General features: G+C 37.8%; 1 protein-coding gene across 3 annotated transcripts; it reads right to left on the bottom strand.

Annotated features, from left to right (window-relative positions):
- Positions 1-24,938: 24,938 nt before the first annotated feature.
- LOC129903236 (cycloartenol Synthase-like) lies at positions 24,939-70,672 on the bottom strand. 3 transcript variants are annotated; one of them, XM_055978743.1, is made up of 19 exons: positions 70,098-70,672; positions 69,463-69,648; positions 69,227-69,316; positions 68,917-69,111; positions 68,725-68,809; positions 68,208-68,374; positions 67,939-68,127; positions 48,942-49,055; positions 48,611-48,733; positions 48,382-48,504; positions 48,205-48,303; positions 47,380-47,436; positions 46,074-46,120; positions 45,832-45,975; positions 45,554-45,731; positions 45,371-45,451; positions 44,809-44,892; positions 42,616-42,711; positions 24,939-24,983 (listed from the first exon to the last, which is right to left on the bottom strand). In XM_055978743.1, exons 2-19 carry the CDS (start codon positions 69,481-69,483, stop codon positions 24,954-24,956), a joined length of 1,923 nt encoding a protein of 640 aa, XP_055834718.1. In that variant the 5' UTR covers positions 69,484-69,648; positions 70,098-70,672; the 3' UTR covers positions 24,939-24,953. The 3 variants fall into 3 exon arrangements, with proteins under 3 accessions (XP_055834718.1, XP_055834733.1, XP_055834725.1); XM_055978758.1 differs by lacking the exon at positions 24,939-24,983 and adding an exon at positions 31,048-31,313; XM_055978750.1 differs by lacking the exon at positions 24,939-24,983 and having other exon boundaries at positions 42,103-42,711.
- Positions 70,673-72,089: the final 1,417 nt, after the last annotated feature.

Below are 72,089 nucleotides of genomic sequence, written 5' to 3'. Positions count from 1 at the left end.
AATCAATCCTGTCACAAATAAATTTATATAAAGTCACATAGCAAGTAAGCAAGGAAATATTTACAAAGAACATAACACAAGTATAATGCGTACTAATATATAGGTGACCTTTTTATGCCAGAGGTAGGCTTAATGCGTATTTGAAAAATAAATGTGACATAATATGTCATTCCATTGCTCTTTAATTAATTAAACAAATCTATCCCTCAAAATTAAATACAAAAAATAGGCTTAAGCTTTATTACATGACAAGAAAATAAAAAATTAAAAATAAATTTTTCATTGCATCTAAGCATCTTCACTCCATTACATGCTCATGGTTCAATCTCCATAGGCCAAAGCTTGGGATCTTCATAGCTATCTGCATCACAAAAGGATTAGCAATACCCTTCCTGCTAAAGTTTAATTAATTTAGAACGAACGGTTCATATTTTGGCACAATAAATTTTTCAAATAATGCACACATAAATGATAAGAGTCACTCGGCGTCGTGAACCCACTTGGACATTTGGGTAAAGTTTACTAATGGCCTTAATATACCAAGGATATAAAGGCTCCTAAGTTTGCGTGATGCATGTCCCTAAAATGGTTGGTTTGCTCTATTCTAGTTGAATTAAGAGTGGGTTTACTAGACACAAGGTTCCCTGTTAGACAACTCAAGTGAAAAGGATATGTGGCCACAGGTAAAAAGATCCAGACAGCACGTGCATACGCCAACTCTTCTAAATTTTGGGAGTTTGAAAAAATGTTTGCGAGTGCGCAAAACACAACTCACGTGTATGTGTGATCGTGTCAATTTTCTAGAATTGAAGGAAGTATGAATAGAATGACAAGTTATATAAAGCAATAACAAGTAAATTATTTATATAAAGCAATAACAAATAAACAAATTATATTGAATAAAAAGGATGAAATAAAATTTAAAAATATAAAAAAAAATCAAGCAACTCGAATAAAATAAGCAAATATAAAAATAAATAAATTATTAACCTAAGTTTGTTATGATTTAGAACCTAAAGTCCCTAGCAGAGTCGCCAAGCTATTGTATCCCATTTTAACTCGAATCAAATAGTGTACAACATAGTAGTGATTCCTAAATTATTTAACTTTAGGAGTCGTCACCTAATTATTTTTTAAGGTAAATTTGAATACTTAAATCATTAACTAAACCAAAGCTAAATTAACTCCAAATAAAGGTCTATTATTATATCTGATTCTAGGTAAGGGTTCTAGTTATCCTAAAGGGAAGGGATTAAGCACCATTTAAGATTCATTAAAAATAATTATCGATCAAACTTAGGTTAATTAAAGGATTAAATAAATGAGTTACCAAGTTGAAAAACATTTTAACCTTGAAAAAACTCTGTTGCACATTTGTAGTAGATTGACGAAGATTTTAAAATGATCATTTTATATCTTAGGGAGCTAAAAAACTCAAAAAGTTGAACAAAATTACTTGCACAGGTGCAAGCTTTGAAAACAAAAAGGCAAAGAAAGAGCCCATTTTGGGGATGAAGAAACATATTTGAAAAAATAAAAACAACTCTTGTTAAGAAGCATTTACAGAACTTTACTTGGCAAGCTTCTTACCATTTTAAAATCAAAAACATTTTCAGTGAAAAAGTTAGCCATTGTAAACAAAAAGATCTTAATAGGCCTAGATGGATCCTTTTGGTACGGCTAAATAAGACTAAGATAATTACTCCATTGTTGACTAAAGTATTAACCCCGAAATATAGAAATCAAAGAGCAAAAAGGTATTACACAAAATAGATAAATAAACATCACTTAAAGAGAAACATAATAACGACTAAAATATAGAGTAATTTTCTAGATTTGGTGGTTGGTTTGCCATTTCAGTTCAGATGGGTTTCGAGGAAGAGAGAGGCACAAAGTGAAAGATAGGATGCGCCTTTCAATGTCTAGCAGCGGCAATGGTGTTACACCCCGTACTTGGTTACCTTCGAACGCTTCTTAAGCTTCTTAAGTTTCTGGGGAGGCTCTTAAGTTTCGTAGAAATCGTCATGTGAGTCGGATAATCTATAACACTATCAAACAACTCTAAAGAGGGGAGAATGAGATACCCCAATAATAGGGAAGATTGAAAATAGGGTTATAAGAATCCAAAAGGAGTTGGAGGCCAAGTAATGGGTCGTAGGACTCGACTTACTCACGTACGCCACCGACTTGAATGTCTTACATAATTAAGCTACTTGAGTACATGTCGAGCTTAAGTAGCAAGGAATATATAGGCTCTTAAAGTAAGACGAGATTACGAACCCACGAAAATGAAGCAAGAAGGTAACAAGTAGGTGATAAGTAGGTAACGCACCTACTTGGACTAAGTAGGTGACTCACCTGCTTGGGGTGGCCCCCACCTGCCACGTGGTGGCTTGGGATTGGTTGCATGAGATGACGTGGCTGCCTAAGGGCTTGACACATGTCACCCTTAGAGGCTGCAACGTGTCACCCTCTAAGGAAGTTTATATATTAGTCATCTTATGACTAAGGGTCTTATTTTCAGCATCTTTACACTTAAAAAAATTGGAGGAAAACATAGAGAACATGGAGAGAGAGCTACGGATTTGGTCAAGCAAGGTAAGCCCTATGATTTCGTTCTGTGAACTAATTATTCAAGGTATCCCATGGCTACCTGACAGTGTTTAATAGCATAAAATCTCATTTTGGGGCAGCAAGGAAGAGATACAAACAGTCCGTTAATTTTCAGCGTGTTAAGAGAACTTCCGAGATGAATTTTGGCAAGCTTTGGCCAATTTCGGGTAAGGTAAGGGTTTTCCTTTCAATTTAGAGTTTATGGTGTGGTTATGGAGTGTATTACACATCTTATACGTGGCTGTAAATATAAAAATTGCACAAGGATGCTTGACGTTGAAAATAAACTAAACTAAGGCCGTCATAGTAAAATCGAATGTCGAGTAAGGTGTTGTGGCTGTTGTGCTGGGCTTGCAGGTGCTTTTATTGTATGTTGCAGGGCTGTAACACGTTTTAAAATGTGTTTGGTAGCTTCTGGTTGCATCCACATGACCCTTTGTTTCGTACGGTTAAAGATTTTACGAAATAGCAACTAAAAACCCTATTTTGGTCTCGTAATTTTAAGCGAGTTGTTGGAAGCTTGTATTGGATAATGATGCCATATTTTAATTGCATATGATCTACTGATTGTTTTTGTTGGTTGGCTGATAAGTTTGGGGGATTAAATTGAAAGTTCGGATAGGGGAAGTTATAGAGGAGATGTTGCCTGATTTCCACCAACTCCTTAACTAACTAAAAGACTAGTCAAGACCAGTCGAGCAAGGCGGATAAGGAATTGATTCCTGTGGATGCTTGGTTGTGGATTTAGAAGCTGGAAAGTTAAAGGTTATTAATATTAGTGTTACCTTCTTGTTAAATAGGTTCAGAAGACGACGCGACAAGCCGGATTAAAAGCAATCGATAAGAGGTATGTGAAGCTACCTTCTTTCTCTTGGCATGTTTTTGGCATAAGTATGTAAAGCTTATCACTTTCTTTATTTTGGCATGTCTTAGCTATAAGTGGAATGTAATATGTGCTCTGAGGATAATTCCATTCATAGAGCTTCGAGAATGATTCATGCCTCTGACCTATTTCTTGATGTTAGAACTCCTACAATAAGTGAGATATTGCCTCTCAAGTCTTCTGTATGAAGGGAAGTAGTAAGTATGTAAGTCCTATCTCTCCCTTGGTTTGGCATGTTTCAAATGTATGTATAGCCCATCCCTTTTCTTTTTGGCATGTCCTAGATATAGGTTATGAACGATGTGTATATGAAGCTTGGGGTAACTCTATTTATATGCTTCGAGCGCGACTCGTGACTCTTATCCATGTCTGAATGCTAAAACTCTAAAGGCGGTCGAGCCACTACTCTTGAGTTTTTTATGTGTTGAATAGTAAGTGGAGATATAAGCTCTTATTCCTAAGGACACTACAATAACAAATGTCCTCGGTTCCTTAAGTTGTTGGGCACTTCCTTGATGCTTGTTTCTGGTTCACTTATAGCTGTTAAGACTCTTAAAGGAGTTAAGCTCCTATTCCTCAATTCTTCTATACGATTGAATAGTAATTGGTATGAAAAAGCTCCTCTGTTTAAAAGGCTCTGAGATAGCCAATACTCAAACTTCTATAAGATGGTTCATACTATAGTAATGTATGACTATGAAGTTAAGGCTCCAATTGACATAGTCCCTAATGGAATCTAGAGGGTACTAGAGATGATTCCTACCCTAGTTTCCAAGTGACGGTTCATTTGACTGTTTCGTTGAGCCTTAAATGATGAATTCAGTTGCATATGGTTATTCACTACTCCGTTCTTGCATGTTGCTAATACATTATTCACCGCATCCCATGAAGGGCCGGGCATGATAAATGATGAAATGCTTATTCACCGCGTCCCATGAAGGGTCGGGCATGATAAATGATGAAATGCTTATTCACCGCATCCCATGAAGGGCCGGGCATGATAAATAATGAAATGCTTATTCACTATGTCCCATGTAGGGCCGGGCATGATAAATGATAAAATGCTTATTCACCGCGTCCCATGAAAGGCCGGGCATGATAAATGATGAAATGCTTATTCATCGCATCCCATGAAGGGTCGGGCATGATAAATGATGAAATGCTTATTTATCGCATCCCATGAAGGGGCGGGCATGATATATGATGAAATGATTATTCACCCGTCCCATGAAGGGCTGGGCATGATACACGATGAAATGACAATTTCACCGAGTCCCTCGCTGAAGGGACAGATACAGTATCTAGGCATGCATATGAAAACATAGTGATACATTTGTAACCCTAAGTCCCACAGCGGGCCGGATACGGTATGTGAGGAAGATATACACGCCCTTATTTCACACAGTGCATATATAGTGATTCATTAACTGTTACATTTATTGCCTGCATCCCTATTTCAGTTGAAAGCTCGTTTATGCTATGTTATGCTTTAGATACTCAGTACATGTATCGTATTGACCCCCCTTTCTTTGGGGGACTGTGTTTTATGCCCACAGGTACAGACGCATGTTTTGGGGATTTGCCAGCTTAGGGTTCCACTCAGAAAGTTTGGGAGAAGCTCCATCGAATCAGAGCCAAGCTTTTGGGTACTAGACCTTCTATGTATATATTTATATATTCAGAGGTACGACGGGGACCCTGTCCCACCATATGTTGTTATTAATACTCTTAGAGTTCTGTAGACATGTATATGTGGGTTGATTGTATCTTTGTTTTAGTTGTGCTTATACGGAATACTACAAATATTTTTGTGTTATGGCAGTCTTGTCGGCTGCGTGCCCTTTCATGTTATAATACAGGTGAAAGAGGCTACAGGTAGATGAAAAAAGTTTTTGACCCATTGGGATTTTTGTGTATAGTATCACATCGCACACGGTTCAACTTAAGTATAGCTGATAGATACGCATAATGGAGTCCAGGTGAAACCCCAATCGCGGCCTACAGGGTTGGGTCGTGACAAATGGATCTCAAAATGAGACTCTTACAGTAGCGAGTCTTATAGCCAAACTCCTTCTTTTGCTCCAAAGTTCATGCAAATAAAGAGAGGGTAAAGAGATAAGCAAGACGAATCGACTTTAAATATTAGTGAAAAAAAATAAAGATAGCCAAGTAAGTCACACCACAAAATATGCAAAAATCGGACAAGAGACATTGAAGACTTATGAACCAAATTAGAAGCAGCCAAGTATGAATCCACCATACATGCCTTTTAGGCACAAAATTAATCTCCAACTTTAATAGATTTAAACTATAAAGAAATTTAGTTTTCCCACCACTATCCTTTAACATTGATTTTTACATAGTCAATACTAAATATTTATGAAAAGGAATAAACTCATACACACATCTCTACTAATAAAGAATAAAATAGAAGATGCTAACAAAGAAACAAAAGAGACTTAAACTCAAGTTTAAATGTATTAGATTTATAAAGAGAGATAAAGCGTGATAATGACAAAGCACATAATTTGTACCATATTCTTTAACTAAGCAAGACAATAAAGATCTCCATTAAAACATATTCCTACTTTAAGTAGTATACATGAGCTGCAAAAATATTTAATATACAAGGTCGCTGAATAATTCATCAACTGAGAATAAAAAAAATAGCAACCAAAGGAATATATTTTATTCATAAACTCAAAATCACTTGAATCTTACTTCAAGTTCTCTCTGTTTCTGTATTTTTCTGTAGATTAAAAATAACCTAGCAACATCCTTAGTTGTAATAGTAAGAAACTAAATTAAACTAGTACTAGAAAACATATTCCTATATAAACTAGAATAAATAATTTCTTACTATACATCAATTAAATAAATATCAATAAGAACAAATTCTAAACAACTTGGGATTCCTACTACAACTTTCAATTATTATTCCAACATTCTCCCACAATTCAAAGTTGTAGCCTTTTTCTTCTTGTCATTGTTTTTTTATTGGAAATCACTTTTCTTCAATCTTCAGTTTCATTCTTGTCGTTGTTGTTGTATTGGAGAACTTCTTTTCAATCTTCAATTTTTTTGATTGTATTGGAGTACTTTCTATCCAACTTCCAAGTGATGCAATAGATATATGTTGCACCGTAGGTACAGTCTGTCCGTTCCATAGGTACGTCTACCTAGACCGTAGGCTCGGTCTACTTATCTCCAACTCTCGAGATTCTCTTCCCATCAACTACTTTTTTTTAACTTTCTCCAACTTTTAATTAGAGAAAAACTTCTTCGTCTTGTGACATGTTTGCTTGCACTTCTTTAACACTTGAATGTTTTAGTAAGTCCTTCCTCCTAGCATGTTATTTTCATCCACATATAATTCATCCAGATCTTGTCATTATGATCATTGACCAGGCGGATATGGGTCATAGCCGCCCGCCGTCAGCAAAAACTCTTTGATTCTCTACCGAAATTGTAGAAGCTCTGATACCAATTTGAAAGAAAATATTTTATTCATAAACTCAAAATTACTTGAATCTTACTTCAATTTCTCCCTGTTTCTGTCTGTATATTTATGTATACTGAAAATAACCTAGAAACATTTTTATTTATAATAGTAAGAAACTAAATTAAACTAGTACTAGAAAACCTATTCCTATATGAACTAGAACAAATGAATCCTGACTAGACATTAACTAAATAAATACCAATAATAACAAATCCTAAACAACTTAGGATTTTTACTCCAACTTTGAATTATTTTTCCAATAGCAGCAGTAGATTTCATATAAATCTAAATCTAAAACTAAGTCATTTCTTAAATTCGTGAAAAAAATGTCATTTCGTACTCCTACAAACCTTGAGCTAAGCAGAAATATATCACTTCACGACAGCTAAACTAAACAAAATTATTCTCGACTAATAAATATCTTATAGCACGCATAACATCTTTATCACAATAATGAAATAGAGGAAAAGGGAGATTATCACCTGTTGTTGGGCAGTGAATGGGGGGTATTTCGATTGAAGGTTTATGTTCAAACAATGATGAACTCAAGCAAGCTTGAAAATAGAGTTTTAGACGAGATCCTAAGAGAATTCAAAGACGATATTTTGAGCAAAATAGTAGTTAAAGGTGTTGTGGAGGCAGAAAAGATTCTTCCAAAATTGAGTGCAAGGGCTGATATTTATAGTGACAAACTAAAGCTTTTCTCCTTGAAATTTTGAGCGGGATTTTGGGACATTTAAATAAAAATGGCCGCTGAATTTTGAATCAAACCTCTGCCCTTAGCAAACCAAAAATCAAAAATCTTTTGTCACTTTCTTGACTGAATATGTCGCATAGAGAGAAAAAAGAGAAGAGCTAATAGAGTATTTGAGATTTGCATGAGAATGGAGAGGAGCATCTATCAATAGAGAGAGAGATAAAGCTTTAGCCAAAAATGGAGGATATAAATCAATCAAGAGAAAAGATGACCTAATTTGATTTTGGGTCTTTCCATGATGGTTGAGACATGGGTTTAGCCTGATTTAAAAAGAATGGCTGCCCATTAGGACCAATTTGAGCTTGGTTTAGCTAATGATTTTTCCTTCTTTAAATTAATTCTTTTGAGCTATTAATTTAATATCTAGTACAATATATATAAAAATAAAATACTACTATTAGAACTTTTCATTAATGATCTATATTAATTTAATAAGTGCAAAATTTGAAATAAAGTGACGACAATCAATTAATTTGAAAAAAAATAAAGCACAAAGTGATAGTTGTAACTTTTTAATAAAAGTATATTTTTACTAGTAATTCTATAATTGTGTCAAAGATGGTCTAATAATAATGATATTTATAATGATGAGAAAGAATGGTAAAATCAATGTAATATTTTATTAATAATTTAGAAGTTCAAACAAAATGTAATTTGAAAAATGAGGGTCAAAATTGGGTGTCAACAGGTACCAAATACCACTTTTGAATAACGTAAACCCTCAAAACTCAAAAACTTTAATATTTCTCAAATATTTAAAGAACTACCAAAACCAACTCCAAATATTAATCAAAAATGACTCGGGGCAACTATCGAAAGGGGTAAAAAGGTTATTTTATAAAAGAATTATGACCTTTAGGGTCATTACATCACCCACCACTAAAACGCATGTTCTTCCTCAAACATAAAGTAAAAAAAAGTACATGAAGTATCAAAAAGATGGGGATATCGGGCACACATGTCGGACTCTGCCTCCCAAGTAGCCTTTCCAACTGAACAGTGCCTCCATGGAACCTTTACTGAAGATATCTCCTTGGTCCTAAGCTTACAGACATGTCTATCTAAAATAACTATAAGATCCTCCTCAAGTGTCAAACTTGGACCCAACACTATGAAATCAAGGGAAATCACATCGGACTCATCCAGAATATACTTTCAGAGTGTGGAAACATGGAATACAGGATGTACAACTGATAAGCTAGGTGGCAAGGTCTATCTATAGGCCACCTCTCCGACTCATCCCAAAATCTCAAATAGGCTAATGAATCGAGGGCTGAGCTTGCCCTTTTTTCCGAACCGCATCACACCCTTCATGGGTGACACTTGGAGCCAAACATGATCGCCCTACATACACTCCAAGGGTCAAACTCTCAGATCTGCATAACTCTTCTGTCTACTCTGGGTTGTCAAAAGTCTACCCTGAATCATACGAACCTACTCAACGGCATCTCTAAGCAAGTTCATGTCTAAGGACTCCATCTCAACTGAATCAAACCACCCGATAAGAGATCAACACTTCCTACAATACAACACCTCAAATGGGGACATCTTAATATTGGAGTGATAACTGTTGTTGTAGGAAAACTGCACTAAGGGAAAATTTTGATCCCACCTTGCACCAAAATCAATAATACAGGCTCGAGGCATGTCCTCCAATACCTGAATCATCCACTCGGAATGGCCATCAGTCTGTGGGTGTAAAGTTGTACTCATATCCAATCTAGTACCCAAGCCATATTGTAATGCCCTCCAAAAGCCTAATCAGAGATGATGTATATAGGAACCACATGAAGCTAAATGATCTGACTGATGTATAACTGAGTTAACTTCTCTATCGTATACTTCACTAGAACTGGAATGCAATGGGCAGACTTGGTCAGTCTGTTAAAACTACCCAAATGGAATCATAACCACCCACGGTGGTAGTAAATCCACAATATAGTCCATGGTGATCCATTCCAATTTCAATGTCGGTATGGGCATCCTCTGAGTCACACATCTGAGAAGCTGGTGCTCACACATGACCGTTGACAGGTCCAACACTTGGACAGAAACTATGCGATGTCCCTCTTCATCCCACACCACCAGTAATATTGGCTCAAATCATGGTACATCTTTGCCGCTCTCGGGTAAATGGAATATCGATAATAATGGGTCTCCTCTAGAATCAATCTGATCAATTCACCTACCTTGGTCACACAAATCCTACCCTCGATCCTCAAAACACCATCCAAATCAAGTATAGCCCCTTTGGCTTCACCTCTCAACACCTTGTCTTGAATGAGATATAACTTCTCATCATCAAAGTGTCGCTCCTGAATCTGCTTAACTAATGAACAATGAGCCTCAACAAAAGCAATAAAGCCACCATTCTCCTCAAAAACCTATAAATAAATGAAGTTGTTGGCTAACCTCTAAACATCCCTAGCCAAATCCCTCCTATCAACAATAATCGCGGAGAGACTCCCCATCTTAAGAGTCTTCCTAATCAAAGCATCGACCACCATATTGGCCTTCCTTAGTGATATAAGATAGTCATGTCATAGTCCTTTAGCAACTCAAGCCATCTATGTAGATTCCCTATGTTATTATTATTCAGATAAAATCGGAAATATACTAAAGACTCCGGTGGTCGGTGAATACCTCACAATGCACACCATACAAATAATGATGACATAGCTTCAATAGAAATACCACTGCCGCCAACTCTAAATCATGAGTAGGGTAGTTCATCTTATGAGCCTTTATCTCTCTAGAAGCATAGGAAACCACCTTTACTTTTTGCATCAACACCCTACCTAAACCAACTTCGGATGTATCATAATATATGGTGAAATCCACACCCTCCTCGGGTAAAGTCAAAATACGAGTCGAAGTTAATAAGGTCATGATCTTTTGAAATCTTGCTTCACTCTCATCGGATCAATAAAAATCTACCACCTTCTAAGTCAGTTTAGTCAAAGGAGCTGCAATTGTCACGACCCAACCCCGTAGGCCGTGACTGGAGTCCAACTTAGACCCCCCGTATACCTAACTATCAGTTGTGGTCAAATTGAACTATAAATAAAATAATATTATGTAATAGAGCCCCATTGGTCGATAATATTTTCATAAATCTATAGCCTTATTCATTTGTGTCGTAACATGAAAGGTCATGCAAGACGACAAGGCTTCCATAACATAATAACATATACCATACATCATGTAGACCCAGCTGAATCAAACTGATATACACAACCCACATATACATGTCCGCAGACCTCTAACAATATCAATGACAACAATATGGCAGGATAGGGCCCTCGCCGTACCCCTGAATAACAAAACAATACTATACATCAGCGGCCAATACAAAAAACTAGGCTCTGGTACAATGGAGCCTCTTCCAGCTGAGCTAAGCGGGATCCTCAGATGATGGACTCCCAAAACCTGTACCTGTACCTGCGGGCATAAAATGCCCCCCTCCCCCCCCCCCGAGAAAAGGGAGGTCAGTACGACATATGTACTGAGTATGTAAAAAATAACATAATACGACTAGAGGCATATCTGAAATAAAGAAGTAGGGGATAAAATATCAAATCAGAAACCTGTACCTGGAAAAGTAAAATCATGCATGCTCAAATTTTCAATATAGTCGGCCCTATCAGGGATCCGGTAAATTATATCTATAGTACCACCACCTCCTTATTACAATACATCATTACATCATTATATATATATACGTACCCGGCCCTCTAATGAGGGCACGATGAACAATGCAGTAGAATTGTGCACGATTACTATTCCCGGCCCCGAGGTCAACGAAAGAAGTATTACAGTATGCACGAGTAGAGTAGTGAGAAACAAAACACAATTTAAATCATTATCTGAGACTCAATGAAGTCATTAAGTGAACTGTCACTTGGAAGTAATTAAAGTACCTACTAGGTGTCACGGAGGAATGTATGGAGCATCAGGAATCATAGACATGTGTCACAATGTTGCCAAACAGCTTATAGGATCCAGACGTCTGTCCTCATGGAGCCCTTAAGGATAGAGGCTTATACCTCTAGTTACTATTTAACCTATCCAAGACTCGAAGATAGTATCTTACTACTTTAAAGTTTAGCATTCAAAAGTGAGTAAGGGTCCTGAAGTTATATTCAGAACCTGGGAATGGAATTACCCCGGAAGCTCATATCATATCCTACTTACATCTAAGACATGCCAAAAAAAGAAAAAAGATAGGCTTTACATACCTATACCAAAAACATACCAAGAAAAGCTTCCCATACCTCTTATGAGTTACTCTTTATCCTGTTCGCCTCATCATCCTTTGAACCTACTCAATATGAAAGAAATACGAATATCAACAACCCTTGACTATTCAGCACCTTCAATTATACACGAGTATTCACAGAACTCATTTCCTCGCTCGTCTTCTCGACTAGTTCCTTAACTAGTTAAATAGTTAACAGAAATCGGGCAGCACCTCCCCTATAATATGCCCTATCCGAATTTCCAATCACACCCCTAATAACTACATCCAACCAACAACAACAACCTGCAACATATATACAAGCAATTCACACCAACATTACACAATACAAACCCCAAACTATCAAAATGTGAATTCTGGACAGCTTACTGTCTTGCATTATCGCTTCATTTTGAAGGGGTAATTGAGAGAAAAAGTCTTTATGTCCATGAAAGTTATAGTCATGTGTATTAGGGTCGCATATAATTTTGAATAACCCCTACATCAATTCTGTACAAAAAGATATGCCCAAAATACCAACAGCAGTCCGTGTAAGATGTCCAAAACCAAAATCTAGGCAGTACCTCCTCTATACTTCATCACCCTTTTTCGAGCAGATAAAAGCAAAAATGGATTTTAAAGGAAATAAAAGTTATAGACCTATGAAATAACTTTCCAAAATATATTGAATCACTCAAAACTAAGATATACACAAGAAGTTATACTAATATTACTAACAACAGTCCCATTCAAAAATGGGTTTGTTAACTAGCTCTTAACGTTTTCTCTCTTTGTTCTTTCAACTTTCTCGCAAGTTTACAAGTGTAAGGCTGAATTAAAGACTCATTATTCATCCTAATACACATATATACACCTCCACGTGTCCGAGGAACACCTTAGATAATTAATTCACGGAGAAAAATTGAAGAACTTACCTTTAATTTCTCAAAACCATGGCTGCCTTGTTCCTTTCTTTCTTCACATTTTTCTCTCTATGTTCTTGGATGATTTTTGGATCTTTTTTCTTTTTTATTTAGAAATTTCTAAATAAAATTCGAAATACTAAATAATCTAAACTAAAGTTAAGAGTCACATAATACATATATATATACACCTCTTTAGAAGGTGCCACATGGTAGCCCCCTAGGGTGACATGTGGCAGCCTCCTAGGGTGCCGCCTCAACTTGTTCGGCCAATCACATGCCGCCATGTGGCAGTGGGGTCCACCCCAAGCTGCTGCATCACCTACTTGACCCTAAGTAGGTGCATCACCTGCTTTTCCAAGTAGGTACATCACCTACTTGCTTCGAGTAGGCGCGTCTTTTCTTTATTTCTCTTTCGTGAGCTCATAATCTCGTCTTACTTCAAGAGCCTATGCACTTCTTGCTACTTAAGCTCGACGTGTACTCAAGTAGATTAAGTGTGTAGGACTTCTAAGTTAGTAGCTTACGTAGGTAAGTTGGGTCCTACCACTCCTTACTTTGCCTCCAACTTCTTCCGACTCCTTATAAACCTATTTCCAACCTTCCCTACTATGGGGTATCATATACTCCCTTCCTTGGAGTTGTTTAATAGAGTTGTAGATTATCCTGCTCACATAGAAACTGCTAAGAAGCTTAAGAGACACTCCGAGCTCCAGAGTGTGGGATGTAACATCCTTCCCCCCTTTAGAACATTCATCCCCGAATGTTAAATAAAACTTCCCTCAAGACCTTATACCGATTGTAGGGAGATTTATTTTTATTGGGATCACACATCTTTTCATCCAAGTAATTAATATATGATTTTCAGGTGTTGGGGTTACCTATAGACATCGGGAATGGGTATGAATACTTATGTTTTATGTCCTCTTCAATTTCTCAGGTTATCCCCTTTTCTGGTTTTGGTTTTGCCACAGTATCTTGATGGGAGGCACGTCTTTAGTCTACAATCTTCCAGTTTGCCGATCTAAGATAGCGATAGGTTCTTCCTCATAGGATTCCATTTCCTGGACATCATCTATGGAATATACCCTGGGTGGCTCGTCAGTACCCTTGTGAAGCATCCCTATTTGATGGACTGGGCGTATAGTTTTCAAATAAGGTGGTAAGCTTAACTTACCAGCCACTTTTCCCACCTTACGAGCAACTTGATACCATCTAATATATTTTTGGGCTAATTTTCCTTTTCTCGACGAATCTTATTACTCCCTTCCTAGGTGACCCTATTACGAATACCTAATCATCAATTTGAATTCTGACTGTCGATGTCGATTATCTGTATATCACTTTTTTGACTCTAGGTTGCTAATCCTTAGCTTGCTTAATCATGTCGGGCTCTTTAGCTTAGTCTCTCTAACATCGCCCCATCCAATAGGGGACTTACACATCTTACTCTACCAGTCTTGTACGGGGCCATTGGGATACTAGAGTAGTAGTTATTATGGTGGGCAACTTGATAAGTGATGGATAATTATCCCAGCTACCTTTGAAGTTAACAACACCAGCTCATGACATATCTTTTAGCGTTTAAATGGTATGCTTTAGCCTGTTCATCAGGTTTGAGGGTAAAGTAGTGTACGAAGACTTATGTGTCTTCCTAGTTTTTTTTACGAACTGATTCTCGGTAGTTAACTGTAACTTGTGATCCTTCATCTGGGATAATAGCTATGGGGACTCCGTAAGGTCCTACCACTCTTTTACCATATAATTTTACACCTTCTCGGCTGAGTAGGTACCCTTTGATTGAAGAAGCATAGGCTAATATCGTTAATCCCTAGGTAACATTCCCTCCAGAGTCATCTATCAACGGAGTGCAAAGTGAGTCTTATAGCCCTGGTCATATTGGGGGATTTTTGACCTCGGGTATTACTTCCTGTCATCCGTAAATTACATCAGCTGGTACCCTTACCTTTTGGATTTTGCTTTTTTGCCCTCAGAGTTGGCTGCCAAGTGGTGTCGAAATTCTCTCGCCCACTGGCCCGTATAGCCATTCTATGGTTTGCCTCTCATTAACTGGTACTATGTTGAAGAGCTGTGGCATTCGAGTGCGTCGTCAGTTAGCAATTAGCTAATCCTTCTTGTCTTGCTTAAATCCTTTTAACAATACCCTCAACGTAATTTATAGTACTCTAGGAACATAATCTCATATCGTTTCTCCGCTGCTAGTTCAGATTCTTCCATCTCGCACGACCACACCCGCACTATCGCACTAAATTCCACCAGAATTTAGAAGTTAAGCGTGCTTGGGTGAGAGAAATACTGGAAAGGGTGACCTCTTTAGGAAGTCCTCATGTCGCGTTTCATGGTAATCCTTGCAATAATGTATGGGGCACTCAACTTAGCCCAAAATTTATCTTAGCGTCGTCTCACTAGTCTTTATGTATTGCCTTGACCTTTCCTTTGTTATCTTGCAACCGGTATAGGGGTAGATCTTTAGTTCCACTACGACCATGTCCCTTTTTGGTCATTTTGGTTTAACTCCTCCTATTGTATTCCCTCTTTTTGTACGCACCCATTCATTAGGGTAGGCTACTGAGTAGCGCTAAAGTTCATTCATATAGTGACCTTTAAAGCCGCTTTGAGTTTTGTTTATTATTAGCTGGCATAGTTTAAAGGAATTTGACATATAAGCTTGCTTATCCTATAGCAACCAGCTAGTCCTGTCCGTCTTATTCAAACCATTTCACAATTTTCCTTACCCCCGCTTGTAATCTTCTTGACACATTTTCGTGTCATTCTTTACCTTTACAAGGATATCAGAAGGTTTTCAACTTAGCATGAGAGATATCTTAGCGTTGTTCCACTCGTTCCACCTTGTCGCACTTCTTTCTTTTCCCCTATTCACTCTATGTTCTTCTCATTTTCTACCACAGGAGGCTTTCTATTCCTTTTTCTTTGGTTATTTATCTATCGCAACATGATTTGCGACTAACTCGACCACCATATTGGCCTTCCTTAGTGATATAAGATAGTCATGTCATAGTCCTTTAGCAACTCAAGCCATCTATGTAGATTCCCTATGTTATTATTATTCAGATAAAATCGGAAATATACTAAAGACTCCGGTGGTCGGTGAATACCTCACAATGCACACCATACAAATAATGATGACATAGCTTCAATAGAAATACCACTGCCGCCAACTCTAAATCATGAGTAGGGTAGTTCATCTTATAAGCCTTTATCTCTCTAGAAGCATAGGAAACCACCTTTACTTTTTGCATCAACACCCTACCTAAACCAACTCCGGATGTATCATAATATATGGTGAAATCCACACCCTCCTCGGGTAAAGTCAAAATACGAGTCGAAGTTAATAAGGTCATGATCTTTTGAAATCTTGCTTCACTCTCATCGGATCAATAAAAATCTACCACCTTCTAAGTCAGTTTAGTCAAAGGAGCTGCAATTGTCACGACCCAACCCCGTAGGCCGTGACTGGAGTCCAACTTAGACCCCCCGTATACCTAACTATCAGTTGTGGTCAAATTGAACTATAAATAAAATAATATTATGTAATAGAGCCCCATTGGTCGATAATATTTTCATAAATCTATAGCCTTATTCATTTGTGTCGTAACATGAAAGGTCATGCAAGACGACAAGGCTTCCATAACATAATAACATATACCATACATCATGTAGACCCAGCTGAATCAAACTGATATACACAACCCACATATACATGTCCGCAGACCTCTAACAATATCAATGACAACAATATGGCAGGATAGGGCCCTCGCCGTACCCCTGAATAACAAAACAATACTATACATCAGCGGCCAATACAAAAAACTAGGCTCTGGTACAATGGAGCCTCTTCCAGCTGAGCTAAGCGGGATCCTTAGATGATGGACTCCCAAAACCTGTACCTGTACCTGCGGGCATAAAATGCCCCCCTCCCCCCCCCCCCGAGAAAAGGGAGGTCAGTACGACATATGTACTGAGTATGTAAAAAATAACATAATACGACTAGAGGCATATCTGAAATAAAGAAGTAGGGGATAAAATATCAAATCAGAAACCTGTACCTGGAAAAGTAAAATCATGCATGCTCAAATTTTCAATATAGTCGGCCCTATCAGGGATCCGGTAAATTATATCTATAGTACCACCACCTCCTTATTACAATACATCATTACATCATTATATATATATACGTACCCGGCCCTCTAATGAGGGCACGATGAACAATGCAGTAGAATTGTGCACGATTACTATTCCCGGCCCCGAGGTCAACGAAAGAAGTATTACAGTATGCACGAGTAGAGTAGTGAGAAACAAAACACAATTTAAATCATTATCTGAGACTCAATGAAGTCATTAAGTGAACTGTCACTTGGAAGTAATTAAAGTACCTATTAGGTGTCACGGAGGAATGTATGGAGCATCAGGAATCATAGACATGTGTCACAATGTTGCCAAACAGCTTATAGGATCCAGACGTCTGTCCTCATGGAGCCCTTAAGGATAGAGGCTTATACCTCTAGTTACTATTTAACCTATCCAAGACTCGAAGATAGTATCTTACTACTTTAAAGTTTAGCATTCAAAAGTGAGTAAGGGTCCTGAAGTTATATTCAGAACCTGGGAATGGAATTACCCCCGAAGCTCATATCATATCCTACTTACATCTAAGACATGCCAAAAAAAGAGAAAAGATAGGCTTTACATACCTATACCAAAAACATACCAAGAAAAGCTTCCCATACCTCTTATGAGTTACTCTTTATCCTGTTCGCCTCATCATCCTTTGAACCTACTCAATATGAAAGAAATACGAATATCAACAACCCTTGACTATTCAGCACCTTCAATTATACACGAGTATTCACAGAACTCATTTCCTCGCTCGTCTTCTCGACTAGTTCCTTAACTAGTTAAACAGTTAACAGAAATCGGGCAGCACCTCCCCTATAATATGCCCTATCCGAATTTCCAATCACACCCCTAATAACTACATCCAACCAACAACAACAACCTGCAACATATATACAAGCAATTCACACCAACATTACACAATACAAACCCCAAACTATCAAAATGTGAATTCTGGACAGCTTACTGTCTTGCATTATCGCTTCATTTTGAAGGGGTAATTGAGAGAAAAAGTCTTTATGTCCATGAAAGTTATAGTCATGTGTATTAGGGTCGCATATAATTTTGAATAACCCCTACATCAATTCTGTACAAAAAGATATGCCCAAAATACCAACAGCAGTCCGTGTAAGATGTCCAAAACCAAAATCTAGGCAGTACCTCCTCTATACTTCATCACCCTTTTTCGAGCAGATAAAAGCAAAAATGGATTTTAAAGGAAATAAAAGTTATAGACCTATGAAATAACTTTCCAAAATATATTGAATCACTCAAAACTAAGATATACACAAGAAGTTATACTAATATTACTAACAACAGTCCCATTCAAAAATGGGTTTGTTAACTAGCTCTTAACGTTTTCTCTCTTTGTTCTTTCAACATTCTCGCAAGTTTACAAGTGTAAGGCTGAATTAAAGACTCATTATTCATCCTAATACACATATATACACCTCCACGTGTCCGAGGAACACCTTAGATAATTAATTCACGGAGAAAAATTGAAGAACTTACCTTTAATTTCTCAAAACCATGGCTGCCTTGTTCCTTTCTTTCTTCACATTTTTCTCTCTATGTTCTTGGATGATTTTTGGATAATGAAAGAGTTAAGAGTCACATAATACATATATATATACACCTCTTTAGAAGGTGCCACATGGTAGCCCCCTAGGGTGACATGTGGCAGCCTCCTAGGGTGCCGCCTCAACTTGTTCGGCCAATCACATGCCGCCATGTGGCAGTGGGGTCCACCCCAAGCTACTGCATCACCTACTTGACCCTAAGTAGGTGCATCACCTGCTTTTCCAAGTAGGTGCATCACCTACTTGCTTCGAGTAGGCGCGTCTTTTCTTTATTTCTCTTTCGTGAGCTCATAATCTCGTCTTACTTCAAGAGCCTATGCACTTCTTGCTACTTAAGCTCGACGTGTACTCAAGTAGATTAAGTGTGTAGGACTTCTAAGTTAGTAGCTTACGTAGGTAAGTCGGGTCCTACCACTCCTTACTTTGCCTCCAACTTCTTCCGACTCCTTATAAACCTATTTCCAACCTTCCCTACTATGGGGTATCATATACTCCCTTCCTTGGAGTTGTTTAATAGAGTTGTAGATTATCCTGCTCACATAGAAACTGCTAAGAAGCTTAAGAGACACTCCGAGCTCCAGAGTGTGGGATGTAACATCCTTCCCCCCTTTAGAACATTCATCCCCGAATGTTAAATAAAACTTCCCTCAAGACCTTATACCGATTGTAGGGAGATTTATTTTTATTGGGATCACACATCTTTTCATCCAAGTAATTAATATATGATTTTCAGGTGTTGGGGTTACCTATAGACATCGGGAATGGGTATGAATACTTATGTTTTATGTCCTCTTCAATTTCTCAGGTTATCCCCTTTTCTGGTTTTGGTTTTGCCACAGTATCTTGATGGGAGGCACGTCTTTAGTCTACAATCTTCCAGTTTGCCGATCTAAGATAGCGATAGGTTCTTCCTCATAGGATTCCATTTCCTGGACATCATCTATGGAATATACCCTGGGTGGCTCGTCAGTACCCTTGTGAAGCATCCCTATTTGATGGACTGGGCGTATAGTTTTCAAATAAGGTGGTAAGCTTAACTTACCAGCCACTTTTCCCACCTTACGAGCAACTTGATACCATCTAATATATTTTTGGGCTAATTTTCCTTTTCTCGACGAATCTTATTACTCCCTTCCTAGGTGACCCTATTACGAATACCTAATCATCAATTTGAATTCTGACTGTCGATGTCGATTATCTGTATATCACTTTTTTGACTCTAGGTTGCTAATCCTTAGCTTGCTTAATCATGTCGGGCTCTTTAGCTTAGTCTCTCTAACATCGCCCCATCCAATAGGGGACTTACACATCTTACTCTACCAGTCTTGTACGGGGCCATTGGGATACTAGAGTAGTAGTTATTATGGTGGGCAACTTGATAAGTGATGGATAATTATCCCAGCTACCTTTGAAGTTAACAACACCAGCTCATGACATATCTTTTAGCGTTTAAATGGTATGCTTTAGCCTGTTCATCAGGTTTGAGGGTAAAGTAGTGTACGAAGACTTATGTGTCTTCCTAGTTTTTTTTACGAACTGATTCTCGGTAGTTAACTGTAACTTGTGATCCTTCATCTGGGATAATAGCTATGGGGACTCCGTAAGGTCCTACCACTCTTTTACCCTATAATTTTACACCTTCTCGGCTGAGTAGGTACCCTTTGATTGAAGAAGCATAGGCTAATATCGTTAATCCCTAGGTAACATTCCCTCCAGAGTCATCTATCAACGGAGTGCAAAGTGAGTCTTGTAGCCCTGGTCATATTGGGGGATTTTTGACCTCGGGTATTACTTCCTGTCATCCGTAAATTACATCAGCTGGTACCCTTACCTTTTGGATTTTGCTTTTTTGCCCTCAGAGTTGGCTGCCAAGTGGTGTCGAAATTCTCTCGCCCACTGGCCCGTATAGCCATTCTATGGTTTGCCTCTCATTAACTGGTACTATGTTGAAGAGCTGTGGCATTCGAGTGCGTCGTCAGTTAGCAATTAGCTAATCCTTCTTGTCTTGCTTAAATCCTTTTAACAATACCCTCAACGTAATTTATAGTACTCTAGGAACATAATCTCATATCGTTTCTCCGCTGCTAGTTCAGATTCTTCCATCTCGCACGACCACACCCGCACTATCGCACTAAATTCCACCAGAATTTAGAAGTTAAGCGTGCTTGGGTGAGAGAAATACTGGAAAGGGTGACCTCTTTAGGAAGTCCTCATGTCGCGTTTCATGGTAATCCTTGCAATAATGTATGGGGCACTCAACTTAGCCCAAAATTTATCTTAGCGTCGTCTCACTAGTCTTTATGTATTGCCTTGCCCTTTCCTTTGTTATCTTGCAACCGGTATAGGGGTAGATCTTTAGTTCCACTACGACCATGTCCCTTTTTGGTCATTTTGGTTTAACTCCTCCTATTGTATTCCCTCTTTTTGTACGCACCCATTCATTAGGGTAGGCTACTGAGTAGCGCTAAAGTTCATTCATATAGTGACCTTTAAAGCCGCTTTGAGTTTTGTTTATTATTAGCTGGCATAGTTTAAAGGAATTTGACATATAAGCTTGCTTATCCTATAGCAACCAGCTAGTCCTGTCCGTCTTATTCAAACCATTTCACAATTTTCCTTACCCCCGCTTGTAATCTTCTTGACACATTTTCGTGTCATTCTTTACCTTTACAAGGATATCAGAAGGTTTTCAACTTAGCATGAGAGATATCTTAGCGTTGTTCCACTCATTCCACCTTGTCGCACTTCTTTCTTTTCCCCTATTCACTCTATGTTCTTCTCATTTTCTACCACAGGAGGCTTTCTATTCATTTTTCTTTGGTTATTTATCTATCGCAACATGATTTGCGACTAACTCTATAACCAATATTTTGGCTTTTGGTCTAGTATGTTGTCATTATCCTTCGTAATGTCTCTTGAGTTATTTGATATCCTTTCATGGTTACACTCTTCTGTTTTTATACGCAGTCGCCTTCTAGTGTTATGTTGTTTAGGGTCTCGTCACAAACCTCTTACTGCTGCCTTATGTAGCATTCTGGCTTCCATCCAATTATTGGTGGCTTCCGGACCTTTCTAACTTGGTTTGGCAAGATATTTTATTGAAGTTTAGATGTCTATCTCAAATATATTGCCATATCAATTGCCTCCTCCTACTTTTGCCATTTTCTCATTAACTTCCCCCCTTGAGAGGGTACTCGTACTTTCATCTGCTTGTACCTTGCTCTATGTCTCTATGTCCAGTCTCAATTTCGTCCAATCTCTTTCTCTAATCTACATGGTACTGCATCAGGTCCCCGTCTTTCTGTATATTTTACAACCTGGTTATTCGCGTACGGAATCTTAGCTAAATTATGAAACGACAAGAACCTTTTCATATATAGTATGACACCTCATCTATTACTTTGTACTTGAGTAATGGGACTACTCGTCTGAGGCCACATTCTACTTATCTTCATCAAAAATTTATTAGTACTTATAGTCGTTCCAATTTCAATTAGGCAGTATTAGTATTCTGATGATAACTATTCCAGGTTTTCTTGAAGTAGTGGCTTTGTCCCAACCTATATCATTTGTTCCTTAGGATGAACGTAAGTTGCACCATTTATTCCCTAAGGCTGTCATCTTTGTCTTTTAAGGGTTCCACTGTTTTTGGGGCGATGTTGTGTACACGCGTTATTCCTTTATATCTTAAGCTCCATACCCTTACTGCGTACTCAACGCAGGCTTTTAACTTAGTTAGCATCTACCAAGGGCGCCTTATTAGCGGTCTCGATGTATCCCTGTATACTTGTATCACACTATTCAATTCATACTTACATATCCCCTTTTTAGTTCATACTCATATTCAGTTCCTGACATCTCTTTGAGGTGCTTCTGTCCGAAGCTCTTTCCCCAATTAGTCGGTGGAGAACTATAAACTGTTATCGTAAACCATTTTCCAACCATTGTTGGAAGAAACTAGAATCTCTTAAACATCATAGTACTTTTTTTAATACTTGACCTACCTGGTCTCCTTCTAAGTTTATCCTCGAGTTATGAACAACCTATCTAATTTACAATTAGGGGTTGGGGGCTTGGTACTTTCAAAATGATTGAAGCTCAATTACTGGACATCTTACCCTTCAACCTGAGCTTCTCTTTTTTATTCTACAGCATAATTACGGCTGGAGATACTGTGGTATGAACTGTGTTGCTCAGGCAGACTTTTGTTTCTCCGAAATAAACTCCCCCAAGTAAAAAGGGTATCCCTTATTAACGACATAAAGAGTCCTCTTACAACTTTAATTTGGCATATTATGGGTACTCGGTATCAATTTCCAAGAAATGTTATAAAGTTATGTTTTATCCCCTTTTTCTTGTTCTGGGAAAATTTTGGCAGAGTTTCCTCTATATTTCTTACTTATCCCAAAACTGCACGTAGAAAATACCAACAATGCCTCACAAGGCCAACATATATATATTTGTATCATATCACAGCCGCACAGGGCTTTTAATATCATCTCATATTACAGCCACACAGGACTTTCACTGTTAATAATAATATAAAAATACTGGACTTATCTCGTATATCCAACTTCAAACTGCATTTGTTGCATTTTCTCGTCTACTTTTCCCTTCAGTTTCTGACTTTACATTTCAATCACATGTCAATACCTTTCTCAACAGATATCTTTTATGCCTTTACTTACCTGTGTGCTTCATAATTTCCCATGTCGTCAATTACTTCCTTCGGTTAATGTCGTCCTTCTATAAAGATCCAAGGTTAGTATAAGGAATTTTCCTATGACTCGGATCTGTAGCACGATCTCAGATGTAAAAGAAAGGTAACAACCTAAATGACCTGTAGCCTCCTGTTTATAGATGTGGCATGCAACACATCGATAATCAAGACTCTACTAGACACGGTTTGCAGACACTCCAAGGACGAACTGCTCGGATACCACTTCTGTCATGACCCAACCCCGTTGGATGCGACTGAGGTCCAACCTGGACCCCCCATATACCTAACTATCAGTTGTGGTCAAATTGAAATGTAAATAAAACAATATCATGTAACAGAGCTCCATTGGGCGATAACATTTTCATAAACCTGTAGCCCTTTTCGTTTGTGTCATAACATGAAAGGGCATGCAAGCCGACAAGGCTGCCATAACATAATAACATATACCATACATCATGTAGACCCAGCTAAATCAAACTGATATACACAACCCACATATACATGTTTGCAGACCTCTAACAATATCAATGACAACATATGATGGGACAGGGCCCCCGCCGTACCCCTGAATAACAAAATAATACTATACATCAACGGCCAATGCCAAAAACTAGGCTCCGATATAATGGAGCCTCTTCCAGCTGAGCTGAGCGGGATCCTAAGATGACGGACTCCCAAAATTTATACCTGTACCTGCAGGCATGAAACGCATCCCCCCCGAGAAAAGAGGGTCAGTATGACATATGTACTGAGTATGTAAAACATAACACAATACGACTAGAGGCATATCTGAAATAGAGAAGTAAGGGATAAAATATCAAATCAGAAACCTGTACCTGGAAGAGTAAAATCATGCATGCTCAAATTTTCAATATAGCCGACCCTATCCAGGATCCGGTGAATCATATCTGTAGTACCATCACATAATTATTACCACACATCATCACATTATCATATATATATATATATATATATATATATATATATATATATATATATATATATACGTACCCATCCCTCTAGTGAGGGCGCGATGAACAATGCAGTAGAATTGTGCATGATTACTATTCCCGGCTCCCGTCTCCGGAGTCAACGAAAGAAGTGTTACAGTATGCAGAGTAGAGTAGTGAGAAACAAAACATAATTTAAATCATTATCTGAGACTCAATGAAGTCAGCAAGTGAACTGTCACTTGGAAGTAATTGAAGTGCCTGCTAGGTGTCATGGAGGACTGTATGGAGTGTCAAGAACCATAGACATGTGTCACAATGTTGCCAAACAGCTTATAGGATCCAGACGTTTGTCCTCGTGAAGACCTTAAGGATAGAGGCCTATACCTCTAGTTACTATTTAACCTATCCAAGACTCGAAGATAGTAGCTTACTACTTTAAAGTTTAACATTCAAAAGTGAGTAAGGGTCCTGAAGTCATATTTTGAACCTGGGAATGTAATTACCCCCAAAGCTCATATCATATCCTACTTACATCTAAGACATGCCAAAATAAAGAGAAAAGATAGGCTTTACATACCTATACCAAAAACATACCAAGAAAAGCTTCGCATACCTCTTATGAGTTACTCTTTATCCCGTTCGCCTCATCGTCCTTTGAACCTATTCAATACAAAAGAAATACGAATATCAACAACCCTTGACTGTTCAGCACCTTTAATTATACATAAGTATTCACAGAATGCTTTTCCTCGCTCGTCGTCTCGACTAGTTTCTTAACTAGTTAAAGAGTTAATGGAAATCGGGCAGCACCTCCCCTATAATATGCCCTATCCGAATTTCCAATCACACCCCTAATAACTACATCCAACCAACAACAACAACCTGCAACATATATACAAGCAATTCACACCAACATTACACAATACAAACCCCAAACTATCAAAATGTGAATTCTGGACAGCTTACTGTCTTGCATTGTCGCTTCATTTTGAAAGGGTAATTGAGAGAAAAAGTCTTTATGTCCATGAAAGTTATAGACATGTGTATTAGGGTCGCATATAATTTCGAATAACCCCTACATCAATTCTGTACAAAAAGATATGCCCAAAATACCAACAGTAGTCCGTGTAAGATGTCCAAAACCAAAATCTGGGCAGTACCTCCTCTATACTTCATCACCCTTTTCGAGCAGATAAAAGCAAAAATGGATTTTAAAGGCTAAATAAAAGTTATAGACCTATGAAATAACTTTCCAAAATATATTGAATCACTCAAAACTAAGATATACACAAGAAGTTATACTAATATTACTAACAACAGTCCCATTCAAAAATGGGTTTGTTAACTAGCTCTTAACGTTTTCTCTCTTTGTTCTTTCAACTTTCTCGCAAGTTTACAAGTGTAAGGCTGAATTAAAGACTCATTATTCATCCTAATACACATATATACACCTCCACGTGTCCGAGGAACACCTTAGATAATTAATTCACGGAGAAAAATTGAAGAACTTACCTTTAATTTCTCAAAACCATGGCTGCCTTGTTCCTTTCTTTCTTCACATTTTTCTCTCTATGTTCTTGGATGATTTTTGGATAATGAAAGAGTTAAGAGTCACATAATACATATATATATACACCTCTTTAGAAGGTGCCACATGGCAGCCCCCTAGGGTGACATGTGGCAGCCTCCTAGGGTGCCGCCTCAACTTGTTCGGCCAATCACATGCCGCCATGTGGCAGTGGGGTCCACCCCAAGCTGCTGCATCACCTACTTGACCCTAAGTAGGTGCATCACCTGCTTTTCCAAGTAGGTGCATCACCTACTTGCTTCGAGTAGGCGCGTCTTTTCTTTATTTCTCTTTCGTGAGCTCATAATCTCGTCTTACTTCAAGAGCCTATGCACTTCTTGCTATTTAAGCTCGATGTGTACTCAAGTAGCTTAAGTATGTAGGACTTCTAAGTTAGTAGCTTACGTAGGTAAGTCGGGTCCTACCACTCCTTACTTCGCCTCCAACTTCTTCCGACTCCTTATAACCCTATTTCCAACCTTCCCTACTATAGGGCAACTGCTAAGAAGCTTAAGAGACACTCCGAGCTCCAGAGTGTGGGGTGTAACAGCAATAGTGGAGAAACCATGCATGAAGCGTCTATAGTAACCCGCCAACCCCATAAAACTCTGAATCTCGATAGGTGAAGTAGGCCTCTTTCAACCCCTAACTACCTCAATCTTGGCCGGATCCACTCTAATACCCTTTTTGGACACCACATGTCATAAATATGCCACCGACTCGAGCCAAAACTCATAGTTAGAGAACTTTGCTTATAATTTCTACTCCCTCAACTTCTAAAGCACCAACCTTAAGTGGAGAACATGATCCTCTTCAGTCTTGGAATACATCAAGATATCATCAATGAATACAATCACAAAGGAGTCTAAATACGGGTGAAACACCATGTTCATCAACTCCATGAGTGTTGCTGGGGCATTAGTCAAAACAAAAGACATAACCAAGAACTCATAATGGCCATAACAAGTCTGAAAAGTTGCCTTAAAAATATATGATGCCCTAATCTTCAACCGATGATAACCGAACCTCAAATCGATATTAGAGAAGAATATTGCTCCCTGAAGTTGATCAAACAAATCATCGATATGGGGAAGAGGATACTTGTTCTTGATAGTCACCTTGTTGTATTATCTATAATCGATACACATCCTTATAAATCCATCCTTCTTCTTCATAAAAAATATCGGTGCACCACAAGGTGGCACATTAGGGTTAATAAACACTTTACTCAACAAGCCCTATAATTGTTCCTTCAACTCTTTTAACTCAGTCGGAGCCATGTGATATGGAGGAATAGAAATAGGCTTAGTGCCTAACTCCAAATCAATAGCAAAGTTTCCAGAGGAACACCAGGAAGATCAGTAGGAAATATATCAACAAACTCCCTAACAACGGGAACAGACTCCATAGGAAGTGACTCAATGCTAGTATCTCGAATGAAGGCAAAATAAGACATACACCCCCTATCATTCAACCTCTATGAACACGGATATAAGAGATAACCTTACTAGGGTAAGAACCACTAGTACCCTTCCACTCGATCATGGGGAAAATAGGTATCACTATGGTAACAATCTTAGCATAACAATCAAGAATTGCACGAAAAGGAGAAAGCCAATCCATACCCTATATAACATCAAAATACACCATCCCCAAAATAACCATGTCTACCCAAGTATCATACCCGGCCAAGGAAATAAGACATGATCGATACACTCGATCCACCACTAAAGTCTTACCCACGGGTGTAGAAACATGAACAGGACAAGTATACGATCATATGTCAAATCAAATCTAGATGCAAAATAGGAAGACACATAGGATAATGTAGACCATAGATCAAATAACATAGATGCAGGTCGATGATGGACTAGGATGATACTTGTGATAACTGCTTTAGAAGCCTCAGCCTCGGGTCTCCCAAAGAGGCATAACACTGAACTCCACTGCCACCACTAGTCTACAATACACCTCTACCTCTTCCTTATGGAACTATAGCACTGCTAGCACTCGTACCAAGATTGAGACCACCTCTATCAGTCTGAGCTCCACTCCGACCTCGGGATGGAGGTGTTGGTGCTCTCGCTAGTAGAATATGTATGCTGGGGACCTGAATGAGTCTGTAATGGACATTAATGAATCATATGATTGGGATCCCCACAACCATAAAAAGACCTCAGAATTGAGTATTGCTATGATGAATAAGCTGAAACTGCATAACCACCCTAGCTTGCCATCCTCTACTGTGATCCCTGATAACTTTGACCCGCATTATAGGACCTATGGGATATTTGACCTCTCTCAGACGCTAGCATGGATGTGTGAATTATTCCTCTACACTGATATAGTTAAAAATATATGCATATCATATAGTTAAAAATATTAAATCTATATTTGTAAAAAAATACTATGTAGTTACAGTTATGCACCCAGTAAGTCAGTAATGAGGTAGTAAGTTGTGGCAATTTTTAGATAGAAGAGAGCCTTAAGCCTAAGTAAGATATATGTGTGCCCAAGATAGCATGTAGTTGTTTGAGGCTCTAAGTTTAAGATGTGCTATATGTGAATAGCTATATCCTTGAGTTGTCAATTTGGCACAGGTTGATGTAAGCATTATATAATGCCCTTAAGAGTTGCGCTGAAAAAGGTTATAGATAGAGAACTATTAGCCTCTCAATATAGTTTAAGTTCCCTTCAGTTAGGCAGATATGAACTTAGAAGAATAGTGTTAGTAGACTAAAAAGAAAGGTCAGATTATTAAGAGTTAGAGTAAGCGGCTATATTCACTAATAAAAGTAGTGGTATAGAAAGATGACTATAGAGGCCGGATGAAGTAGAGAGGTATCTCAAAAAGAAGTCCTTGAAGGAATTTTAGTATAAGTAGGTATGGTCCATCAAGGAGAGTTTAGTAGTCATGTGATTAGCATTACCCTAATCATTAGAGTAAACTAAATATAGCTTAGTTTAGAGAATATATAATAGGTACACATGCTTAGAATATTGGCTTCAGAACTAAGGGGTAGATAATAAGGTGAAAAACCAAATCAGGTCTTGAAAATAAGATAGTTATGTGTTGAGAAAGAGTTATGATAGGATAACGATCCAACCCTACTCTAGCATATTCATCAAATTTCAGTTGTTATGACACCCTATTTATGTCTCACATATCAGCGTTATGACCATGACCCATGCTCATGCACTTCATACATATTCATGCCTATGCTCATTTCCCAAAATAAGAGGTGATAATTTCAGCACATGTCGTGATTCGAGACTACCTCCTAATCACGATATGGTGCTGACATTCACAAGTGACCCCAGGCTAACAACATGGCATGACATGTCACTAAGAATCACAAAATAACTTATGAGATAACAAGGGCAATCTAAAAGAGTTTAAATATCGCATAGACAAAGTTTGAGTGCACATAAGTGGAGATCTAATTATTTGTCTAAAAAGCCTGAACTAAACTATGAGTTTAAGGACAAACTCCTGGCTAACTCAAAATGTCTAAAATTGAAAAAAAAAAAATATTAAAAGAATAGTAAGATCGTCTTCAAAGAATGAGTACTCACCAACGCTGGTACCAGCTAATTTGGAATAGCGCTAACCGCACACTGGATATGAAGAGTTAGAACCTATAGTATCAAATAATATAGGCCGAAAATGTGCGGTCATTACTTTGAATGTACTAAGTATGAGTAATATGAATAAATAAATATGATATTTGAGCACAATAAATCTTTAAAACATATTGATGTAATGATCAAGTAAACAATATAATAGCTGACAAACTGAACTGAAATAATTTAATAAATTGAATACTTGATCATGCAATAATCGAAATCTAACTAACTATGGGAGATATCATTAACCGACATATAACCATGTGAGCTATAATATGGAGTATGGTGTATCTTCCCACCAAAAGTGCCCACTATACTTGCCAAGGTATAAAGGTTGAATCCAAGCTAATGTGGATCCACTAAGCTAATGTCCAATCAGGAGAAATCCTATGGTGGCACGTAGTTCTGAAAAATAGAAATTGCTACTAAAGGAACATGGACGCTGATAAGCCAAAATTACACCTCCCAAAATAAGTATAAAGTGGTTGTTGATCAAATATAGAACCTAACAGAGGTTAGGATCGCTCCCATGAGGAATTAAGTTTAGACTTAGGTTAATCATTTGTTATTTGTATTCGTAGTAGATTATTTCCTTAAGGGGGAGGGGTTGTATGAAAATAATTAATTGATTCAATTTCAAGTATCAAGTAGTGAAGTAACAATTTCATGTGATTGAGTTCAATAAAAGACGAAAATAGGGTATGTGTGTTCCCCACGAATCCTTAACTCAGTAGACCCTTATATTAGTAATCCATGTCTAGTGTGTTACATGCAAGATTCGTAAGTTAATTTCATCTAAGTCCTTGGTCAGGAAAATAAGTGATTATCACCACACAACTTGGTCCGTCTATGGGTGTATGCTTTAGTAACCCTTACCACTGATACCACAGTGATCCCAGATTATCGATCCTTTGATTCGTTCAAGCTATTAGATAAGGGTCGATAGCGTCAAATCTCCATTGTATAATCCATTTCCCATATGTTACCTCTTTGGTACGGAAAGTAAAATAAGGCGAGTTCTAACACGTGCACTCGTTAAAAAGCAATCAAAACGAAGGGAAAAATAATACATGTATGCACACTATTTAAGAATTATATTTTATTAGGTCTACGTCATTAATTCTTCATGGTTACCACAACCCTAATTGTGGAATTAGATACTTATAATTAGGTGATCACAATTTATAATAATTTTGCTAAAATAAATTATGCACTTACAATTAACAAGTATGAAAATCCAAAAGCTTCAATCGAATTTCAAAGTCAAAGTTGATAATAAAATTCCAAGAATTCAAGACTTAAGAATAGAAGTAGCCTATGATTGATTCCCAAACTCCAAAATGTAAGTAATATAATAAAAAAATCCCAAAAGTGTATTTATAGACAACTAATCCTAAATAAAATGAATCTAGGAAACATTGGTTTGTTAGGTGTCTATGACTCGTGCCTACAGATCGAAGGTCATTAGACAAGTCGTAGATGTGGTCACAACTTCAAGTCAGTATTCTATCTCTTTTCTACATACATCTTCCTATGGATCGTTGCTTCACCTCGTAGGCTAAGTCTTATGCGTCATACTCTTCTCATCTTTTATGCCTCGTCCTACGAGTCATAAAAATTCCTACGGCTCGTAGACACCCCTCGTAGCTCCAGACTTTTCATCACAAATCATCATTTCGTCGACAATTCCACCTACAACTCGTAGAACTTTCTACAGCTCAAATATTGGCTTCGTAGAAGCCAACTTTCACCTGTGTCCACTGGTTTTCCACTCTTCATTGTCACAGCCTATTTTCCTACAAAACAAAGGACAAAAATAATAAAATCTACTAACAAATGCTTAAAACACATGCAAATTCTTAAGTTTAAAAAATTACATGTACCATAAAGCCACGGTACATCAACACCATCAACATTAAACGGTTTCTTTTCCTTAATCAACACTACTATCACAAAACGACGCTATGCAAAAAAAAGATTTAAAAAACTGTGGCAATCTTATGCCTTTAAAATTCACAATACCCTCCAACTTTCCATTAAAACATCATTGAAATCATTATCTCTAAATCAAGATAACTCATTTGAATCAATTTATGACATTAATACACAAATAGACACATTAACATACATAGACGACAATCACCAAGATCATGACTTTTCGACAATATTACCTGTGCACTCATTGAAAAGAAGTCCCATTTTCACACATATCTCACAATATTTTTCAAGAACAAGGACTCAGCATACGCTCACTCTCACAAAAGAAAATCAAACATTCATGCACAATACCATAGGCTTGCCCTTATTTTCAATACATAGACTCTTACATAGTTAAATTAGAATCACAATAGGACTTTCTTGGCTTGTAACGTAGGCTCGGGGACACATGTGGTATATTTAGATTAGACTTTTTTTATCCTAAACACTACATTAGCTTAGTTCCACGTCTCACAATCCATAGCTTGTTTCATCCCTATTCTCTTCTTTCATTTATGCTCGGGTGTGGCTTTCCCTCTTCTTTTCTAAATGATTTCTTATATTTGGCAATTTCATTATATTTTCTTTGCTCATTTGCTCTATTCTTTTATAGCTTTCCTATCGGACCTTGAAAAATTAGAACCTGACACTGCTGGGGTCTGAGCCCTTACTTTAGTCTGAGAACCTTCAGGTGTACCTATCGCACCCACACTCTGAGTAAAACCCTCAAGTGCACCTAGAACTCTCATCAAAGCACCGATGCAACAGTAAGCTCTGGAGGGACCTGGTCATCTCTACCATCAACCTATGGCTCAGAAAAAGCCACTCTAGCACTGCCTCTGACTAGTACCGCTCCTCAGGCATGGCCTCTACCTGATGCCGCTCCATGGCCATGACATATAGCTAAGCCCCTACCTTTGCCCCTAACTGGGGTCCTAATATCATCCCAGAGGACTGCCTCCCCTCATCTACCACTAGTTGTAGCTTCGTCCTAGACATCTATCAAAAAGGACATGTGACAACTCAGCACCATGCAAGTAACCACACACGATACAAATTGAAAGAATAAAAAGGAATTTTCCTAATCTTCATAGCCTTTTGAAGATAAATACAAATGTCTCCGTACCGATCCTCGAGACTCTACTTAGAGTTGGCTTGAACAAATGTGAGATCTATGAATCTAAGGCTTTGATACCATTTTATCACGACCCAAAAAAGGGTATGATAGCACTCATCTCAACCCACCGAGATAAGTCAGCCTAAAACCCAATGAAAATTAAATGCAAAAGAAATAAGATAATATGATACATAATTTAAGCAAAAATGGATAAATAAACTCAAAATCCCCGAGAATGGTTGTTATGTGTGCAAGATGCTAATGCAATATAGAATAAGTGAAAAGAAATAACATTCACAATGTCTTTGTCTCAAGAATAGGACTAAAACATAAATAGAGTAAGAGGTGTCCACGAGAAAGATGCAACTGCTACTCCTATCATCCAAACCAAACCTTCTCAACTACAACCGGCATAGAAATCAGCCCAATCTAACAATTCAAATATCATGTATCTCGAAATCAGGAATAGCTCAACAATGTCAGTCAAATCACATCAAGTTCAATAGTTTTATTCACAATACAACAAGGGGTAAACACAGTCCACAAATAGCAAAAGATATGCAATGTAATGCAATAAAATGTTACGTATAGTGATGCATATATGTCCTAATGATACACATCCGCTGACTAGTAGGTCAGAACCCATGGGGGACTCATATGGTTCATGTATCCATCTGAATCATTTCACTTCGGCATAATCATCAATCATCAGAACCATTTCCCTTCGGCATCGCTGGAACCATTTTTCTTCGGCATTTATTGCCATATCAATCTTATCACAATATATCAAAATCAATGCAAATAAGCAATGTTCATAGAAATCATGATAATATGATGATAGAAACAACAATACACAATTCATATCAAGATGATCACTTCACAAGTCCGCAATATATCAAAGTTATACTCACATCAATCACTCTGATACAAGTCATCAAATTGTCATTTTATTACCCTCTCTTCTTCGTTATTAAGATTAATCACAATAGACTAGTAACCAGAGTCAATTCTCATTACTCTCCAATACACATAACAAGAAAATATGAGATTCTACAAGCTTTAACAAAGGTTTAGAAGTTAACTTGCTTCAAATCAATCATAATTTACTCCAAAAATTGGGCCTTCTCTTTAAGTCGACTCTACGAATCAACAAAATCTACTCAAATAATGATTCATGATAAGAATCCGGAACTAACAATACCAATTTCACAAAATTCGGGTAAAAGGGTCAAAATGACTAAATATTCTAGTTCTGAAAAAGGGGGTTAAATTATGGAATTTCTTGCTTGAAAATGCCCGTCAAGGCAATTGAATTTCATTAGTGAAAACCATTTCAAAAACGGAGTTGAAGACAGTCCATAATCACCAATTTACAAAAACTTTGAGGTCTTGAAAAATTTAAGTCAAAAATCAAGAATTCTAAGTTGAAATCATAATTTAATCGATAGATATTGAAGATTATTCGTTAAAAACACTTATCCAATTAGAAAGACTCGAAAAACCACTTAAAATTGCCTATCTCGAGCTCCAAGGTCCAAAAATAGAGAAATGGGGTTGAAACCCCGACAAGACCCCCCCTTCAGGTGTTCGATCGCGAACCAGGCTCACACATCGCAAAAGGGACACTGAGTCGCAAAAGCGATCCCCAAAAAAATGACCTTTTCACAAAAGTGAAGGGTCTCCGCTAAAGCAAAGATCGTAAAAGCAAAAGTTCCTCCGCGATCGCAATGGCACCAGAACATAGCAGTCAAAAGTAGTCCACTTCTCAAACTTCCTAATTGACCCTCGAGATTCGCTCGAAACCTTGTGCACACAAACCATTCATGCAAACCTAGTAAATTCAATGTTTCAGACTCAATGAAGCTATCAGAATTCGAATTCGAGGTCTCCTTGACCCGTAATCCGTTTAGTTGTAATGAAACTAGTTTAGAACTCAAAAAGACCAAAACACCATCGGAGCTCCCGAAAATACATTGAAACTCTTCCTAGTCCTAAAATCACCTCCTAAATCAAACCGAATCATTGAAAATCTAATCCGAGCATCTGAACTCTGAATGTTTACCAAAGTCAAACCTTAGTCTAAAATAACTACAACTTCCAAGTTAAGACCTCAAATCGCTGAAACAAACTACAAATTCAGAAACGACGACTCTCCTAAACCAAATTCCACATTTCAGAGTTAATGGAACAGATAAAATTCCATTCCGAGACTCGCAGCTTCGGTTGGTACCAAATACCACTTTTGAACAACTTAAGCTCTCAAAACTCAAACACTTCAATATTTCTCAAATTCTTAAAGAACTACCAAAACCAACTCCAAACACTGATCAAAAATGATTCGGGATAACTATCAAAAGGGGTAAAATGGTTATTTTATGAAAAATTTCAAAATAACCTTGAGGGTCATTACATGGCCATCGCTAAGGCAATGAGTCGGTCGCTTTCGCGACACACGCCCCACTGATGACCTTCACAAAAAAGCCTACTTTTGGTTGCTAAAGAGGCTACCGCAAAAGCCAACCCTTGGTCACAAAAGCCATGGCACCAGAAACCAGAAAAAAAAAGAGACTAAGTATCCCAAAACTTCAAACAAACCCTCAAAAATCATTCGGAGTCCAAACCACGCAAACCAAAAGTGCAAACCGCTTGTAAACGACATTTTGGACTCAATGCAGCAGTCAAAATCTCCATTCAAGGTCATCTCGATAAAAAGTAGATCCCACACTCAAGAGCTATTTTAAGCCAAAATCCACAAAAAGGCTCAAAATGAGACCGGGGGCCTCAGGACCCAAACGAAAGGTCGCTATAGATCAAACTTGGTATTCTAAAGCTAAAGGCGCTGGCGGGATTTTGATTCAAGAATGTTTATCAAGAATGTTGATCAAAGTCAAACTTAGAACAAAGCTTAAAGGCTAAAATGCCTAATGGCTCAAACTTATAGAGAAAGCCTCGGAACGGAGCCGACCATGCCACTAGTCAATCGTTTAAACTCCAAGAGCTCCAAAACACAAAAACTAGCATAAAACTAAAACGAACGACCAAACGATCGAACTGTCAGTTTGAGCAAGTCATAAATGACTTGGAATCGCTACAGGAAAACTCTAAACGCTAAAAAGATTGGAAAACGGAAGAAATAACCTGGAGGATCATTACAAGTTCAGAAATGTTGAATTATAAGATTTATGAACTTGAAATTTTGAAAAATTGAATTGAAGAATTCATGAACTTATCTTGAAGTTTAGAATTTGTGAACTTGAATTTGATTTCAGGTTGAATTTGTTAACTTAAATTTATTATTAGCCAAAATTAAACTAAGTGTCTTGGGTTCTTGATTTTAGGTTGAACACATTATTAGCGAAACAAATATATGGTAATGCCTTTAGGTTAGGTTATTAAATTGTTAGATCATTATTAAGTATCTTATGAACATTTTCTTTGTTACTGAATTTCAAAAAAATCAAAATTGTAAACATTAATTCTTAAGTTGTAAACTTTGTTAGCTTGAATTTTGAATTTGTGAACTTGGTCAATTTGATATTAGATATATATGAACTTGAATTTGTGAATTTTATGAAGTTCATTTTGATTTTTGGTTGAATCGTATGATTTGTGAACTTGAATTTGATTTTAGATTGAAATTTGTGAACTTTAATTTTTCATTAGCCAAACTAAATGCCTTAGGTTCTCTTAAACCCATTGAAAATTAATTCGTGATTTACTACTTTTAGTAATTAGCAAAGAAATGTAAATTATATACTAACCATTAACTATGTAATCTAATTAGAAGCAAAGTAATGTAAAATATATTAACTATTAAATAAGTAATCTAATTAGAAGCTAGCAAAGTAATTGCAACTTCATTCATTTTAATTGTAATAATAATTATTATTAAATATACTTAATACCTTGTGAGGGTAGAAAAGTTAGTTTAGAAAGATCTTCGACTCAAGACCATTAAAATCCCTATCTTTTGATGCCGGCTCGAGCCCCAGATCAAAATTCAAAACTGATCCCAAAATTAGATTACTCTCCCTTTAGAGCTTCTGAATTTAAAATTTCAAATCAAACCAATATCAAAACCTTCGAATCATCTTGCGAAGCATACTAGCCTATGGTTAGAAATTTCCGACATTCCACTATGAAATCATGAACTAATCAACAAACCAAGGAGATAATCAAGTGTAATTACAAACTTCAAAGTTAGAATATCACCTCCGAGTCAAATAGTCGAATTTACATTTTAAAAACCTCCTTGATATGAGCACTACAGATCACCAAAACAAGTTCTGAATGAATCATAGTCGCATGAGTGGGTAATTAAAATTGCTTCAATTCAAATGGGGTGTAGTAGTATATTTCATCATTTCAAAGATCAATTTAAACAATTGAGACATGATTTATTGAATTTAAATTTGTTTTGCAAGTAGTAAAGGTTTCTATGGATGTGTTAGCATGAATCATTGTCATATGAGTGGGTAATTAACATTGCAGTTTAGAAATGTCAAATTCCAAATTGAAATATTTTTAATAATGTCAGACATTATCCTTTTTCGACTGTGAGGAAACCTTTGTAATCGCAAAGAATAATCAACTGAGGGTCCCACATAATTATGATTCACATAACTCCTTCATGCGATTATTACCCATGAACCATATCCATTATGCAATCATGATCCATAACCTTGTGATCGTAACAGTTTTCTGTTGTACCGGAAAAAAATAAGATCGGATAAATCCTAAGTAGGGTTTTTACATCCGAAACTCATTGATCCCCTTAGGTTGCAATCCAAACATGTTTCAAGGTCTAAAATCAACCCACAAGCCTATAGGAACTTTCAAATCATGAATTCAATATTGTCTAGTCATATCTTTAATTTTACCTTGATCAACTCATTTCTCTAAAAAATACTAGCTTTTGTTTAAGCATTTCAAAACACATTTATCACCTGGTGACTTGTGTCACTCATACCCACAAATCATAAAACATGAAATGAATTTACATAAAGTCTTGTGTCACTCATACCCACAAATCATAAAACATGAAATGAATTTACAGAAAGTCTCAAATAAAAAAAAAAGGTTCTAAAACTCAAATCAACTTAATAGATTGTAACACATATATTGTAATATCTAAAAGGAACATTGATATGGGATTGTTCTACACTACAAAAGTAGTGTAGGTCATGCATATGCAAGTTATTTATCTAACCCACACAAGATAGATTTTAAAAAAGGATATCTGTTTACATAGAGAATTTCTATCATATCATGACTCTCTATAAAATAATTCATTGCTGCTATTTCTACAATAGTGAATGGATATGATTAAAACCAATGATTCAGTTCATTCGAGAAAGGTGTGGTTTCAAGTGTATGAAGATAATGTTGCATGCATAGCTCAATTAAATAAATTCTTCAAAAAAAGAGGAATAATGAAACACATTTTATCAAAACTATTCTTCACGTGATTTATTGAAGAATGGTGACATTGATGTGCAACAAATTCAATCAGTTGATCCAACGAATTTATTAACCATGTTCTTACCAATTACTTCAACAGATGGTGTACAATATTAGAATATAAAGTCTTAAATATCTGAACCAAGATTTTCATAAAGAGAAGTTAAAATACATGTTGTACTCTTTTTTTCTTAATAAGATTTTCTCTAACTGGATTTTTGATTAGGTTTTTAATAAAGCAGCTAACAATGTGTATTATCTTTGTGTAGTCTTATTTATTTACTAGGATTTTATTGTAATGACCCTGGAGGTCATTTTTGGAAAACTTTTGCGAAATAACTATTTTAACCGTTCTGCTAGTTTTCCTGAGTCACATTTTATCCGTTGGTGTGATTGGTTTTGGAATTTTGAGGAAAAGTTGAGAGCATTTTGGTCTTTTGAGCCTTAAATTGGTTTAATTGGGTCTAAATGAATTTCGAGTCAAGGAGACCTTGGATTTGTCTTCTGACAACTTCATTAAGTCTGAAATGTCATTTCCAAGCTAGTAGCATATTTGATTTGTGTTCGAAAAGTGCCGAATGAGATTTGGGTGAACTTTTAAGCTTTTTGGATGTTTTGGTGTTGTTTCAGCAAATTGTGGCAAATAAAGGGTTTATTATTAGTTTAAAGATCGAAAAATTATTCAAAAGTTCTGAAAATTTGAGTATGAATTATAAGACTTATCTGCAAAGTTTGGTGCATTTTCGTTAAGCCGAGATTGAACTTTCATTATAAAATATAAAATAATTATTTACCGAGAAGAAATGATATTTGACTGAAAAAATGAATACGAAATTGAGTTTTGATTGAAAGAACAAATCCATATCATTATTTAAGACATTTAGAAAAAAGAATCGGGTCATTTCGCTATCGTATGAGTAAGTTACGGCCTTTTTACCAGAAAATTTCACTGTTGATTTCATGTGCAAAACAACCCTGTACTGATATTTAACATTTCAAAGTGTGTTCATTTGGTATTTTGAGTATATTGGGGGTTCTAGAGCTCGAAAGAGAGTGATTCTTATGGGATTCATCTTCAATTAATAAGGGGGTTAGTATCTGATCCTCAATTCGATATTTTCTCATGATTTCTTCATCTGATTTTCTTTTCTTATCTGTAAACTTCTTGGGGTTTTATCGATAGTGCATCAAGATGTTCGCAAGGGCTAACTTGATCCTCTTTCCCAGAGATCTCAGATGAGGGAACCCTGGGAGAACTGCCCACTGGACTTCATTTTTGATGAAAAAAGTATAATTGGGATCCTTGTGTTATGGGTAAATTGATTTTGGCATAAATTTTTTGATTTATCAATTATTTTCATTATATTAACCGCGTATAATTTAAACTTTTCCGGTAAAGTTAAAGTTTGCTAAATTGAGGATTTCATATTTGAACTTTTCTAAACATGGGTAAGATATTTTCTAAAAAATATTCCAGATTTAAGTCGGGTTTCAGATCCAGATATTGGGAGTTTTCTCAAAAACATGAATTTTAGTTAAATTGGGTTTTGAGGGCTGATTTCAACTCCAAATTCAAATTGGTTTTCAACATTAGTTTCTAAATACTTCAAGGATCGTTTTCATGTAAAAAAAATTAAATTTTTCTATTCGTTTACGAAATCAGATTTTTCGAGTGTTTTGGATCAGATTCGGTTCGATTTTTAAATATGTTGATTTGGGTATCGTTAGACTCGTGTTCTTATTGAGATTGCATATTTGAACAGATTGTCTTGATTTGGATCATCGGCGTAAGGGTAAAGCTCAAATTTCGGAGTAGTTCGGTGCTGAATTCGAGGCAAGTGAATTTCTAAATTTATTCTTAAACTTGTAGGATCATAAATTCATGTCTTATGTGTTGAGGATTGATAAAAGGTAGTTTTAAGAACTATTGATATTCAAATGAACTTGATGACAAAGAGTGGGTAATAAATGAAAAATTGAGATGAAATAACATGTTGTGTTCGACATGATAGAACCTTGGGCTTGTTGTGGATAGTTGGATATATTTATATGTTATTGTTATGATATTGACTAATCGGGTGATTGTGGACTATATGGCATTGTATGTGAATATTCATTTTGTATTCACCCATTACTTGTGCATATACTTATCTATGATGGCTGAGAAAAGTGATATGAGTGAGATGCTACATATTAGGGCCAAGGTTTCTACCCGTCGAGATAATTTGCCGAGGTCTTTTTTGACGGATATTATAATTGAGATCTCTTTCGGCAAATACATGGTCCATGTGAGGCCCTCATGGGTTCCGATTTGAGGTGATCAGCGGATGTGTATCATTTAGGACAGTCATGTCACGATATGTGACATTGCATCATACATTTTTTGCTAATATGGATTGTTTTACCCCTAATATTCCCCTGATTTGTATTACTGATTGTGCTGATTCGCTTGCAAATTGAATTGTACTGTTGTTGAGGTATATGAATACTGTGCCGTTAGAATTGTTAGATCGGGCTGATTTCTGTGCAGGTTGTAGTCTAGGGTTGGATGGTGTGACAAAAGTACGTGTATTTTACTAGCTTTGCTTAGTCCTAGTTGTTTACTTGCTGGGTATCGCGTTGTTGGTACTCACTCCTTACTGACTAAACTTGTGTAGGTTTTGAGCTCGGACAGTGACCCATCTTTTTTTATTTTCATCAGAGGCTTTCTGAGGCGATTCGAGAGGTAGCTGTTGATGCCGACCATCTTTCCTATTCCTCTTTACTTGTTACTTTGTTCTATTCGAGATACAAAGATTGAGAATTGTATTTATTTCGTATCTTGAAATTAGAAGGCTTGTACATGTGACAACCAGTCCGTGGAAAAAATATTGTAGTTGACTAAGTTTCCGCTTTATCTATATTTATCTATCTAAATTGTTTTCCGTTTTTATCTTCCGCATTTAGTGGGTTTACACTGATTGGTCTAGTGAAAAAAGGATGAGTGTCATCACGCCCGGATTTCGGATCGTGACATTTATCCCATAACTTTTTCTAATAAAATTTTAACTAGACATTTTTTATTAATTAATATCCATATTGGAGAGAACTGTGGATACACTGAATTATGTGTGTTCATTTAATTAAGTACTCTTGCGGCTTCCGGGAGAAGCTTACAGACAAACAAGTAACTTTTGAGTAGCTCATATATGTTGCTTATGAAAAGTCTTAGCAATAACTTTCTAAGGCTTGTAACCAATCAAACAACTTAAAGTATAACAAAAATAAATGATCAATTTAGATTGTCTATCATCTATAAGACGTAACGTACTTCTACAACTTCGATAAGTTAGTATACCCTAAATCCTATAAACATGTCTTGATCTGTATTAGATACATAAATTGAATTTCTTATATTGCGTTTATCATAAATATTTCTACAAATTGCATCATCACTTTGTACTCCATCGAGCAAGAGATACTTTCCTTCTAAATCACATCGAACAGAAACGGAAAAGGGCCAACATGTCGAAGCATAATTTAAAGTTTAATGTTTAGTGGAGTGTAGAAAAGAGATAAAAATGCAAGAATTAACTCCTTAAACAATTTCCTCTGACATGTATATTAGGGTTTGCACTGCATTTCCTACTTTATTTAGATTTATCATAATTATATGTACTTTGAAAAAGTTTTCATGTTGAGCAAAAACCCTTTTATGTTTATCATTTTCTTGGAGGAAAAGTTTTGGAGTTCTATAAATAGAATATCTAATGTTTTCATACAAAAAACACTATAAATCCACAATGTAGTCTTTAAATACTTTGGTTTATTAGGAGATTGTCCTCTCGATAGTTTTTATATTCCTTTATATTAGTTTTATTTGTAGATCAATTAATAAAACCATGTCAAATATTATACTTCTCTTTTTTGTTTATTTTATCGTCATTCAAAGTTAGTAATTGTTAGCTTTCACATGACGTTTTAATATTTCAATCCCAACAAGTGGTATCAAAATCAATGGTTCAACGAGGTTGAAGACAATTCATAGAGAGTTCAAAAATCAAATTGCAATCAATTTTACGATAGTGAAGATTTGTCTTGAGTACTACATGTAGAGGTGTATTTTCAGATGTATTTTCAACATTCATGATGCTGCATCTTTAAAAGCAAAAACAAACTATTAAGCCATAAACCATAATATTTTTAACCATGAAAAGTAGTAGTGATGAAGATTCTCTGAATAAGAAGGATGGGAAAAAAATGTCAGAAAATCCAAGCCAATGGGGAGATTAGTTATCGTTTGCCCTGGATTTCCTACCTTATTTTCTTTGTGGAAAAACTCTTCCATAGTTATCCCTCTCTTGGGAAGAAGTTTTGACCCTATAAAGAAACTGTCATCTCCTCTTGTAGAACCACAATGTAGTCGTTAAAAGAGTCTTATTTAGAGAGGAAGACTATTCTCACTCAGCTTCATAAAGAAATACAGAAGTTGTGAAATAGCTCACTGACAACTTGAGGATGAGAATGAATTCATCTAGAACTGCCATTCATTGAGCTTTAAGTACCTGAGATTGATATTTTCCTAGAGCCCAAATTGGAAAGATGTTCTTATATGCAGAATACGATATCATGCAATTCTTGTTGAAGACCCCAATTATCTCCTGGGAAATTCAAGATTATGGCAAATAAAATATAAGTTTTTGAGAACAAATTAAACAAACATAATATAAGTTACAAGGCACATAATTTGAATTTTTGGTATGATTCTTGAAGAGAAGATAGTAAATAAGATACCATTACAACTAAAAATGGTGTGATATTTTTCAGTGATACATCGCATGCATTACTTCAACCAAAGCCACATGAAATTAAGGAAGAAAATTTTATGATTACGATAGGATGAACAACGAACATACAAGATGATTTTTCCTACATTTACGCTTCGTGGAAGTTGTTAATTCATAAATGCAAGTAAAAGATTTTATCCAATCAGATTCTGGCGCTCCACTAAAATTAAATAGATGAGATCAATTCAGGCATTACATTAAATTTGAAGATTCATCAATTAACCCTGTTAGCTTATGTTAAAAGAAGAAAAGACTTGTACATTTGTGTATCATTTACTTTCATGTACTTGGAAAGAGGAGAAGAATAGAATTAAATTCAGATCCATGTACTAGCTAGACTAGGTACCTGTTAGAAGAGTATCTATTATTAATACCTATGTATTATAGTTATTTTATTTAAGTTCTCAGGAAATGGACAAGAATCAGTTCCTCCACAAGATTGATTTGAGAGTGATTCTCTTTCCCTGAATTTTAACATCTTGGTATTAGAGACAAATTTATTTGAGGGAACCGTGAATTTGAAATTCTTGGAGTCTTGAGAAAATTGAACATGTTCTAATGAAGATTTACTGGCAGCCAAGAAAAAATAAATAGGTCAGTTGACTAGTCCAGTTTGGAAGAAGATGTTTGATAACTTTGAAGAAAGTGACTCATATGAAGCTGAATATGATTCTGAGAAAGCTGAGTCTAACAATGAGAGCTTCGATGAAGAATATGGGGAATAGGCCCCTGTACAACTAGATTCATCTAAAAGACCAAATGTTGTTGTAGAACCAGTAAAGGCTACTTTATTTGTCGAGTGGAGATGATAATACTTCAAAGAAACAGTGATGAAGAAGAACCACTCTGGCGACTGAGAAAGCTCCAAAAGAGGAGACTAGTAGTGAATAGGGAAGTTCTGATGACTTGCCTTCTAAAGCACATCAGTAAATATGGAAAACTCAATCTCAGTAAGAGTAAATCAGAGGAAATATCTTCTCAGAAGATAAGGTGGAGTCTTCTGAAGAAGATAATGAAAACTATCCCAACTCCCCAAAAGGATGGTAATGTGCAATCACGGAAGAGTTGAGGAAGAAAACATTTGACAATTTCGAATGTTTGGAGCTCTAACCACAAGGTTCAAGAAGGATTATTGGAAATTGAACCTTGTGTCCGAAGAAAGAAAAGATTTTTAAGATTTGTGTGAGGCATGAATATTATTTACTTAGTTCATGCATAGGAAAAAGAATTGTGGAATTAAATTAAGATGATGTACTAGACTAGGTACACGTAGAATAATATCTACAAATACCCAAGTATGATAGTTATTCTAGGTAAGCGAACTGCATGAAGTGAGGAAGAATTTTTTTTATCCACTTGTCTTCAAGAGAAAAGATTGATGTGACCAGAAGTGGAGCCAAGATTTGAAGCTTATGGGTTCGGGATTCTAATTTTTTTTAAGTTACTGAGTTCTAAATTAATAATTTGTAAATATTGAATGGATTTCTTCAGACAAATACACGGTTTAGACCATGGCTACTAGATTTGGCCTAACCCGTATTCTAGCTCCGCCCCTGGATTTTGAGTGTTCCTTTTCTTTGAATATCCAACACAAAAACAATGAAAAAGGTACATTGTTTATTCAAGGAGAAACACTTCTAGCACAATTCAACCCTTTGGAAGTCATTTATAAGTTGCTACTGGTTCATAACTGCCAATTTGAATATCTTTAAACAAATTAGAATGGATCTGTTCATTCAAGTTTAGCCTGACGATTATTTCAGTATGTCACTCGATATTGTAGACCAGATCAAAGTTGTATCAGAAGACCTTGGATGAACAGTACAGTTGAAATTTTATTTTATTTTTTTGGTTTTGTATTTTAGAAACATGTATGTTTTATGCTACAAATCTTAGTGGCTGCAGAATTACCTGCTGAGGAAAATCTCCATTTTCAAGCTGAGAATTTATCAATACCTTTGCTGCACAGTGTAATGGAGTTGGATCCCTCTCTCCCTGCACAACAAAATATAATACTTTAGTAGTTATCACAAAATAAAAGACTTCATTGATTGTATATAAAGCACAAAGTAATACAGCAGGTAATACATGGGCAAAAGAAAGAGAGATATTATAATCATACTGTAGACGTGGTTCGACCACATCATTACCCAAATCACTTGAAATCACAGAATTTTTCCAATGGTATAATTAACCATTCCCTCAACATTACCAGTAATTTTCATCAATGAGAATCCAGGGCATGCATCTATCATCGTTGATGCATAAATAAATATACCAATTAGTGATTGAATTCCTTCAATGGTTCAACTATCATGAAGTAATAAAGTAATCTTTCAAACTAATGGAAAACCATCAACTAATTAGCTTTGGAAGATACTTTTTGGTTCAGAAAAAAGCTCTGACTAGACAAGCTGGTTTAACCAACAGCTCCTTGGAATGAGCTATATTTGTGGTGGAAAATTACTTGTACCTGTCCAGCTTCAATAAGAGCCATCATAGCCCATGCAGTACAAACAGTGTGAGATCTGTTACCCTCAAGATTTGTATACACCTATAAAAGTGGGGAAAAAACTGAAAATTACAATGCAGAACTGAGAGGCAAAAATAACTCCAGCATAGCCAATGCAGTACCAACAGTATGAATGACTTTTACCTTGTTTTGACAAGACAGATAACTCTCTCCCCAGCCACCAGACACTACTTGTTTTGACAATAGAAAGTCACAGGCGTTACGGATGCTGTAAGAGTTGTTGAAGCTCCTCCCAGCATCCAGCAGGCCCTTCACCCCGAACCATGTGCCATATGTAAAGCAAACTCCCCAAGATCCATACCTAACCATAAACCTCAAGATTAAGGCAATTCTAATTGTTTTACTAGCCAAAGAGGGAAAATGAGAAGGTAAAAAAGAAACAGGCTTAAATAAGAACTAACCAGGAGCCATCTGCTGCTTGTACCTTTTCAATAAAGGCCGCACCTTTTTCAATACAACGCTCCATGTCTTTTTTACGATACCCAGGGTATAATTTCTTAAATGCTGCCAAAGCTTGAATTATAGCTGAGGTACACTCTACATAACTGCAAATATTTTAGGGTTAATGTTAAGTTATAGACTTTTTAGCACACACCTCAACTAGTTTAGTAGATGAAACAAGGTACAGGTGTAGATGCCTTACGGATAATCAATAACAATATCACCAAAAGTCTCAGCAGGGTTGATCATCTGAAGGAAGAAAACACAATACAACATTAACAAAGGACTTGCCTATTAGGAATCTAAGCAAAAGAACGAGAAAACATGCAAGTCATGCCTTATTTATACTCGTCACCAGAAAAGGTAGTATATTAACTATATTATCAATAATGAGAATGAGAGCAGCTTTGGTGCCGAGAACCCATATTTTCAAGTGCATTTAATCAACTTACATATGGTGTTCATTTATTTGGAAAAGGCATGCGACAAAGTCCTAAGGGAGGTTCTATGGAAATGCTTGGAGTTTAGAGGTGTACTTGTGGCTTACATTAGAGCGATTAAGGAAGTCTACGATGGAGCCAAGACACGAGAAAGAAGGGAGGAGACTCAAAATACTTTCAAGTAGAGATGGGCTTGCATCAGGAATCAGCTCTTAGCCCATTTTTAGTCACCTCGGTGATGGACAAATTGACACGGCATATTAAGGGGAGGTACCATGGTGTATGCTATTTGCATAATATGACATAGTATTGATTGACGAGACACGCGATGGAGTTAATGCTAGCTGGAGGTTTGGATACATACCCTAGAGGAGAATCCCCCCAGTTTCCATTTTGCCAAAAGCAGGAAATCACTTCAAAAAGGAGAACAATGTACTAGCTTCTAAGATGACTATTGAACCCTTCAAAAACATCTGAAACTTGATTTACTTACAAAACAACTAATATAGCTAAATAAATCTGGGGATCTAAGTGACATCAAAGAAATTTTTGCAAACCCATTTTTTTTCTTGTAGCCTGTTCAAACTTCAGACTCATAGAGTTCTACGCTAACATCTGCCATTATGTTTAGACAACATGATGCAGTTACCCACATCCATGGATATCTGCATAAAGCGTTCAAGTTCCCAGCACTTATACAACCAGGTGCTCTGAAACTGTTGGACTTTGACATCAGTCATTATATTGTTCGAACAGATCAAGACACCCTAAACTTTGAGGGTAACCATCCTGTTGTCCTTGAGAATTGTGATCACAAGAAACAGTAGTTACTTCAAAACTACAGTTTCCGATGAACCAGTGAACAGCAAAAATAGAAAATATTAACTTTGCTGAAACAGGAATATTATTTGAAACTTCAAATGCTATAAAAAGGCAAATGAATGCACAGAAAACCAAAAAGTTGGATTGGTGCAAATTGATTACATGAATGAACAACTAAAACAATCTAAGAAGATTATAGATATCTGTGTGTTCCTTGATGTAAATGTTAATTGCCAAACTGAATACCTCCAACCATGGATATGACCTTGACAGTTCATATGTCCCAATGCCACCATCAGGATTCTGCAGATTACATCATAGATAAAGACTTCCATTAATATTTCAAAGGAATGTGCGGTTTCAAGAAAATTAGAAAAAACAAATGCAGTTAATGTAACTATCAAGAATCATTTTCATATAATATGGGCAGAAATTTAATTTTGTTTTCACAGTAAACCCCTAACTGATACACTAGCATAGTAGAATTGTGTAGAAGATGACGCTAGGAAAAGTTGCTTGCTAGATTGGCATGAACACTTATTTAGTTCTCAATGATAAAGACATCCCCATCACTGTAAGCTTTCATGCTAGATTGTTGTTCCTCTGATTTTTTATTGATGCATTTTATTACGTTCTATTATTTCTTCTGCTTACATTTGTTGTAATAGGAAGATAATTGCTACAATCATGAAAGTGGCCAATGTGAGAGTGGAGCTTTATTGGCCAGTCTTGTTTGTTAAGCTGTCCGAGAAGAGAAACATTGTGATCTCATCACGAACTTCGGCTCAATGTAGTATCAAATATTATTTCTGAGACCCATATTCTCGTCTGGATAAAATTGTCAATTTGATAAGCTAATAACTGAAAGACCCATCCAAAATTGAAAAAACTGTTCTGAACTGAAATTACTACGGTTCGATTGCAGTCACCAACATCGACAAATAGAAACCAAAAGGCTGAATTAGACTTGTGCTAAACCAAACCAAGCTGACTGATGCCAACCCCTTATCAAAAGGATGATCTAATGAGAAACGAAACATATTTTCCAATTACAAGAAAAAATGCGTTTACCTGTAATGACAGCATAACATTTACAGCATCATACAAACGTTTTGCCTTCAGTGGTTCACCAACAATTTCCACAGGTAGTTTAGAGAGTAGAAGACATGCCTGATAGACATGATATAGAGAGATTACTACAAATGAAAATGTCTAAATGAGTCATGAAGGTTTAACAAAAGTGCCTACCTTAAGTCCCTCCGCAGTACAATCTGAAATTGACCAACCATGATCTGCAGTAGAGAAAGGCCAAGCCCCTTTTGAAATATGATGATACCAGAAATCAAGATTGCCTGGGAAATCATCTAACACCTTTATGCAAAAGAAAGAAGCTAGCCATTAAAACCAACACCGGAGATGAAAATAAAGATAAATAAGGAAAAAATGCCACATATATGCTAAAGAACAAAGGCAATACCTGTGTGTCTTTCATGAACGTATGTGCTTTTCTCAAAGTTGGACCATATTCTTCAACAAGGTTTGTTGAAATGATTGCTTGAATAGCAAAAGAAGTATCCCATGATTGACTTCCATTATATCCCTAAAATTTACCATTCACATCATATTTAGACTACTAGAAATAAGGCAAAAAAATGTTAAAACAGTTAATGTCAGAGCAACTATGGTGGGAATTGAAGAAATTCTACCAATGCTGATATCTATTAAGTTAAACAGACCTACTTTTGGAGAACAATAAATTAGAAGTTAAAGGCGTGATTATTATTCAGTGATGTTTCTAGAATCTGGACCTGCATTTTCATTCCATCTTCAGCAATCCATAGATAATCATATAATCGTGGAAGATGCAACTTAAAAGCTTCTGAATTAGAATCTTCAGCCCAGCAACAAAGCATATTTAAGACCTGCACGTAAGGGATCAGTTTACCAAAAAAGGGAAAGGAAGAATATATGATGTTGCACCTTGCACCAGAATGGAGGAGGGAGAACATTAGAAGAATAGAGAGAAAAATAGGAGAACGATAAAGAAAAATAACAAAGAGAGATAAATCAATTATGTCCGTTCATATTAATAGTTGTAGTATTTCCCCTATAATTTCTTGTCCTTCTATTTATGTTACTATCTGTTGTTCCTTGTACCCCGATTATTGTGTTGTTCTGTTGTAGTTTATGTCCTGTTAGTATCTGTTGGTTTTGTTATGATCTGTTTTTTCTTGTACTTTTGTTACTTCTTGTTCGAGATTACTTTGGATTGTTTTTCCTTAAGCCAAGGGTCAATTGGAAACAACCTCTCTACCTCTGAGGTACGGGGAAGGTCTGTGTATATTTTACCCTCTCTAAATCCACTTTATGGGACTACAGTGAGTATGTTGTTATAGAGAAATCAATTCATAGTGTTACACATCAAGCAAAAACAAAAAGCACTCCAGAGTCCTATTAATAGGAAAATTAGTTCTGAACAAGTTATGTTGGAAATGGAAAGGAGAAGAATGAGAAGAAGATCCATTTAGCTTCACTATCCATAAGTAGTAGAAAGAAAGAAAGAAGAAATAGAAGAAATAGTGAAGTCTTTGATCAGCACTATTCTTTATGCTGAAGCAAGCACGTGAGCAGCACAATATTCAACATAGAAAAAAATATAGTCAACATAGAAAAGAGCATAATTTGTTACATGCTTAGAATACTTTATATAGGATTGGGACAAGTGTACAGCTTGAATATTTTTCTTATGCATTTTCCTTTAATTATTTTGAACAAATATTTGTATAAAGAGAGAACATAATGATCAATGAAAAGGATCAGAAATTCACCACAAGCTTCCTTTCATTCTTACATGGTATCAGAGTAGTGAACTCGATCCATCAAATTTCATAATCAAAACATTTCCAATTCTCTAAATGACAGGAGAAACAAGTAACATCAGCTCTGGAAGCAACACTGCTAATTTCACTGCAGCTGTTGTGCATTCCAATCACCCAGTCACTGCAGCTGCTGTGGATTCCAATCACCCCTACTATCTTCACCCATCTAATTCTCTTGGGATGAACCTAATCAACACAGTGTTTGATGGAAGAAGATTTCCAGGGTAGAGGAGATCCATCTTGATAGCACTATCAACCAAGAAGCTTGGTTTCATCAATAGTGCCTGCAGGACACCAGATCTCAGTTCTTCAGATTTTCCTCAATGGAGCTGCTGCAACGACATGGTGATCTCTTGGTTGCTGAATACATTGTCCAAAGATATTGGAGATAGTGTTATCTACTCCACCACTGCCAAAGAGCTTTGGGACAGTCTTGAGCAAAGGTTTGGTAAGTCTAATGGTACCAAGCTTTTTCACCGTCAAAAGGAATTAAACATATTAATTCAAGGAAATTCTGATATATCGGGCTATTTTACAAAAATGAAGAGGATCTGGGATGAGCTGGACTCTTTGAATGCAGACATTGTATGCTCTTGTGCTTGCACATGTGATGGAAAGTCAAAATTAGCAAAATTTTTGCAAGATCAAAGGCTGATCCAATTTCTAATGGGTCTAAATGACATCTATGCACAGGCAAGGAGTAATATACTGCTGATGAAACCCTTGCCAGGGATGGATGTTGCATAGTAACTCCTGTTGCAGGATGAAAATCGGAGAGAGATCTATGTGAATGCACAAGTATTCTCTGATTCATCCTCATTCATGGTAGGAAGTCAAGGGAAGCAAACTTTCAGGAGTGAAAATCAGAATTTCAGGAATGCAAATCAGAAACCTCCTGCTTATCCACAGAAAGCTGTACCTAGCACACAGAGACCTGGTAACAGTCAGCATAAGTTCAAAGGAAGGAGAGTCAAATACAAGCCAAATGTGACTTGCACATACTGTCTCAAGCAAGGGCATGTCATGGACGATTGTTTTAGGTATATCGGTTTCCCTGATGATTTTGAGTTCACCAAAGGGAAGAATACTTTGGTGAAAGGATATGCGGCTTTCACAGGAGAAGATGCTCATGAGCTTGGAGAAGGATATATGAGAGAAGGAGGCAACAATTCTTATCAGTTTTCCAAAAATGAAGGGAACCACTCTTTCTAACATTTCAACAAGGTACAGAGAGCAAAAATTGCTCAAATGGTCAAGGAAATACACATATCACAATCAGTTCCTTATACAGAAATCAGTGCTAATGCAGTTGTTGGTACTATTCTAAAATACTCAGGCACATGTTTTTATGTTTTTAATTCTACAACTTGGATTATTGACTCTGGAGCATCAGAACACATGTGTTTTGATGCTTCTTCCTTCTCTTCTATGACTCCTCTCCAGTTTCCTTTAAGTATTAGTTTACCTAATTCTTTCGAGGTAGCTGTCACTCACATAGGTAGAGTTTCTATTCTACCAAGTCTCACTCTAAATAATGTTTTGCATGCTCCAATGTTTAGGTATAATCTCCTCTCTGTGCATATACTTAGTGATCAAATCAAGTGGAATGTGTTATTCATTTCTAGTCATTGTCTCTTCCAGGACCTTTTAATAAAGAGGGTGGTAGCTTTGGTGAACTTAGAAAAGGATTATATCTCTTGGAGCCTGTTTTTTCCAAGTCTAGTTTAAGTTTTATCAATCAGTCTATGAGTTCTCTAGAAGGAAGAAATTCCATTTCTACTCCAGTTTCTTTTCCAGTTGTTGCTAATTCTATCCCTGATGTAAGCCTCTGGCATATTAGACTTGGGCACTTGCCCCTATCAGCAATGAAACATTTCAATTTCACCAAGCAGTCCTCTGATTCTAATTTTATATGTCATGTTTGTCCTCAATCCAAGCAAACTAGATCCTCTTTTCCTATTAGTGCTATAAAAACTGAAGGAATTTTTGATTTGATACACATTGATACTTGGGGTCCTTATAAGAATGCTAATTACAATGGATACAAATATTTTCTTACTATAGTAGATGACTATAGTAGAGGAACTTGGACATATTTGCTGAGTACTAAGAGTAATGCTTTTCCTGTTTTAAAATCTTTGAGAGACAGTTTAACAAGAAAGTTAAGAGCATTATGTCACGAACTTAGACTTCAACTAAGACCTCCGTGCGACACTTGACAACTTACTCACGAATCTTTCACGATCTTGCAAGCTCAAGTAAGCCTTTAAGACTAGATCGCTAAGGGAATGCTAGATTGTAAGAAAGACAAGAGAGCTTTTATGAAGAAGGTTTTTGTATTGCTTTGGAAGAATGTTTGATTGCTTGATGGTTTGCTACAAATGAATGCCCCCTCTATTTATACTACTCCTAAGGGGCCTACGTGTAAATAAAATTTACTATACAACCTCCATATTTACAAAGAAGTCCCTACTCTAGAACTCTCTACATATTCTAGAGAATTCTAAGTCTTTCAAGACTTCTCTACAAGCTTCTACAAGAATCTAGAGTCTTCCACTAACCTCTCCAAGACTCTAGGTTCTTCCACCTTCTTCAAGATCAAGTGGCGGGTCATAACATTCTCCCCCACCTGATGTGGCGACGACCGCGGCGCACTGCTGCTGCAAGAACTCCCGGATTTTGTCTTTAAACTACCACAGGTCTTCATATCTCTCCCAGGTGGCCTCCTCCGGAGATTGTCCCTTCCAATGGACTAAGAACATAGCAGTGGCCTATTGTCCCTGTTTCCGCTTGGCCTGATAGTCCATAATGGCCTAGATGTCTCGATCATGGGAGGCGGTAATTGTGAGGGGCGCCCGACTTGATTCTCCTCGGCTAGGATCATCCTTGTCTTCATGGTACGGCTTGAGGAACTAGCATGGAAGACTGGATGGACCTTAAGATGCGGTGGTAGTTCCAACCTGTAGGAGATCTTGCCAACCTTGGCAATGATCCTGAACGGGGCCCTCGTACTTTCGCACCAAGTTTTGATGCATGCCTCGTAATGCCTTAAATTGCCTTGGGTTGAACTTGACCAAGACGACGTCTCCAACTTTGTAATCCGTGGGACGACGCTTGCGGTCGGCAAACTTCTTCATCTTCTTCGCTGCCTTGTACAAATAAGACTTGGCAGTGTCGAGCTACTCCACAAAGCCCTTGGCCATGTGATAGGCCCCCAAACTCTTGCCCTCGAACGCGGCCGTAAGTGAATGTGGAGTTTGTGGTTGTTGGCCTGTGGCTAGCTTAAATGGTGTCCGCCCTGTGGCCTCGCTCCGCTGCAGGTTGTATGAGAATTGGGCTACGTCCAGCAGCCTCGCCTAATCCTTCTGATGTGAGCTCACAAAGTGCCTCAAGTAGCACTCCAGCAAGGCATTGACTCGCTCCGTCTGTCCGTCGGTCTACGGGTGGAAACTAGTGGAGAAGTGCAATTTCGTGCCAAGAATCTCGAACAATTCTCTCCAAAAGTTCCCGGTGAAGCGTGGGTCTCTATCGCTAATGATGTGCCTTGGCAATCTCCAATACTTCACCACGTTCTTGAAAAATAGTCTGGCGGCCTCCTTAGCAGTGCAACTTGCTGTGGCGGGCATGAAACTGGCATACTTGGAGAACCTGTCCACCACGACCATAATCGTCCCGTACCAGTCGGACTTTGGCAAGCATGTGATGAAGTCCATGGTCACGCTCTCCCATGGACGCTCCGTTACGGGCAGGGGCTCTAAGGGTCCCCATGGTTGACGCTGCTCCACTTTGTCTAGTTGGCACACAAGACAAGTCTGCACATAGCATTCGATATCGTCCCGCATGCGTGGCCAGTAGTAAATTGCCTCAATCAAGGCCCTTGTGCGACACTGCCCTGGATGTCCGGCCCACAACGTGTCATGGCTTTCCTTCATGATTCGTCGCCTGATAGTTCTGAATTTCGGCACATAGATCCTTCGCCCGGTGATAAGCAAGAGTCCATCTTCTACCCAGAAGCGCCTTGTCTTGCCCTGAGTGGCTTTCTCCATAAGCCTCTTTGCCTCTAGATCATGCTGCAGACCATCCTTGATTGCATCCTGGATGTCACAATGTGTTGTGGTGATGGCAGCCAGCTCGAACTTCCTGCTAAGGGCATCGGCCACAACATTGCCTTTGCCTGGCTTGTACTCCAGCTCATAGTCAAACTCGGCCAAGAAGTCTTGCCACCTAGCTTGCTTTGGGGTGAGTTTCTTTTGTGACTGGAAGTAGCTAGTGGGCACGTTGTCTGTCTTGACTAAGAACTTGGAGCCAAGTAAGTAGTGTCTCCACGTGCGTAGGCAATGGACGATGGTTGTCATCTCCTTCTCCTGCACGATGTACCGCCGTTCTGTCTCGTTCAGCTTGCAGCTCTCGAAGGCGATAAGGTGCCTCTCTTGCATCAATACTCCCCCAATGGCATAGTCGGAGGCATCCGTATGCACTTCGAATGTCTTGGAGAAGTCAGGCAACGCTAGGACCGGCTCCTCTGTTACGGCAGCCTTGAGGTCTTCAAAGGCCTCCTTGCACTCCTCGCTCCAAACCCACGGCTTATTCTTCTTCAATAGCTCAGTAAGTGGAGCGGCTTTGGCGGAGTAAGCGCTTATGAACCTGCGGTAATAGTTAGCAAGTCCAAGAAAAGATCTAAGTTCGGTTACCTTTGTGGGCGCCTCCCACTCTTTAATGGCCCGAACTTTTGCCTCGTCCATCCGTAGCTCTCCCTTGCTGATAACATGTCCCAAGAAGTGCACTTCATGTTGGGCAAACTCGCACTTCTCCCGCTTGATGAAGAGCTCATTCTCGCGCAGGACTTGGAACACTTTCTTTAGATGCTCCACGTGCTCATCCAAGGTGTTGCTATAGATGACTATGTCATCCAAGTAGACTACCATGAACTGATCTAAGTAGGGGTGAAAGATCTTATTCATTAGTGTGCAAAAGGTGGCGGGTGCATTGGTTAAACCGAAGGGCATCACCAACCACTCGTAAGCTCCGTACCTCGTCACACATGTTGTCTTCGGTTCATCTCCCTCCGATATGCGTACTTGGTAGTAGCCCTTCCTTAGATCCACCTTGGTGAAGTACTTGGCTTGTCCAAGTCTATCAAACAAGTCGGCAATAAGCGGGATGGGGTACTTGTTCTTTACGATCACCTTATTGAGCGTCCGATAGTCTATGCATAGGTGCAACGAGCCATCCTTATTCTTCTGAAATAACACCGGCGCGCCATAAGGTGCCTTGGATGGACGGATATGACCGGCCTCGAGGAGCTCCTTCAATTGCTTCCTCAGCTCCTCTAACTCGGGTGGAGCCATGCGGTATGGTGGGTATGCGGGCGGCCTCGCTCCTGGCTCCAGCTCAATCCTGTGGTCTACCTCGCGCCTCGGAGGTAGGTGTCTTGGCAACTCGTCGGGCATCACATCCTTGTTTTCTTCAAGCACCTTCTCTATGCAAGGTGGCAAAGTCTCTTTAGCACCACTATCTTCATCCAAGCTCGCAATGGTGGCTACGAACGTCGGCTCCCCCTTCTTTAGGCCCTTCACAAGCTGCATGGCCGACAGGTGGGCTTGTCCTTCCTTCCTCGCCATCTTGATTAGGGGTACCATGCAGGGTCCTTCTCACTCCATCACCAAGAGCGGTTGGAGATAGGGGTCGATCATTGTGTGGTGCCGTTGGAAGAATTCCTGCCTAAGTATTATGTCAAAGATATCTAAGGGGGCGATAGTGAAGCTTGTCTTACCTTGCCACTTGCCCAACGTGATGTCCACTCCATGAGCGACTCCACACGCAGGAGTCAATGGGGCATTGACCGTCTTCAGGCGGGTGTTGCTTGGCCCATAACTTAGCCCCAACTTTGTTGCCGCCGTCTTGGTCATAATATTGGCTTCTGCTCCGAATCCACCATAGCACGAGCTGGTCGTCTGTTGATGGATATGTCAACATACTGGGCAGAGTAATCCCCCGCCTTCTCAGCTTGGTTCGTGATGGCTCCACATAGCCCGATCATGCCTAGCTGAGTCGTGTCCAAACCCTGCCCTTGGTCCACTTCCTTGTCCTTTCGCTCCTGCAGTATGGCACCAAGATTCTTCATCTCCGGACACCTAGCATAGCCGTGAGGACCTCCACATATGTAGCAGCCGTTGCCCTTCGTAGTCTGCTCCTTTATCTCGGCGTAGCCCTGTCGCACGAACCTCCTACCGTCGGACTTATTGGAATCATGATTCCTGGGTGGAGGATGTTGCTCTTTGCCTTTGCCATGATCTCCCCCACCTTTGGCATGACTACTCCTTGTCTCTTTTCCCTTGCTCTTGTCATGCCTAAAGTTCGTCATGGCTTCGGCTTGGGTGATCGCCTCATCTGGTACTAACTTGACGACGCTCCAACTCTGTCTTGGCCCAACTCTGCAGCCCATCCATGAAAGAGCATATCTTCATCTGTAAGGTTGGGGATTTGAAGCGTGAGGGTAGTGAACTCCTTCACATAAGCCCGTATGCTACCCATTTGCTTCAGCTCCCGGAACTTGCGTTTGGCCTCATAGATGACATTGTTGGGGAAGAAGGCCTTCTTGAACTCGTCCCGGAACTGTTCCCAGGTGTTGATGGTGCATAGACCCTTCCCGATCTCGGACTCCTTGCGCTTCCACCACAACATGGCCATCTTCTAGAGGTATAGCACGGCCGTGTTGATCCTCGTCTCATCACTCTTCACTTTGTTACACTTGAAGTAATTCTCCAAGTGCCAAAGGAAGTTCTCCACCTCTTGTGCATCACGGGCACCTTTGAACATTGGTGGCTTGGGAGCCTCAATCTTGGCCTCCCGGTCCGCACTGGACGTCATGCATCTCCCAGCATCTATGTCTCCTTTGAGTGCTGCCATCTCGGCCTTCATGGTCTCCATCATGCTTAGCGCGTCCATGAGCCGACACTCTAAGGAAGTGATCACCTCATTCATCTCGTACTCAGCAGCCTTGCGCACCTCCAACTCCTTCCGGATGTTATCGTTCTCTTCAAGGGTAAACTCCTCTAGAGACTTGAACTTGCCGTCGAACTTGTTCAAGCGCTTGCCTAATATCTCCATAGCTTGTCGGGCAGCATCCACCTTTGCAATCCACTCCATGCCGGGCGTGACGTCCATGGGCTCCTCACCTCACTCATCGTGACTAACATCAGTGGCCGAGGGTGAGTATGATGTTAGGGCCTTGCTTGGTGTAGGCTCAAGCAGCACCTCCTCACTTCTCTTAGGGTTCTTCTTTCCCTTGCGGTGCTTCCTTCCAACATCTTGCTTGACGTTGGTGGCGGTAGTGGCGTTGATATCTCCCTCACTTGCCATATCCCTTAGTAGAACTTGGCTCTGATACCACGTTGTCACGGACTTAGACTTCAACTAAGACCTCCGTGCGACACTTGACAACTTACTCACGAATCTTTCACGATCTTGCAAGCTCAAGTAAGCCTTTAAGACTAGATCGCTAGGGGAATGCTAGATTGTAAGAAAGACAAGAGAGCTTTTATGAAGAAGGCTTTTGTATTGCTTTGGAAGAATGCTTGATTGCTTGATGGTTTGCTACAAATGAATGTCCCCTCTATTTATACTATTCCTAAGGGGCCTACGTGTAAATAAAATTTACTATACAAGTCCCTCCATATTTACAAAGAAGTCCCTACTCTAGAACTTTCTACATATTCTAGAGAATTCCAAGTCTTTCAAGACTTCTCCACAAGCTTCTACAAGAATCTAGAGTCTTCCACTAACCTCTCCAAGACTCTAGGTTCTTCCACCTTCTTCAAGATCAAGTGGCGGGTTATAACAATTAGGTCTGATAATGCTTTGGAACTTGGAAAAGGAACTCATGAAGCTGCTTATTTGAAAGAACATGGCATTCTACATCAACGAAGTTGTGTGGCTACCCCACAACAAAACAGGGTGGTAGAAAGGAAGCATAGACACCTCTTAGAAGTTGCTAGAGGTTTGTTTTTCCAATCACATGTTCCTATGTCTTACTGGGGTGAGTGTGTTCTTACAACAACACACATAATCAATATCCTTCCTTCCAAAGTTTTGAAAGGAAAAACACCATATGAAATTCTTTTCAATCAGTTACCTTCTTATTCAATTTTAAGAACTTTTGGTTGTCTTTGCTTTTGTTCAACTCTCTCTCAAGGAAGAGGAAAGTTTGACCCTAGAGCTACAAAATGTGTTTTCCTAGGATATCCATAAGGGCAAAAAGGATACAAAGTTATGGATTTCAAAACTAGAAAAGTATTTGCTTTTAGGGATGTCATGTTTTATGAAACTAATTTTCCTTTTGCTGAAGGTTCTCTTTCACCCTCTCCTATTTTTTCTTCCACTACTCGTTTTTTTATACAACCTCAGATTTCCCTCAAGTCATTCCAACTCACCAGAACTCTCCTTCTCATTCACAAACCAGCCCACAACACATTAATTCTAACATCCCTCATCCACAAGATACAGTCCTTACTCCACCTCCACAAGAACCTATTCTTTCACGTACACCTCCACCAGAACCTACTGATCCTAGAAGATCAGGGAGGATATCACAAAGACCAAGTTATTAACATGATTTTGTATGTACTAGTGTCTTCCTCACTAACCTCACTAACTCTTGTTTTGCTTTTCCTCCTCCCACTTCTAGTTTTTCTTTCAATGCCTTGTCTATGCATAACCAGAAAATTTTTCATTCTCTCAACTCTTACTCTGAACCTAGTAGCTATTCTCAAGCTAACCAGAGTGGCAAGCTGCAATGGATGCAGAGATTGCAGCTTTGCAATTAAACAACACTTGGGATATTGTGGAGTTACCTACTGGAAAAAGAGCTTTACCTTGTAAGTGGGTATACAAGATAAAACTTCTTCCAAATGGATCAATAGAGAGATTTAAGGCTAGACTAGTAGTGAGGGGGGACATTCAACAGGAAGGGATTGACTACAATGAGACTTTTTCTCCTGTTGTCAAAATGACAACTATCAGGTGTCTCTTGGCAGTAGCAATCAAGACAAATTGGGCAGTTTCACAATTGGATGTGAATAATGCTTTTTTACATGGGTCTTTGGAAGAAGAAGAAGTTTTCATGAAATTTCCACCGGGTCTCATTCCTACTTCATCTAATCAAGTTTGTCTACTCAAAAAATCACTATATGGTTTAAAACAGGCCTCTCGTCAATGGTATTCTAGGCTTGCTGGTGCTCTTACCTATAAAGGTTACACTGCTTCTTTGAATGACTATTCACTATTTTTCAAGACATCTGGTGATCTTGTCTCTATCTTCGCCATATATGTTGATGACATTTTGCTAACCGGAGATGATCTTACTGAGATTGAGGATATTAAAAAAAAATTAAATTCAGAATTTAGAGTAAAAGATTTAAGTGAAATCAATTACTTTCTTGGTTTGGAGGTTATCAGAGAAAAACAGGGATTCGTCATTACTCAACGAAAGTTTTCTTTGGATCTAATCAAAGAGCTTGATTATTCTCATATTCCCAAAGTTACTTCCCCTTTGGATTCATCTATCAAATTACAAGCAGGTGATGACATACCTCTTCCCGATCCTACAATTTTCAAACATCTAATACGGAAGATGAACTACTTGACTCATACTCGTCCAGATTTGGCATTCCCTGTGTTGAAGCTCAATCAGTTCATGCAAAGACCATGTCGTTCTCATTTTTCCGCAGCTCTTCGTGTGTTGAAATATTTACAGTTGGATCCAGGGCAAGGAATTATTTTATCCTCTGATCCTTCTATGGACCTTTTGGCTTTTTGTGATGCTGATTGGGGATCCTGCAAGGATACCCGAAGGTCAATCAGTGGCTTTTTCATCACTCTTGGTGGATCTCCGATTTCATGGAAATCGAAGAAGCAGGAAGCCGAGTATAGGTCGATGAGGAAGGTCACTGCTGAGCTAACTTGGTTGGTTCGCTTGCTCGAAGATCTCTCCGTTTTCCCCTTCATTACCGGTGCCAGTTCACTCCGACAGTCAAGCCGCGATCCACATCGCCCACAACCCAGTTTTTCATGAGAAAACCAAGCATGTGGAGCTTGACTGTCATTTTGTACACCAACAATACATCTCTGGTCTCATATCGCTTCAGTTTACCCCTTCAAAGAATCAACTCGCCGATCTATTCACTAAACCACTCTCTGTATCTTCTCATCATGGAATATTATCCAAGTTGGGGGTTTCGTCGTTATGGATTTCGTCTCTCCACTCCAACTTGAGGGGGGATGTTGGAAATGGAAAGGAGAAGAATAAGAAGAAGATCCATTTAGCTTCACTATCCATGAGTAGCAGAAAGAAAGAAAGAAAGAAAGAAAGAAGAAATAGAAGAAATAGTGAAGTCTTTGATCAGCACTATTCTTTATGCTGAAGCAAGCATGTGAGCAGCACCATATTCAACATAGGAAAAAATATAGTCAATATAGAAAAGAGCATAATTTGTTACATGCTTAGAATACTTTATATAGGATTGAGACAAGTACAGCTTGAATATTTTTCTTATGCATTTTCCTTTAATTATTTTATACAAATATTTGTATAAAGAGAGAACATAATGATCAAGGAAAGGGATCAGAAATTCACCACAAGGTTCCTTTCATTCTTACAAGTTAAAACTCTTAAAATTACTATTACTCTATCTCTAACTAAGAAGAGAAGACTAGATAGGAACTTACTTATAAAAGAACAACAACTATGCTCAGTCCCAAACAAGTTGTGGTCAATTTTATGAATTTTCACAGACCATGTTACTCCATTTAAATTGATCTTAAGCGAATATTATACAATAACATGCCCAGTAGAATCCCATAGTGGGATCTGGGAGGATACATACGCAACCTTAACCCTACCTTATGAGGGTAGAAAGGTTGTTTCTAATAGACCCTCGGCTCAAGTAAATCATAACAAATCAAGAAGGAAAATAGAATACAGGAAATTAAAGAATACCAGTAACACCAACAAATAATACGGTAACTGAAGCAAAAAAAAAACAGGTAATATTAAGTATAAGAAATTAGGAGGAAAAAATTACTAATTCCACTGATAAGGAAATCTAGATCGTGAAACTATCTACTAGCCTTCTACCCTAACTCTCGACCTCCATATCCTCTTATCCAGGGTCATATCTAATAACGGATCATATCACTCCCATATTTTCTGATTTAGTAGTTCCTGCTTTTTAGGACTCTGTCATAACTTCCTCCTTGTATTTATGTTATAGATAAGTCTTACCCTTTTCTTATTTATCTTGTCGTTGTAGAAGTTGTATAGAATCTATATATACTTTGTCTACCATCAATAAAAATCATAGCTCCTTTATTCTACTGACAACTTTATACTTTATATGGTATCAAGAGCCAATTAGCTCTCACGAGTAAAATTCTGTCGAGAAGCAGCCCTCCCACCCTTCCCATCAAAATGGTCCCAAACATCACTGTAACCAATTCTGATGCCAATACAACAATTGTTCAGTTCAATCCGGTCACCCAGTTACCAATCAAATTAACTGGCAGCCAAATATTTTCCCTTTGGAAAGCACAAGTGTCCATGCTTATGAGTGGTCACAACCTTTTTGGCCATCTCAACAGTTCTCGCTCTGCCCCTGCATGTACAGTGGCTCAAAATAATCAGGATGTCGAAAATCCTGAATTTGTTTCATGGTATCGCCAAGATCAGCTAATTCAAAACGCTATCTTGGCCTCAGTTGATCCTACCCTTGCTGCTACAGTTGCCGCTGCATCCACTTCCCAGGCTGCTTGGGATGCTTTGCACACTAACTATGCCAACAAATCGCAAACAAGAATCTTTAGTTTGCGCGATCGTTTGGCTCCTTACTTAAAAGAAACCCTTCCCGTCGCTGATTATCTTCACCAAGTTTGATCTCCCTGTGATGAACTTGCCACTGCTGGAGCTCCCGTGTCTAATGAGGAACTGATTGTCAAAATCCTCACTGGACTTGGACCTGAATTTTGTGAAATCTTTGCTGCTATCCGAGCAAGAGATTCTACTATCTCTTATCCAGAACTTTATGAAAATTTGCTTGACCATGAACTTTACATAAAGCATGAAGAAGCAAAGAAGCCACTATCAACACCAATTACTGTTGCTATTGCACAGCAAACGAACACACATCCTCGCCAAGGAAACACATCTAACAGGACTCCAAATGCAAATTCCCCCAAAACCAACCAGTCATGGCGTGCCCAACCAAGGCACACTGGCAAAAACAACCAACAGCAGCATTATGACAACACTCTGAAGTGCCAATTGTGTGACCGTCTTGGTCATTCTGCTAAAGTCTGCAGATCACAATCACACAATCACCTACAAGCTCGGGCAAACTATGTTGCTCGCTCTCTCACTCAACAGGCTCCTTGGATTGTTGATTCCGGCGCCACTCATCATATGGCCTCAAATGCACAAAACTTCACTGATGTGCACACCTACCATGGTCCAGAGGAGATAGCAATGGGTGATGGTAACACCATTCCAATATCTCATACCAGTAACACTAACATAAGTGCATCGACTCAACAATTTAAGCTTCTCAATACCTTATGTTCTCATGCTATCAAAAATAATCTTCTTTCTGTTTCCAAATTTTGCCGCGATAACCATACGTCCATTGAATTCTTTCCTTTTTCTTATTTTGTGAAGGATCTGAGTACGGGGGAGCCTCTGTTTCGCAGGCAGAATAGAGATGGGCTATACGAGTGGTCGTCGGGCAGTACACATCATTCCCCTCAATGCAATGTTGTCGTTCCTCTTCACCTGTGGCATCGGCATTTAGGCCATCCTAATCATCGCATTTTAAACACAATTTTACGTCAGTTTTCTCTTCCAGTTTCCCATTCTAAAACCGCTTCCGCTTGTAATTCGTGTTATTCTAATAAAATGCACAAGTTACCTTTTTCTGAAAATTCATTAAAAAGTCAACGGCCATTGCAAATTATTTATAGTGATTTATGGGGGCCATCTCCTGTTTTGTCAATTGATAACAAAAGATATTATGCCTTATTTGTTGAGCAATACTCGAAATACATGTGGTTGTTCACTATAAAATTAAAAAAGGAAGTTCTTGATGTCTTTCAAGCTTTGCATCCCTTACTTGAGCGTCGGTTTCAAACCAATATTTTGTCTCTCTACACTGAAGGTGGTGGTGAGTTTCAAGGCTTATCCTCATATCTCAAAAGCCACGGTATTGAACACTTAGTGACCCCTCCATACACGCCCCAAAGAGTGGCACCAGTTCTCAGATTAACCTGACGTTTCTAGTGCCCAATGAAATGCAAAAAGAACCAATTCTTCCTTAACTAAGTCAAAGAGCAGATTCGTACTATCCTGTTAAACATGTCTTGTTATTGAGACTGCCAAAACCTTGTTGCATCAGGCCTCCTTGCCCTCAACTTTTCGGAGTTTTGCCTGTCACCAAGCAGTCTACCTTATAAACCATCTAACCACGCCAAATTTACAAAATAAATGCCCTTACAACATTTTATTTCAAGAGGCTCCAAAGTATGAATCCCTTAGAGTTTTTGGTTGTTTATGTTACCCGTGACTTAAACCATATGCAAAAAATAAGTTAGAGCCAAAATCTATTCCTTGTGTATATTTAGGATTTTCTAATAAATATTATTGCCACCAATGTTTTGATCCCATCAAAAATAAATTGTACTTATCAAGAGATGTTCTTTTTTTGGAAGACATCTATCCTTTTCATAATATTTTTTTCAATCTAAGAATCAAACACAGCTATAATATCGCTTGGGAAATCTGTTCTGATGTTCTACCTATGCCTACTAAACCGTCAAGTTTGGATTCTTGTCATCCACTCCCAGATGCTCTGCCAATGCACTCTCCAATGCCCAACTCAACATCTGCCGGATCAGAAGGTGTCTCCGTTGCATTAGGTAATTCTCATAATATATCCTCTCCTTCATTGCAACCCACCATTACACTACCACCCGATAACACTCCACCCCTACCATCATCCAGACCATTAATCACCTATCAACACAGAAATCGCCAACAACCACGCACCTCTGTGTTATCTCTCCCTTCCACTATACCGCCCCCCAACCTACCTTCATAGTCATCTAACGATAACCCTTCCCAACCCACACTTGCTTCGCCTTCATCTGTTCCTTCACCCATGGTGACCACTTCAACTCATCCTATGGTCACACACTCCAAAACAAATAGCCTCAAACCCAAACAGTTTAGTGTCAGTGCTCAACTCTCCTCATCCTTTGTTCCTTATACATACAAACAAGCATGTCCTCACCCTCACTGGAGAGAAGCCATGTAAGCTGAATTTGATGCACTTGTTAAGAATCGTACATGGGATTTGGTTCCAGTTGCTCCTTCGATGAATGTGGTTGAGTGCAAGTGGTTGCTTCGTATAAAACATAAATCTGATGGTTCCATTGACAGGTATAAAGCTCGGCTTGTTGCAAAGGGATTTACCCAGCGTCCAGGCTTAGACTACCATTCCACCTTCAGCCAGGTAGTCAAACCAGTGACTGTTCGGTTGGTGCTTACCATTGCGACGCAGTACAACTGGCCAATCCATCAAATTGGTGTCAATAATGCATTCTTACAAGGCTGTCTTGAGGAAGAAGTTTATATGAGGCAGCCACCAGGCTTTGAAGATCACAGTCTCTCCACTCATGTCTGCAAGTTGAACAAAGCAATCTATGGCTTGAAACAGGCCTCTGAGCTTGGTACAATGAGCTCAAAAATTATTTGCTAACTGTTGGGTTTGTTACGTCTCAATCTGATTCTTCTTTATATATTTTGCATAATTTTGGGTTCACTGTTTATGTTCTTATCTATGTGGATGATATAATCATCACTGGAAAGCAGATTCGTGGGGTTTGTCATATAATAGATAATCTTTCCACTCGGTTCTCCTTAAAGGACCTTGGCCAGCTCCATTATTTTTTGGGTGTTGAGGTTATCTCTTCTACTGATGGTCTTGTTTTGTCCCAGCATAAGTATATTATGGATCTTTTAGACGATGTTGGAATGCTAGGCAGTAAAGGAGATCCTACGCCTATGACCTCAACTACCATATTGACAGCTTCAGTGAATGATCCTCTGGCTGATGGTACTCTTTATCGGCGGGTAATCGGGAAGTTGCACTACTTATCCTTTACATGTCCTGATATTGCCTTCACAGTTAGCAAGCTTTCTTAATTTATGCATAATCCTCGCCAATCTCACTGGAAAGCAGTCAAGCGATTACTTCGTTATCTTCGTCACACCTGCCAATAAAAAATAAAGATTACCAAAGCTCCATATTCCTCATCTGTTTGTTTATTCTGATTCAGATTGGGCTGGTGATCCGAATGATCGCACTTCTACCTCTGGCTATATTACATTCCTGGGCAGCACACCAATATCTTGGTCCTCCAAGAAACAACGCTCCGTATCTCGGTTGTCTACAGAAGCTGAGTATAGAGCTGTGGCTGCTGCTGTTGCAGAAACCAACTGGCTCACAAATCATCTTCGTGAACTTCGCCTGTCACTTAAGAGAGTTCCACAGGTTTTCTGTGACAACATCAGCACCACTTACATTTGTTCCAATCCGGTTTTCCATAATAGGATGAAGCATGTCGCCATTGATTTTCACTTTGTTTGTGAACAAGTTCAGAACAAGGATATTGAAGTTCACCACCTTCACTCAGCTGATCAAGTGGCTGACATACTCACAAAACCACTTCCCAAAGCTTCTTTTGTCCAGCAATTTTCCAAATTGTGTGTTGTTGACACCACCAACTTGCGGGGGCGTAATAACGGATAATATCACTCCCATACTTTCTGATTTAGTAGTTCCTGCTCTTTAGGACTCTGTTGTACTTCCTCCTTGTATTTAGGTAATAGATAAGTCTTACCCTTTTCTTAGTTTATCTTGTTGCTGTAGAAGTTGTATATAATCTATATATACTTTGTCTACCATCAATAAAAATCATCGTTCCTTTATTCTACTGACAACTTCATACTTTATAATATCCTCCGTAAAATAAAATTGAAAGTACAAGAAATTCCTTATATTCTCTAGCATAAATCTGAAAGGCTAAACAACTCTTTGAAAGCACAATTTGTAAAGTAAAAATGCTACCATGACTAAAACATATAGGTCTTTTATCATCACTAACTTTGTATGGATCAAGACAACTTTCTTCCAAATAATTTAGGTCTACCTCGTCTGCTTTTAACACCTCTGCTCACCATGGTATCACAACGGATCGATGCATCTAGCAGCTGACACCAGACATGACCATAACCACCTCCTCTCATTTATCCTACCTTCTCATGAATGTGGTCATTTATAATCTTGTATGGTATTGTATGACTGCATATTCTTCTTAGTATCTGCATTTGCGATGCTCCTCTTGTGGATGTGTAGGACTTTGGCAGCCCAACACTTGCTCCCATATAATATTGTTGGTCGTATTACTGTCCTATTAGAATTTGCCTTTCACTTTGGTAAGCATCATTCTGTCACATAACACCCCAGTAAAACCTATTCATTTCAATTCAATTTTGATCCTATCACTACTAAAAATACACATTTTTCTGAGGGAAAAGACCATCCATTTCTGACAAAAAAATCGATAAATAGAGATCTGTTAGAAATTGTCACTTCAGTGAGGAAAACTAACAGACGCCTTTGGAACTTTCCGATGGCCTCCAGAAGTTAATTAAATTAAAAAGAATTGATTTTTTGTAAAAACATGGGGAAAAATTAAACAAGTACAGAGGGAGTGCCTCGATTTTCTTAAATCACACAATATATTCATAGCACTTTTAAATGCACCAGCTAGGAACATTCTTCTACCACTAGACCACTAGTGCTCATTGATGTCAGACTTCTGTTTTTTTGTTTGTACTTTTCAACAACATTTATGCACCATGGGATCTCATCTTGTATTGTGTTTGTGTTGCATTGGTTATCTCATCCACCACAAGGGATAAACAAGTACGGGCTAAATGTCGATTCCTACTGTAAACCACAATAATGGACAAAACTCCTTTGTTTCTCCAATTATGGTTCCCATCCTAGTGATGGCTCCTTCATACATATCCTTTATGGCATTTGTATACTTAATATGAATTCCTATGTGCTTTCTCTAATTAGAAAAAGGTATTGTCTCTAATATGTACTGGGTGCTAAAGCATACATGATACAACAGTTCCTGATGAATCAAAACCTATTCTATGCTACCAACACAAGAAGGAACAAGGGAGAAAAGGGAGAGAACATAGAGAGAAATGGGAGAATGTGAAAGAAGAACAAGATTGTGAAAGAGAGTTAACTCAATTCACAATATATTACTCATCTCACCAAAATTTATTCAAGTCCTCCAACAAAGTACATCAGAGTCCTAATTATACATGATGAAATCAAAACAAGTTATAACTCTTGAAACTACAAGAACTTGATTCTAAGATAAGATAGATAAAAACCTCATATTTGAGATTATCTGCGACTAAAAGATAAAAGTTATTCTCTGCTTATTTCTAGAGAAAAGATAAATGTAAATTTGAATAGAATTGAAAATAATAAATTCAACTTTATATTGATCTACAATAATAAATTCAATTTTATATTGAGCTACGATAATAGATTCAACTTTGTATTGAGCTACATCAATATATTTTACAAACTAAAGGTTTGATTCTAGTTCATTGAGGAGCAATTGAAGAAGAAAGAAGTAGCAATTAGATTAGCCTAAAATTTAAAGGTGAAGATAGTTGAAGCTAGTAGCAACAAATGCTACGGACCAGGAAGAAACATCCGCAAAAGCCCATAATCATCAACAGGTTGTGACTACTATACTTTATTAACAAAAGAAGTTAAAGTTTTAGTACCTTGTTCACGGGCCCTAGGCATATATAACGAGTATTTTCATCTTCATAATGTATGTGGTCCATTACAGTGCTGAGAGCTTTTTCCCTCAACTTTTTTCCAGGCCAATGCATAAACATAGGTTCGATGAGCTTGTCAAGAGATGCCCAAAGGATATCCTGTACTAGAGGGTGAGGGTAGTAGAGGTCTTCCTGTCGAAACATTACACATAAGGGACTAGAAACACGAAATATCTGCCTTCGAATTGAAAGTATTTACTCTTCATACTAACCTTTGCACATTCATTGCGTGCTTTATTCCAGTTTATTTCATGATAAGGGACCGTGAAGAGCTCCTTTCTCAAAGATAAAACTGTTGGCGTGATCGGTCCAACAAACCTTTTACCATATAAGTAGGACATTGGCAGATAAACCATCCGACAATGGCACCACATCCTTCCTAGAAGAGTGAACAAAATAAGTGTTTCTGAAAATCAATCAGTTAATTGTAGTACCACTAGCAACATGGTTTTACAGCTTAGCATTTCCGGGAAACAAGAGCACAAAATGGCAACAAATAGCCTATCAGAAAATAATTACATTAGGTAACAGAGATGTTATTTTCTTGACAGTATGGCTTGCCAACCTAATCAATCGATATAGATTTTTACTTTATTTTCATGAAGAATGTAGGAACTAAATCTATTTCATCTGTCGCCACACACAAAAGATACGCGCTGGAATTTATAAGTACACTGATTCGAGATTTATAAATTGTCAAGTAATGAAAAAATAAAACTGGAGACTAACCTGGATGAAATGGAAGGATATAAGGAAGAAGCCAAATCTCTGGAAGAAGTGGATTGTTCCCAGACCAATCAAATACTCCAAGCACCTAATGAATCAGTAGAGAAAGAAAATTAAAACATAATCAAGACTGCAAATGCATGTGACCATACATGTAAGAAAGCACAGACGAAGTAAAAGTTAAAGTTACTGAACTGAGAGCCACATTTTCCCCCACGAGGTTATTGCAGTGGCAGTACCATGGTCCAAAATCCATTTGCGGCCCTTGTCCATTGCCCCTTCTCCACCATTTGCTCCTTCACCAAGTAACCTCAGAGTAACATAGCTCAGAACTGAACCAAACATGGTACTGTGGCTTTCAATATGCAAACCCCAGCCACCATCACAGTTCTGTCATTTAATGATAAATGTTTAGAAAAAACGGTAAAGGAAGTCTTGACTAGAGAAATACTCAATTAATATAAAAAAATAAGATGAGAAATGTATCAGAAATTCCTGTACATGCCTGATGATTGTAGAGATAACGGCATATCTCTCGCTTATGCTCTTGGGATAACACTGTATCCAGTGCCCCAGTAACAGATAAAACAATAACCTGTACCATTAGATTAACAAATTAAAGAATGAAGAAAGTGAAGTGCTTAATCTAGTATGTATAATGAGACTGACCAACCACATATCTAATAAAGAAAACATAGATGACTTTTAAGATGAACGAACCAACGAAAGAAAAGAAATTACCAAACCAGGCATTAGAAACATTGGTCCTCCACAATCTGCTGCCCAATGACCATCATGAGCTTGTAGAGTAGAATAAAAACTGATGGCTCTTTTCAAGGTGGTGGTTACATTATCTTCTGTTATATCTCCAATGTGTTTAACTTGAACTCGGGGCAGAATTGTACCAAGGGGATTCTCCTTTGAAAACTGAAATTCAGAAAAGAAGACAGAAGAATATGTGAGATTAACTATTCGGAATGGAGATCAAACTGCTATGTTTCTCCTAGAACAGCTACTATTAGTGCCGTGTTGCCAAGTCACCAAGCAAATTATGTACACATATTTCCATGTGGAAATTACACACTAAACAGGATAATCAAGAGTTGTTAAGAGACTACAATCAGTACTTCTAATTCTGGCAAGCAAAATAATACCATATTTATTTTCGCAACGTGGCCAGAAAAACATAGAGTTTGATATCATGACTGTCTGTCAAATTTACAACAACAAAGAATTTCACATCCTCTATGCAACACAAAATAATCTTAGAATCTTCAATAAAAATCATAAATATACTCACAAAATAGAGGAGGAAGGCTGAGCTATATACTACAATAATTAAGCTTTGGAACTGACACAAGTATATAGCAACTTACAACTTACAAATCACCAGCATCCTTCCTCAGTATTTCCGCAAACACAAAAAATAACAATTACTTATAACAACAGCCATAACAGCATCTTAGCGTTGGATTTTGGTCTTGATAAATAAAAATCCAATTTGGACTATCCCACTTTTGCTCATAAGCTTATGGTGCATATGTAAAACTTTTCTAGGTCTTAATTTCATGATTCACAAGAGAAAAATCTAGCAGCCACACAAGAGAGAAAAGTGAAAAAAAAGAGGCCAGATTTTCGCATCTCAATTTCAGCCCTAGCAGCCATTTTCAAATCGTGATTCCCACTTCGTTTCATGTCCGATTGAGCTGATTTTTGGATAGCTTGTTCTTCTCAACTCAATCTTTGATTGGAAACTGACAGAAATGGATTCGAAGTTCTGTAGCTCCATATTTCTGGTCGTGAACAGTAACTGCGTTTTTGGTGATTTTACTCCTTTTTCTCTAGTTCTTTAGTGCAATTATGTAGTTGTTGTCCCTAGTTGTTTGGCACTTATTTGATGGCCATTTTGAAGAACATTGTTGCAGCTCGATTATAATGGAGCTTTTAGTCTAGTGGTTTTACTTCCACGTAAATTTTGGTGTGTGTTGTTCATTTAATTTTATCTTTTTATATTTATTTTGGTGATATGTTTGCTGTCCTAAATATTTTTTATGCTTGAATTTGTTTGCCTCCTCTTGATTCAAATAGAAAAGGAAAGTTTAGATTTGAGTTTTCTTCCGTTATTACCTTATCGTACACATTTATTTGTGATTGCTTTTCCCAACAAAGTGGTATCAGATTGTTGGTTATTGGTGTTTGTCTATTCAATTGATGGAGTCAAATAGGAGTAACATGGTGTGTCTGAATGGAAGTAATTATCATATCTGGAAAGGCAAGATGAAAGATTTTCTATTTGTTAAGAAAATGCATTTACGTGTGTTTGCTTCTAATAAACCTAAGTCTATGAACGATGAGGTTTGAGAATTTGAGCACCTACGGATTTGTGGCTATATCAAACAATGGGTTGAAGATAGTATTAAAAATCACATTATGAATAAGACACATGCCAGAAGATTATGGGATAAGCTCGAGATACTTAATGCTTCGAAGACCGGCAATAACAAGTTGTTCCTGCTGAAACAATTGATGAATATCCGATATAAAGAGGGCAATCTTATTTCTGATCATATAAATGATTTTCAGGGTGTTCTTAACCAACTGTCCGAAATGGGTGTAAAGTTTGATAAAAAAAATACAAGAATTCTGGCTTCTTAATACTCTGCCAGAATCTTTTGAAACTCTTCGAGTTTCTTTGACTAATTCTGCTCTCATTGGTGTTGTAACTATGAAATATGCTACGAGTGGTGACTTAAATGAAGATATGAGAAGAAGATCTCAATGTTCATCTTCTTCAGCTTCACACTCCGATGTTTTGGTTACTGAAGATAGGGGTAGAAGCAAGTTCAGAGGTCACAATGACAGAGATAAAAGTAGAAGCAAGTCAAAGTCTAAGTACAAGAATATTACATGTGGCTATTACCACAAGAATGGGAATATCAAGAAATATTTCTCAGATACAAGAGAGATATGAGACAACAAAAGAAGGATGGCGATAATGAAAATCGTGTTGCTATTGTTGCTAAGGATAATCTTTTTGTTACTTGTGGTGAAAATGCCATTAATCTTGTTTGTGGTGAGTCTAGCTAGTTTGTGGATTCTGGTGCTACTTTTCATTTCATGCCAAAGAAGGAATTATTCTTCTTACACTCCAGGTAATTTGAAATGTTGAAAATGGGCAACGATAATGAGGTTGAGGTACTTGGCATTGGCACAATTTGTTTGAAAAGTAACAATGGTTCGACACTAGTTTTCAACAAAGTCAAGCATGCTCCAGATGTTTGTTTGAATCTGATTTCTGTAGGAAACCTTGATGATGAGGGTTATGTTAACACTCTAACTTGTATGTATTCTAGGGCTCCATTTCTAGA

The sequence above is a fragment of the Solanum dulcamara genome, chromosome 1 (assembly GCF_947179165.1).
Source record: "Solanum dulcamara chromosome 1, daSolDulc1.2, whole genome shotgun sequence".
Classification (NCBI taxonomy): domain Eukaryota; kingdom Viridiplantae; phylum Streptophyta; class Magnoliopsida; order Solanales; family Solanaceae; genus Solanum; species Solanum dulcamara.
Note: the sequence above shows the minus strand (reverse complement) of the source record. Positions and strands in the feature narration are given on the sequence as shown.

What these genes read in the sequence shown, in the direction of transcription:
- LOC129903236 (XM_055978743.1), bottom strand. Translation starts at nt 69,483, where the DNA reads ATGTTTCTAATGCCTGGTTTG. An exon ending in ATGTTATGCTGTCATTACAG is followed by an intron (nt 47,437 to 48,204) that starts GTAAACGCATTT and finishes TGTAATCTGCAG; the next exon opens with AATCCTGATGGTGGCATTGG. An exon ending in TAGGAAAATATCAATCTCAG is followed by an intron (nt 24,984 to 42,615) that starts GTACTTAAAGCT and finishes TGTATTGAATAG; the next exon opens with GTTCAAAGGACGATGAGGCG.